The 72,089-nt window shown below is 36.6% G+C and overlaps 1 protein-coding gene and 1 pseudogene across 2 annotated transcripts in view; one reads left to right on the top strand and one right to left on the bottom strand.

Moving 5' to 3' along the window:
• The first annotated feature begins 11,371 nt into the window (after positions 1-11,371).
• On the top strand, positions 11,372-36,957 carry LOC110296008 (neo-calmodulin pseudogene; annotated as a pseudogene).
• Positions 36,958-67,825: 30,868 nt separating this feature from the next.
• Positions 67,826-72,089, bottom strand: part of Smim10l1 (small integral membrane protein 10 like 1) — a 5,719-nt gene continuing 1,455 nt past the window's right edge. The window contains exons 2-3 of one of the 2 annotated variants that reach the window (XM_029478375.2): positions 69,558-69,625; positions 67,826-67,932 (exon numbers count right to left, since the gene is read on the bottom strand). In XM_029478375.2, coding sequence (XP_029334235.1) covers positions 69,566-69,625 — 60 coding nt within the window. In that variant the 3' untranslated portion in view covers positions 67,826-67,932; positions 69,558-69,565. The other variant, XM_021164486.3, reaches the window with a different exon arrangement.

Genomic DNA, 72,089 nt, shown 5'->3' on the forward strand with positions numbered 1-72,089 from the left:
CATTGCTTTTGAGTTTTTCCCTTCCCCTCTGCTGCTGTATCTTTCTAAGCAACCATTTAAAGGAACAGAACTAGAAGTCTGCTTTTTATTCTTTTATTGGATTTTCTTTATTTACATTTCAAAGGTTATCCACTTTCCCAGTTTGCCTCCCTCCCAGAAATCACCTCCCTCCCCCTGCTTCTCTGAGGGTGTTCCTCCTCTCACCCACCCACTCCCACCTCCCTGCCCTCAATTGCCCTACACTGGGACATCTATTTAGCCTTCATAGGACCAATGACCTCACCTCCCATTGATGCCTGACAAGGCAATCACCTGCTACATAATCAGCTGGAGTCATGTGTACTCCTTGGTTGATGGGTTAGTCCCTGGGAGCTATGGGGGGCGGGGGGGAGGTCTGGTTCTTTTATCTTGTCCTTCTTCCAATGGGGTTGCAAATCCCTTCAACTCCTTCATTCCTTTTCCTAACTCCTCTATTGGGGACCTTATGCTCAGTCCAATGATTGGCTGGGAGCATCAATCAGTGTATTTGTAAGGCTCTGGCAGGGCCTCTCAGGAGACAGATATATCAGGCTCCTATCAGCATGCACTTCTTGACATCCACAATAGTGTTTGGGTTTGGTAACTCTATATAGGATGAATCTCCAAGTAGGACAGTCTCTGGGTGGCCTTTCCTTCAGTCTCTGCTCTACATTGTATCCCTATATTTGCTCCTGTGAGTATTTTGTTTTCTGCCTAAGAAGAACTGAAGCACCCACACTTTGTTCTTTCTTCTTTTTGAACTTCATGTGGTCTGTAAATTGTACCTTGAGTATTTGGACATTTTAGGCTAATATCCACTTATCAGTGAGTGCATACCATGTGTGTTCTTTTGTGATTGGGTTACCTCACTCAGGATGATATTTTCTAGTTCCATCAATTTGCCTAAGAATTTCATGAATTCATCATTTATAATATCCATTGTGTAAATGTACCACATTTTCTGTATCCATTCCTCTGTTGAGGGACATCTGGGTTCTTTCTGGCTTCTGGATATTATAAAAAAGGCTACGATGAACATAGTGGCGCATGTGTCCTTGTCATATGTTGGAGAATCTTCTGGGTATATGCTCAGGAGTGGTATAGCAGGGTCCTCAGGTAGTACTATGTCAAATTTTCTGAGGAACCACCAGACTGGTTTCCAGAGTGATTGTACCAGCTTGCATTCCCACCACGAACCCACACACATATGGTCACTTGATATTTGTAAAAGGAGCTAAAACCATCCATTGGAAAAAAGACAGTACTTTTAACAAGTGGTGCTTGTTCAACTGGTGATCAGCATGTTGAAAACTGTAAATGTACCCATTCCTATCTCCTTGTATAAAGCTCAAGTCCAAGTGGATCAAGAACCTCCACAGGAAACCACTGAAACTTATAAAGGAGAAAGTGGGGAAGATCCTTGAACACGTGGACACAGGAGAATTTCCTGAATAGAACACCAATGTCTAATGCTCTAAGATCAAGAATCAACAGACAAATGAGAACTCATAAAATTGTAAAGTTTCTGTAAGGCAAAGGACACTGTCAATAGGACTAAACAGCAATCCACAGATTGAGGAAAGATCTTTACCAATCTCACACCCAATAGAGGGCTAATATTCAATATATACAAAGAACTCAAGAAATTAGACTCATGAGAATCAAATAACACTATTAAAAATGGGGTAAAGACAGATATAGCTGTCTCTTGTGAGACTATGCCGGGGCCTAGCAAACACAGAAGTGGATGCTCACAGTCAGCTATTGGATGGATCACAGGGCTCCCAATGGAGAAGCTAGAGAAAGTACCCAAGGAGTTAAAGGGATCTGCAACCCTATAGGGGGAACAACATGATGAACTAACCAGTACCCCGGAGCTCTTGTCTCTAGCTGCATATGTATCAAAAGATGGTCTAGTCGGCCATCACTGGAAAGAGAGGCCCATTGGACTTGCAAACTTTATATGCCCCAATACAAGGGAATGCCAGGGCCAAAAGAATGGGAATGGGTGGGTAGGGAAGTGGGGGGGGTATGGGGGACTTTTGGGATAGCATTGGAAATGTAATTGAGGAAAATACGTAATAAAAAATATTAAAAATTTAAAAAAATGGGGTAAAGAGCTAAACAAAGAATTTTCAACTGAGGAATATTGAATGGTTGAAAAACCCCTAAAGAAATGTTCAAAATCCTTAGACATCAGGGAACTGCAAGTCAAAACAACCCTGAGATTCTACCTCACCACAGTCAGAATGGCTAAAATAAAGATCTCAGGTGACAGCAGATACTGGCAAGGATATAGAAGTAACTCTTAAAGGTAGAAATACTTACTTGCTTATTCTGTTCAAGTTTGGATTTCTGATTAATTTTTGCCTGACGTTCAATGCCAATATATGCACATACCTCTCACCCACAACTCAGTTGATATTAGATTTTATACCTGATGGGGGTTGCCATCTGTTAGTTAAGCTTAGGCTTTCCCACCATTCTCAAAAGTTCCCAATAATAATTACATTTAATAACTGAATATGAAATTAAATGTTTTTTGATTATATGCTTTGCTGTTTGGACAACATTTGGTAAGAACATTAAATCTGTTTTTTCTTTCTCTAACCTGGTTTTCAGATTGATGAGTCTGAGATCAACTAGTTACTATTAATTGCCTAGGCTATAAGTTTTGCTCATTCCCTAACTAGTTCATAACTTATATAAACCATTTAAATTGTTCTATTTGTACCATATAGTTAGTTAACTCTTTTCAGTCACAGCTTGCTTATTTCTTCATGCCCCTCAGTCTGTCTCCCTGAATTCATCTACCTGGTGGTTTTCGTTTATATGCCATTCAATCTGTCTTCTGCTTCACCTCATTGCATCTCTCTTTTATCTCTTAGTATTTCTCAGAATCTTCTCTGTCATTGTCCCATTCCCTATTTCCTTCCTCAACTGATTGGCCATTGGCATTTTTAATAGAAGGTGCTTATAAGAGATTTTATCTACATAGAGGATTGTTTTAAATTGTCCATATTTATGGAGTACAGGTTAAAAAATGAAACCTAATGATTCTTTTGGTATGTGTATGTATTCTTTGAGGAAGTCCTCACAACTAATAGCTGCTGAAAACTGGAAAATAAGTTTTGTTGAGTTAAAATGTGGCTTGTATTCAGGAAGATCCCACCAGGCCAGAATAGCTCCATGTGAAGAAGTTTATTGGGGAGAAGCAGGGAAGGGAATAGGATAAAGAGAGCAACATATGAAGAGGAGGAGGAGGAGGAAGAGGAGGAGGAGGAAGAGGCAAAGGAGGAAAGGGGTTGGTGGTCTCTGCCTTTTATATGGGCAATGTTAATCACAGCAGATGTTTACTCACCCTGCTCTACAGTGAAATTCTTATAATTTCTTTGACTAATTTTACTTTAACAGCTGTTAAGATATTAATTAAAGCAAAAGTTCTAGGCTTTGTAATCTGTATGAATAAGGGATCACAGATTAGAATCAAATAAATTCTGAGTAAATTTAAACATGGATAAGGGTATCACAATCAGATTTTCAATTTCATATTGCAAAGGCATGTGACAAATGTGTTCAAAGTCACGGTGAGAGGACAAATTACAAACATGCTCAACTCCAAAAACTTTAGGAAAATTTCATGGTTTTTGCAAATACCTCATAGCTATGAATATATCATTGACAGAGACAGGTATTTAGTCATATACCAGTAAATCTGGCCCAAGGAAGACAGGAAGCAGAAGGATCAGGCATTCAAAGCCCAGCTGGAATGCACAGTAATAGATTGATTATTGGTTGGATCAGGGCCCTGAGGGACTCACTGAGTTCCCAAAGGCCCTAAGTTAGGGACTCAGTCCCTAGCATGTCATATACAAACCATAGGCCCAAACAACAAAGTATCATGTTATAATATCTAATTTGTAATATTTCTTTGAGAAGACAATGAACTAGGGAAATTCTTTTTAATAAGACCTAGAAGCCATCATAAAATTTGGACCATCCTGTTTTATTTTAAAGAACAATTTTTGGCTTTATTGTTTTAATGGGTCCCAAGAGCAGCATAGTCATAACCAATTTTTTTTTAAGTTTTATTTATTTATTTTTATTTTTTAACTTACTGTTTTTTTACACCCCATATTTTATTCCCCCATCCACTCTCCAACTGTTCCACCACCCATACCTCCTCCCCAACCCCTTGTCTCCACGTGGATGTCTCCCATTCAACCCCACCTGTCCTCTAAATTTCCTGGGACCTCCAGTCTCTTTAGGTTAGGTGCATCACCTCTGAATGAACACAGACATAGAAATCCTCTACTATATGTGTGTTGTGGCCTCTTTTCAGCTGGTGTATGTTGCCTGTTTGGTGGTCCAGGGTTTGAGAGTTCTTGGCGATCCAGATTAATTGAGAATGCTGCTCCTCCTACAGGGTCACCATTCTCCTCAACTTCTTTCCACCTTCCCTAAATCAACATCAGGAGTCAGCTGCTTCTGTTCGTTGACTAGGTGCAAATATCTGCATCTGACCAGTTCAACTGTTTGTTGGGTCTTTTGGGGAGCATTTATGATAGGTCCCTCTTTGTGAGTGCTCCATAGCCTCAGTCATAGTTTCAGGTCTTCGGACCTCCCCTTCAGCTGGATCCCACTTTGGGCCTGTTACTGGACCTTCTTTTACTCAGGCTCCTCTCCATTTCCATCCCTGTAATTCCTTCAGATGGGAACAATTATGGGTCACAGTTGTTAATAGGCTTAGACTTCAAAGCACTTAGGACTTTCGTAGATCTCTTCAGTTGAATCCTCTTCTCATCTATTATCTCTCAACATTAATTCTGAGTCCCGTGTTTAAGGTTTTCTTTTTCTTAACAAGGAAATGTTATGACTTAAGTAAAAGGACACCATTGTTGGTTGTAATCATCATTGGCAGTACCTTCCTCTGGATCCATGTCAGTTTTTACCTGAATTTCATCAGGCATGCTTAACTTGAAAAATATTGCATCACTCTAAGCAAAATAATTACCAATAAATAAATCTCGAATCTGAGGGAAACGTTGTAAAACAAATTACTGATTCCTATCCTATGCTGATTTTTTTCCCCTGTAATTGAGTTAAAAATAGACTTTCTTAGTAATGTGATTCCTAAGATTGAATCTTCAACAACCACAAAAAAAATTAGCAAAGGATAGAACTAGGCCTCCTGCACATGTGTAACAACTGTGCAGCTTGGTCTTTATCTAGGAACCCGAAGAACTGGAGCAGGACTGTCCCTGAGTCTTTTGTCTGCCTGCCCGGAGTTCCTCTTCTCTAATTGGGCTGCCTTGCCTGGACTTAGTGGTAGGGCATGCGCATAGTACTGAAGTCACTTTATGTGCTGGGAGTAGAAAGTTTACTTCATGTAGTGTTTAGGAGGGAAGGATGGGTGGGGAATCTGCATAAGGGAGCACTGGGTGGAGAGGGTAAACTGAAAATTGAATACACGTATTAATGAAAACTCAGCTAGACTATGGAAGTCATTGTTGCAAATATTAATTGGGATGATAGTTGGGAAGAAGCCAGAGTAACTTAGAAGATTAATAGATCAATACTCCTGATGTATTGAAGTGAAGCCTTAAAAGAACTCTTTTTGTGTGTGTGTGGTTTCTCGAGACAGGATTTTTCTGTGTATCCCTGGCTGTCCTGGAAATCACTCTGTAGACCAGGCTGCCTCGAACTCAGAAAACTGCCTGCCTCTGCCTCCAAAGTGCTAGAATTAAAGGCCTGTGCCACCATAGCCTGGCATTTAAAATAACTCTTGGTCTTTCAGTCTGGTTATTGGAAACTAGCTTGGGTAAAAAAAATCATAGCTGCTGTATTAATTCAGTGTATACACTTATATTTAATTCATTTTACAAACAAGTTTAATTGAATTTATAGCTTTTTCAATGCAGTTTCTGTCTCTTTGTACTGGGAATGGACAGAGCCCTGTGCATGACTTCTGAATATAATAAGATGTTATGTTTATTATGATTATCATTTTGCCACACTGAATAACACTGGAATTTACCCTTTCTCTCTATTTTTTATGCTTACTTTCCAGCCTTTCTCTATCTTGTCTAACATTATCCTTCTTAACACTGAGTTCCCTTTTCTGTCTGTTGTCTTCTGCATATCAACTCTACTTAGCATTTCCAAATGAGTAAAGAACATGTGGTGTTTGTCTTTCTATGTCTTGTTTACTTCATTTAATAGTATTTTTTCTAGTTCCATCAACATTACTAAAAAGGTGTAGTTATGGCCTATTTTTTAATCAATTTTATGTGTTAGTACTCTTTAATTGAGCTTCAATATGTTTTGTTCTTCCTTTAAACACTGATGGACATCTCAATTGATGTTACATGAAATTAACATAGAATTATGGATATAACTGATATTCTGATGTAATTTCATTTGTTCCATATCCAACAATAGGGCCTTAATATAACAAGTTAATTTATTTTTACTTTTTAAAAAATGAAAATAAATTGAGTACTAATATAAAATCATTAAATGTGAACAGGGTCTTTATCTTACCATATTTTATTTTCATTAAATTTCACATTTCCAATTTCCTCATGCTTACTGATATTGTGAGTTCCTTATATACCTAAAATTATTTTTTAAGAAGTAACAATTATCACAATTATAAGTCAGTGGTGGCTCATACCTTAATCCCAGGACTTGGGAGACAGGCAGCTTTTTGAGTTCGAGGCCAGCCTGGTCTAAAGAATGAGTTCCAGGCCAGTCAGGGCTACAGAGAGAAACCCTGTCTCCAAAAAAATCAAAAAAATAAAAAGCAAACAAAAAATAAAACAAAACCAACCAACCAAACAAACAAAACCCAATTATGAAATGATGAGTTGCATTTTATCTACAACGAAGCAAGCTTTCATGCTTTTTGCTGCCATCATGATATGTTTTATTATTTGCACTAGCATGAAATTAGTGTAGATACAATTATATTTGAAATTTAAGTTTCCTTTTTAGAGATAATTGTCTTTATTATTGCTTACATCATGAGAATGCTCATCCATCTCAATATGAACAAAAATTCTTTGACGTCAAATAAACTTCACTTAGAGTCACACTAAGTTTATTTTCTCAGTTAATGCTCTTTTTTTCTTCCTACCTCAATTCTGTGTTCCAGTAAAACAAAAGCATGGTAGAGTTAGAAAAATGAAAGTGTCTGTGTTCTGTCTTCTCTAGAGAATTTCCCTTTCCCAAGACACAATTGTACATGTGTGGAATGTGTGGCAAAAATGGAGCAGTGCCCAAATGTGAACATGTCCTCTTTTCAGAATAAAGCCATAATTAAGGCAGGGAGATAAGCAAAGACCTAATTGAACTTCAAGGGACCCATCTCTGAATCAAACCAAATTAGTGAGGATGCCTTCCTGAGAGCATGTCTACTACTGGGACAAGTAGAGTAGACTTTCCCACACAGAGCTAGGAACCATTAATATACACGAGCCAGGTGGGTTTAGGATTTATTTTTAATGATAACACCTTACATATCACAGATATCATACAGACCTATCTTTCCACCACCATCATCCTCCACTAAAGTGATGCACATTATGCAACTTTCTTTTTTTTCCCATTTTTATTAGGTATTTAGCTAATTTACATTTCCAATGCTATACCAAAAGTCCCCCATACCCTCCCCCACTCCCCTACACACCCACTCCCACTTTTTGGCCCTGGCGTTCCCCTGTACTGGGGCATATAAAGTTTGCAAGTCCAATGGGCCACTCTTTCAAGTGATGGCCTATTAGGCCATCTTTTGATACATATGCAACTAGAGACAAGAGCTCCGGGGTACTGGTTAGTTCATATTGTTGTTCCACCTATAGGGTTGCAGTTCCCTTTAGTTCCTTGGGTGCTTTCTCTAGCTCCTCCAATGGGGGCCCTATGATCCATTCCATAGCTGACTGTGAGCATCCACTTCTGTGTTTGCTAGGCCCTGGCATAGTCTCACAAGAGACAGCTATATCTGGGCCATTTTAGCAAAATCTTGCTAGTGTATGCAATGGTGTCAGCATTTGGAAGCTGATCATGGGATGGATCTCGGATATGGCAATCACTAGATGGTCCATCCTTTCATCACACTTCCAAATTTTGTCTATGTAACTCCTTCCATGGGTGTTTTGTTCCCTATTCTAAGAAGGGGCAAAGTGTCCACACTTTGTTCTTCGTTCTCTTGAGTTTAATGTGTTTAGCAAATTGTATCTTATATCTTGGGTATCCTAAGTTTCTGGGCTAATATCCACTTATCATTGAGTACATATTGTGAGAGTACCTTTGTGATTGGGTTACCTCACTCAGGATGATGCCCTCCAGGTCCATCCATTTGCCTAGGAATTTCATAAATTCATTCTTTTTAATAGCTGAGTAGTACTCCATTGTGTAAATGTACCACATTTTCTGTATCCATTCCTCTGTTGAGGGGCATCTGGTTCTTTCCAGCTTCTGGCTTTATAAATAAGGCTGCTATGAACATAGTGGAGCATGTGTCCTTCTTACTGGTTGGAACATCTTCTGGATATATGCCCAGGAGAGGTATTGCTGGATCCTCAGGTAGTACTAAGTCCAATTTTCTGAAGAACCGCCAGACTGATTTCCAGAGTGGTTGTACAAGCTTGCAATCCCACCAACAATGGAGGAGTGTTCCTCTTTCTCCACATCCTCACCAGCAACTGTTGTCACCTGAATTTTTGATCTTAGCCATTCTGACTGGTGTGAGATGGAATCTCAGGGTTGTTTTGATTTGCATTTCTCTAATGATTAGGGATGTTGAACTTTTTTCAGGTGCTTCTCAGCCATTCGGTATTCCTCAGGTGAGAATTCTTTGTTTAGATCTGAGGCCCATGTTTTAATGGGGTTATTTGATTTTCTGGAGTCCACCATCTTGAGTTCTTGATATATATTGGATATTAGTCCCCTATCTGATTTAAGATAGGTAAAGATCCTTTCCCAATCTGTTGGTGGTCTTTTTGTCTTATTGACGGTGTCTTTTGCCTTGCAAAGCTTTGCAATTTTATGAGGTCCCATTTATCGATTCTCAATCTTACAGCACAAGCCATTGCTGTTCTATTCAGGAATTTTTCCCCTGTACCCATATCTTCGAGGCTTTTCCCTACTTTCTCCTCTATAAGTTTCAGTGTCTCTGGTTTTATGTGGAGTTCCTTAATCCATTTAGATTTGACCTTAGTACAAGGAGATAGTAATGGATCAATTCACAATCTTCTACATGATAACAATCAGTTGTGCCAGCACCATTTGTTGAAAATGCTTTCTTTTTTCCACTGGATGGTTTTAGCTCCCTTGTCAAAGATCAAGTGAACATAGGTGTGTGGGTTCATCTCTGGGTCTTCAATTCTATTCCATTGGTCTACTTGTCTGTCACTATACCAGTACCATGCAGTTTTTATCACTATTGTTCTGTAGTACAGCTTTAGATCGGTTTATGCAACTTTCAACAAGTTTTTGAATGATAAGAGGCAGTTACTCAATGTATTAATTTATGTCTCCAAAGAAAAAGTCCAACAGATCCTAGGTCCAACAGTAACTTTCAAAGTAACAGAATATGGCCAGTCTGGTATCTCACACAAAGACATTTTGGTACCATGGTACCTTAGTACTGCTTTACAAACTTAGAACAGGTGCTGAAGTAGGAGCTTTTCTCTCAAAGATATTGATGCTCTTGTAAAATCTCCCAGGGTTTTTGGTATATACAGGAACTACATGTATGTTTTGTGTATATATAAACAGAAAAAGGGCCTGGCACATAAATTAAAATATGTATTTAAAAATTAAAGGTAAGAATCAAACAATGACAGAGTAGGGGGCCCTCATTCCTGAAATAAAAGATCAAAATTGAATTAATGCAAAGTAAATGAGGAAAAAATTAGTTGTGAGAAAAAAATAGAGAAAAGATCTACAGAGAATAGGGAATATTGTTATACTTGTATATATAAGTGTCTCAAACTATGTGGGGTATAGTAATTATCAAAATCTTATGGAGGTAAACTTTATAGAGTTTTTTCTTTTGTTTGTAGTTTGTTTCTCTTAGGCTTTTTTTCTCATATTGGTCTTTTGATGGTTATAATGCCTAAAAATTCTTTGTGTGTATAGACACCAGTGTTAGTGTGCATGTTTGTTGATATGCATGTGATTCTTTACTCTTTATTTTATTCCCTTTATTCTGAAATTTTTGTGTCTTTATCCTTCATTTGCCAAAGAGACGGACAATGAAAAGGCATGAGATTGGGTAGATAGGAAGCTTTAGGTCAGTTAGAGGAAGGGAGAGTATGATCAGGTTATATTGTATTAGTTATATCAATAATAAATTAATATAAAGCAGAGCTTGATGGCAATGGCATGGAGAAATAAAATGCTTTATTAGAGCTGCACAGTCAGTTTTCAGCTTCAATGATCAACAATATATTCTAGGAGACATACTGTGCAAACCCAGTCAGACAAAGTCACAAAGCTGGAAGAAGTGGAGACAGGAAATACAAAGGTTCGTTTTAGGAAATATGTAGCTGTGGTTCTCTACCATGGAAAGCCTCCTATTATACTCTTTAGGATATTAAACTCATCTGTTTGCTTTAAATAATCTACTTCTCTGGGATGAAGAATCCATAACAAAACAGGCTATGAGTATCTTGAACAATCTTGGTGAATATGAGCAGAGTGAGAGCCAATCTGTTAAAATATGTATAAGGTTTTTTATTAGGTGGTTATTGATATAATATTAACTTAGGTATGTGCAAACTTAAAACCTACTATAACACAGTACACATTGTACAAAGACATAGTGAACCTTAGAAACTGAAAAAGAACAAATAATGGAAATGCCTAAAGTATTCATTGTAGCATAGGGCACTATGGTTGACACAAATACAAGTAAATGTACAAATACTCCCCATATCATAGCACAGTACAACTCACACATTTACAATTATGAACACATTTAGAGTTGTGTACATGTCAGCATACAAAAATACAAATCAAAATTAGTGTAGAGGCATGACCCATAGATAGCATTAACATCCAACATTATATTTAATAAAACAAACTAATATTAATTCCTAATGTTTACTGATTATTTGGAGTGTTCCTTCAAGATCATTCCAAAGATCATCTTTTGAACCTTTGAGAAAACACATGACAATGTCTACTGCTTCATATCCTGTTGGGCTACCTTCCCATAGAGGATTAACTGATGACAGACTGCAGGTGTGAGTTTACTCACTTTGGGTTCAAAGATTCCATTGTTCTGCTAAGTTTTATAAAGCCAATCACCTTACTTATCTCAGCACATCCTTGGGAACAATTCAAGATGCTGTCCTCCAAGATGCTGGCAGTCCTGCTAATGGTGGCCTTGCTGTCCTTGAGCTCAGAAGGTAGAAATCAATTCAGATTTGTTGTAGACTCTGCTGGGGCATACATGACACTGCTGTGTATGAAAGAATAGGGAATATAATAGACCACAGAGTAGGCTAAAGTTTTTATATGGAAAAGACTGATTTTGCTTCTTAGACACATTCAGGTCATCTTTTTTGATGTATAATCAGATTTTTTTTTTTTTTTTTACAAAAAGTATTGACATGAGGACAAATGAGTGTCCTTTGTGGCATGACTCTCTGCAATGTAATAATAAAGAGGGAAGTGGTCAGAGTGAGAAAAGGATGAACTGTGAGGACATAAGTTAACAGTGCACTTGGCAAGCCTTGTTGTAGAGTAGATTCAGTCCCAATGAAGGAGGAAAATGCACAGCCCTGCTGTTAGTAGCAGGATCTGATTATAATTCTCACCTCATTGCACTTAAAGAGAGAAATGCAACTCCCAACTCATGTTCTTTATTCCCTTACATACCTTCTACTTCCAGGTTTTCTTCTTGAAACAATATATTAATACAACAATTTCATGGAAATAATTCTTAAAAGGATAATAAATTTTGATACTGAATTATGAATTACCAGGAAAAATGAGGAGGAAAATATGAAGGCTACACTGGAAGACATATTTTCCCTTAGAGTAGACTTGTAATAGTATATTGGGAATTCTTCCCAAAGGAACAATTCCTTCTCTCTAGCAAAATCTCAGGGTGGCAAGGAGGCTTAGATATAGGTTATGTTAGAGAATGGTTGGGAGTAGTATTTCATCACAGGTTATTGGTAGCTCTTGAGAACTGAGGATTTCACTTTTCTCCTCAATCTCTCTCTCTCTCTCTTTTTTTCTGTTCCTAGCGATCATCTCTGAGGACTATCCTTCTTTTCCAAAAGGTAATGTCTAACTCAGTTTTAATCACCTCCCTCTATTTCTGCAGTTATTCATTAGTTGTCAACTATCATTATCTTCAGTTCTATTCTAAGGAATTATTAGATATTACTTTCCATAAAGATATAGCCACAGTTCCCCTACCTTAATAAGAAGAGAGTATGTTAGTGTTCAAGAATTTAAACATTAGAGATTTGCTTCAATGTCAGTACATCATTGGCTTAAATTTGGTTTCATCATTAAATATCTCATTACTCCATTTCTGGTGCTTGAAAATTTTCCCGATTATTAAAGCCAACATTATTGTTTTTTGTGTTGTAAGAGTGAAGGAGACATATCTGGGCCCTTCTGGCTCTTACAGCCCTCAAAGAGAATGCAGGTTTAATTCTGATCAGTTTTATGTTCCTTAGTCTCCCCTTTTAGCTTTTAATATTATTTTGTTCTGACAATTTATTGCTTTGATTATTCTGTATCAAGTTGAATATAATTCCAATAGAATTAAGGAAGTATGTGTATTCCTTTTCATTTGTACAAGTCACCTTATTAATGTTAAAAGTATCTATGATTTTATTCATATTATCTTTACCTATAACCCCAGTTTCTTTGCTTTCCTTTATTTTTATTATTCTAATATTTTAATTTTTCATACTGTCCAATGTTTCTTACAGTTTTGTGTCAGGAGTTTATTTTTAACTTTTTATTTGACCAATGTGTCTATTTCTTCAATGTCTGAGATTCTCCCTTTTATCTCTTGCACTTTGTTGGTGAAGTTTGCCTTAGTAGTTCCTGTTTGAATTCCTAAACTTTTCATTTCAAGAGTTCCCTCGGTTTCAGTTTTCTTATCTTTTTCTTTTTTAATTGCTTTTGTTGTTCCCCTCTCCTGTTTCCCCCTCCAGAGTTCTTCATTCTCTCCCCCTCTCCTCTCCCATTAGAATGTTCTCCCTCCCCAGGAATATCCCCCATCCCCCAATGTGTCTATTTCTTCAATGACTGAGATTCTTCCTTTTATCTCTTGCACTTTGTTGGTCAAGTTTGCCTTTGTAGTTCCTGTTTGAATTCCTAAATCTTCATTTCCAGAGTTCCCTCAGTTTGGATTTCTTTTTTTTTTTTTTTAATTTATTACATTGATCTCACTCCTGTTTCCCCATCCAGAGATCTTCAGTCCCTCTCCTCACCTTCACCTCCAAGGGTGTGTTCCCCCCTCCCCCTGAGCATTCACCTTCCTTAGGTCATAACGTCACTACAGGATTATGTGTATCCTCTACTGAGATCACACAAAGCAGTCCTCTACCAGTTTTGTGCTTGAGGACCCATGGGTCATGGTTAGTTGATACTGTTTTTTTTTTTTTTTTTTTCCAATGAGGTTTCCATCCCCTTCAGCTCCTTAAATCCTCCCTCAGAATTGTCCATACGGGTCCATGTTCTCAGTCCAATGGATAGCTGTAAGTATCTAAATCCTGTCTACAAGCACAACATAGCTTCAGTATAGTGTCAGGGTTTTGCTTAACCCAGGGTTAACCACCATGGATGAATCCCATGGTGGGCTAGTCACTGTTCAGCCTTTCCTTCATTCTCTTAACCATTTTTACTACTATATTTATTTTAGAAAGAAACAATTATGGGTCAAAAAATTGAAGATAGATTCCCTGAGTGAGCTGTCTATCTACTGCAGGTGGTCTCTTCAAGCTCATACTGCCCACTGTTGATCATTCTGGTAAAGGTTATCCCCATTGAGTCCTAAGAGCCCCTCATATAGCAGGTCGCTGGAACTTTCTAGAAGTTCCTCCCAGGTCCAACTCTAGCATCTGAATATTTCCATTCATTCTTGCCTTCCAGGCTTCTCTCGTGTTTTTCCCTATACCTGACACTGCCTCCTTTCCCACTCTTTACCTCTAGCATACAGGTCCCTCCCTTCCTCTGCCTCCCATGATAGTTTTGTTCACCCTTCTAAGTGGGATTGACTCATGCTCACTTGTGCCTTCCTTCTTGTTAAACATATTACTGTCTATGGGTTGTATCATGGCTTTTCTGTATATTTTTTGGCTAATAGCTACTAATCACTGAGTACATAACATGAATATCTTGTTGGGTCTGATTTATCTCATTTAGCATGATATTTTCTAGTTCCATCAATTTGCCTGCAAAATTTATGATGTCCTTGTTTTTAATAGCTTAATAATATTCCATTGTATAGATTAACCATATATTCTATGAGCATTGTTTAGTTGATGTATATTATGAACTTATTTTCAATGTCAGGTCCTGGGTAGCTTCATTCATTTCTTCTACGGATTGTGTTTTCTTTGAATTTTTAGGAGAATTATACATTTTCTCTTTGGGTATCTCTATCATAACCATACAAGGTGTTTTAAATTCCTTTTTCTTGTGTTTTAGCTAGGATGGACTATGCATCACATCCTGTGGCAAGATAGCTGGTCTCTTGTCTAGGAAGACAAATTGTTCTGGAAGTTATTGCATTGTTTTATGGTGTTTTTTAGACAGCTGGGATTATAACTGATATGGCTCTAGGAGGTGAAATCTGGACTTGGCTTTGTTGTGTGGGTATTTCCTACCTTGGTTTCTCTTTCCTCTCTCTTTTTAGGAATATGTGGTGGCCCTCTGTTCATTGCTATGAGATCTTTGTAGACTTGAATGGTACAGCCACTGGGTTCCAGATATGATCTGTTTTCTGGGTATTGGTAGCTATCTCTTAGGAGTGAGGGTAGAGTATGGCTGTGAGTGTGTTTCTAAGATGAAGGAAAGCAAATAATTCTATTGGGATCTCTTTAGTTAGTCCTTTTGGAATGGGGTCAGACTTTGAAGATTGGTCACCCCAGATGTTGTGCTAAAACTGCAAATTGGACTGGGGTATCGGATCTGGAAGAACAAAGGAGAGATGAAAACTAGTATCCAGTATATCTGCTTCCCTAGCAAGGAAAACATGTGGCTTAACATCAGTGCCTGCTGCATTTAGTTCCAGTGATAATGGAATGATTTGCGGAAGAGATGACAGACCTGTGGTTGAGTCTAGAAAACTGAAATAGGAGAAATGTAAAAGAGAGTAATTTCTGCAGTCATCCTACCAGCTATCCTGATAGAAGTGACAAGTACATAAAAAATAGATCTTTAGAAAACAAAATTGAGAGCGAAGTAATGATATTAAATTGAACTATTACCTTGAAAATATGAACAATTGAAATTATGTGATTATAAGACACATAAGAGAAAAATAAGACAGGCAAAGTTGGAAATATATAGAAATATTAAACAAGAGTGCAACACACACACACACAGAAACACACACTTATATATAATAGTTTCCAATTTTGTTGTTTCAAGGATTTTATATTCTGTGTGAGGGTTCACTTGCTTATGGATATTCTTTCCTTTTAATCTTATGAGTTTTAGTTCTGGTGTGCTTCTTTAAGTGCTAAAACAAAAGAGACAGAAAGTATAAGGGGTTGGATGGGTGAGCTGGATCAGGGATGATTTGGTGTATGGGAAACAATGATCAGATTATATTGTGTAATATTATTTTTAATGATAACAATAAAGTGAATATAAACCAAAACATGTATGTAATATGTAATAGAGAAATAAAATGCTGTATCAGACCTGCTGAGTCAATCATCAGATTCATTGATCAATACTATCTTCTAGGACACATAATGTGCAAACAAAGTTTGTAAAAGTCATAAGTTTAAAGAAGTGGAGATGTGAAATAAAGTGTTTTGTTCTAGGAAATATGTAGTCTTGGCACTCTTCATGGAAAGCATTTTGTAGACCACATTAAATCCCCTTAAAATATTAAACTAATTTGTTTGATTTAAGTCATCCTGTATTTTAGTACTGAGTTCGTAAGACAGAACAGGTTCTCAGAATGTTAGGTGTTCTTTGTGGGGACGACAAGGTGGCAATCAGACTTCTTACAATATGTGCATATTTTGTACCAGACAGTTATGGGATGTAACAGAAACTGTCTATGAATACTGAAAATGTAGATGAATATTATAGACATGGATATAAATACATAGTATCCTGTAGAAACTGAAAGAGAGGAATAAATGAGATGACCACAATATGCACTATAACACATGGCACTATAGTTGACATAAATATGGGCATGTGTGAACATTTGCCACATTACAACACTGTCATGCTTACACATTCACAAGTATGAACACATATATAAATGTATATGTATAAATATATTGCTCTAATTTATGCTCCTCATTTATTAATTAATTTACTTATTCACCTTACGGCTTAATTGTATCCTCCCTCCACATACTCCTGCATGTCCCAACCTTACACATCCACTCTCCCATCCTCCTTTACTCACAGACTGATAGCAAACCGTGAGTAACCACCCACTCTATTACATGAAATCCCAGCAGGACTAAGTACATCCTCTCCCATTAAGGCAGGACAATGCAGCCCAGCTATGGAATAGAGATCAAAAGTCAGGGTCTTCCATCTCCACATCCTCACCTGGAAAAGGTCTCAACTATGGTCAGCCCCATAGAGTCCTGGATGGGAGTTGCCCAGAACGGTTTTCCCCATTGATTTCCATTCTCCCTCCACCCCACAGGATTGCTCCCCCATTCTTGGTCCCCATGCCTCTTACCCTCTCTCTCTATTTCAGAAAGTTTGTTCCCCCTATCTACTTCTGATGTCTGTTTTCTTTCACCTTCTAAGTAAAATTCAAGCATCTTTCCTTGTTTTCTCCTTATTACTTATAATCTTTGAGTCTGTTTTGTAGCATGATTACCCTCTAATTATTGCTAATATCCACTTATAAGTACATACATACCATGTGTGTCTTCCTGGAATTTGGTTACATTACTGAACATGATATTTTCTAGTTTCTTCCATTTTCCTGAGTTTCATGATGTTCTTGTTTTAATAGATGAGTAGTATTTCATTGTGCAAATGTATGTCATTTTCTTTATGCATTCTTACATTGTTGAACAATTAAATTATTTTGGGTTTCTTACTATTATGAAGAAAGCTGATAAGGAGCTTTATGTATACATAATGGAGACTTAGCTCATTATTTCAACCAGTTTATTTCTTTAAATGTGATGTTACCAAATCAGCAGGAAAGGCTGACCTCACCCTCAATCATCACTCTCCATTTACCCAGGAGTTGATCAGTTCCCCACTACCTTTAGCACTTTATTCATACCATTTTATTCATATAAACTCTACTAGCTATATATCCACTACTGCTAAGAGAGTTCAATAAGTGTCACTGTCATATCATGAAGCATCATTTGGTATATGTCCAGTAGTGGTGTAGCTTCCTCTAGAGGTATAATTATTTAGAGATTTCTGAGAATCCTCCATGTTGGTTTCCACAGTCATAGTTCAATGTTTACTCCCAACACAATGGGGGAGTGTTCTCCTTGCTCCACATTGAAAAATATTGTAATAGGTTCCCAATATGTAATGAAAACAACCCATAAAAGAACATTAAAATTTAACACTGAAAAATGAACATTCAGCAAAATCAGACACAAAATTAATAAAATGCTAGGGCAAAAGGGTAGGACAGTTTCTTATTATAACAGGTGGGTAACAACAATAGTGGTAATTCTGTTACATTGTGTATGTCTAACTGTCTAGCCGAGTCTTACAGTAGTAAGACAGCCCCCTTAAAGTTTATGTAGACAATGGCTATAAATTTTATTTCAGCATGACATATATGTGAGCTTTAATACTTAAATAATTGCTCCAATCTGTTTTTTTCCTAGATTCATCCATTGAATCTGCTACTAGTACAGAATCAGGTAAAGTTGGGTTCACCCTCTGTCACTACCTTCCACTTCCCCAGTCATTTATCAGTTCTCCACTACCATAGTCACTGCCTGTATTCTTAGGAATAAATAGATATTACCAAACACATAGAAAAAAAATTCCCCAAACATGAATCAGGGGAGAGTATACAGTACTGTAAAATTAATAGAGTAGATTTTCCTCAATGACAAAAGGATATGTCTTGGTCTAACTGAATTGGAAAAGACGACTGAACAATGAAACTCAAGTTAGAAATAGCCTGATCCTGGATTCTCAGTGGTATTGAGTAGTATTGAGAGTCCTTGAATGGCTTTCTCTATCTCAGTCTTCATCATGACACTAAACCTGCTTTGGGGGAAAATGGACATAAATCCTTGTCTATAACTCCTTTCTCTGTCTTTCCAACTGCATTTCATTCCTCATCAAAACATTGATTTACATACTCTGAAAATCCTGAATGGTCTATGTTGTGTTTCTCTCCAAGCTTCAAATGCTATTTTTGAAGCAATAGGGTCCTCAGCATCTAACTCTTCTTAATAGCAGTGCTTGGGATAAGTGATTGAACTCATGGGAAGACCAGATATCCCTTTCTACAATTTCACATATCAGCTCTTTCCTTACCCAAACAGGAGGGTGTGGAAGTTCCACTGTGGATTCTTCCAAGGAAATTTTTTTATCTTCATGTGAATAACCACAAGATATCAACAGCATTCTTCTCCTTCACATCTGAACAATCACCAAGATGGACATCGCTGGGACCTATTCCTTCTCATCCTTTGGGAGACAAAAATGCTGATTTGGACCCCATTGTTATGGAGCAACCCTATTTCTAGGCTTTGAGTGTTAACAATTTTCTTTCCAAAAGCAATCCACAAATATCTCTCTAAATCCAACTACCCATGATTTAGATGTGGGACAAATTCACTAACGTAATTCTCCAAGTGACTTGTGACAATTAATTAACAGGAACATGTAGGAACATCACGCTCCTCAGCCCCAGTTTTAATATTTCTCTTCCAATATTTAGCCAGAGTACACAAAGGTCTTGGCTTTGGCAAGCTCTCTAAGGGAATTCTGTTGTTAAGAAACAAAATCATCTATTATTCTTTCTGACAATGATTACAAGATTTGAATTGTGAAGTTTTATAGAGCACAGCAGTGAGCCTCCTTTGTACTCTGTCTCCTGTGTTCAAAATCAGTTTTCTCACCGCTTAGCAATCAAACTTTCTGGTCATTATGCATTCCTGGCTTATATCTCGATTCTAAATGATACCATAATAAATTTCTGCTAAATGTTATCTGTAGTTCCAGACTGTTTTTTTTTTTTTAATCAGAATGTGTTTTAGCCAAAATAAAAGAACCTATACTACAAAAAGCAAAAAGATAATTATAATTATATCAACATTGGCCCACTCAATTATATATATATATATATATATATAATTGTATATATATAATTGTATATATATATATATACAATATATATAAATCTATTGTACTCTGTAGAAGATAGTGTCTTCTCTTACATGTACATAATCCACTTTCCACACTTCATTATAAAGTTTACATGTAAGTCTATAAATCACTCACAGCAAAAACACACTTCTTGGAAGAAGTAAATTCACATTGTATTCTGAATTATAAATATTTAGATTCAGAATATGATGTTATTTTTATTGTTGTTTATGTGTATTGTCCTTTCTTTTCAAGCAAATATATAATTCCTTTTGTGGCTGTATCATATACTTAGCCCCAGTATTGTCAATAGACATGTAGATGGATTTCAGATTTCCCTAGTATAAGCAGGTTATAAGAAATATCTTTGTGGAATAAATTTATACATACATAACAATTTAGACATTATTTATTTGAGACCAAATAGGAGATAACCAATATTCCTGTAAGTGATGTGAGAAATAAAGTTGGGGTTGGGGTGCAGACAGTTCTCCTCAATGGTCCTTGTAGGCAATGGAAAATTATATTCCATATCTAATAGCCTTCCTTTTATCTAGTTATCAGAACATGGAAATTTGGTGTTAACTGCAAGGTTAATGTCCCAAACAAATTATTAGCATGGAATTTTTTATTGTTGTCTACTTTTCTGGGAGTGTGTAACACTCAGATTAAAATTTAAGAGCCACTGGCCCACCATAAGATCATTCAGGACTTCTAGTAATAGACAATTCGATAAAATTCGTTGTACCCTTAAACTAATAACATATGAAAACCTTCCCTTACAAACATGCCCACCTTTTTCTCACTGGAAGTATTAGAATGAATTCCTCTGTCTCTGTCTCTGTCTATGTCTCTCTGTCTCTCTTTCATGTATGTGTGTGTGTGTGTGTCCATGCATGTGTGTGTGTGCATGTGCGCATGTGTGTTCGTGTGCTTGTGGGTGTGTGTGTGCATGTGCGTGTGTGTGTGTGTTTGCAAGCATGCATGCACATATGCTCTGAATTGATGTTTGGGCTTATACAAGTTAGATGTCTGTATTAGGTGTTTTTATTGCTTTCCACAATATTTCTTGAGATGAGGTCTCTCCTGGAACCTGAAGCTTCCAATTTCAGCTAGGCTTGCTAATCATAGTACCCAAATGGAAGTGGGAATAGAGGATCTAGTTTCATCATCATCATCATCATCATCATTAATCTATTTTCTACAGTCCACTAGTTATAACCCTACCGATCCACCCTCTGACAGTTCCTCTGAAAGTTACTCCTCCTCATCTCCAATAAGATATCCCTACACCATCCCCATCCCACCAGACATTCTCCAACCCTGGGCCTCAAGTCTCTTGAGGGTTCAGTGCTTCTTCTATCACGAGGCCACCAAGCAGTCCTCTGCTGGGGCCAAATAGCATCTAGTGTATGCTGCCTGTGGGTGGTTTAGTGTCTGAGAGATCTTGGAGGACCAGATTAGTTTAGACTGCTAGTCTTCTTATGGGGTCACCCTCCTCAGCTTCTATGAGCCTTTCCCTAATTCAACCACAGGAGGCAACAGCTTCTATCCATTGGTTGGCTGTAAGTATCTGCATCTGGCTATTTCTGCTACATATTAGGCCTCTTGGAAGGCAGCCATGCTAAGCTACTGTCTGTAAGCACACCATAGCAGCAGTAATACTTTCCGGCCTTGTGACCTCCCCTTTAGCTGGATCCCAATTTGGTCTTGTAACTAGACCTCCTTTCCTTCAGTCTGTTCTCTGTTTTTGTCTCTGAAGTTCTCTTAGACAGGAACGATTCTGGATCAGTGTTTGGCTGTGGGATGGAAATCCCTTCCCTCTACTTGATACCATCTTTCAAATGTAGGTGGAACCTACAAATCCACTTTCCCTACATTGGCCATTTATTCTAAGGTCTCTTCCCCTGAGTTTTGAGCATCTCTCAGTTCCTGGGTCTCTGGCATATTCTAAAGGGTCCTGCCACCTAATAACTCCTGAAGTTGCCTGTTTTCATTCTTTCTGCTGGCCCTCAGGGCTTCATCCTTACCCACCCCAATACCTGATCACGTTCCCCTTTTCTCCTCCCACTTGAGAGGGAGAAGAAAGCAATCACGGGTGGCACTCACCTATGTTCCTCACTCCCTCTGCCACCAGTGATGGCTTTCTTCTGCCTCCCAAGTGGGAATGACACATTCTCACTTGGGCCCTCAGTTTGGTAAACTTCTTGAGTTCTATGGATAGTATTGTGGGTGTTTTGTACATTTTTGGATAACATCCACTTAATAGAGAGTACAAATCAAACCTTTGGGGTCTGAGTTACCTCACTCAGCATGTTATTTTCTAGTTCTACCCCTTTGCTACAAAATTTGGGGTGTTCTCATTCTTAATGACTGAATACTATTACATTGTGTAAATGAAGCACATTTTCTATAATCATTCTTCCATTGTGGGATATCTAAGTTGTGTCCAGGTTCTGGCTTCCACAAATAAGGCCCATATGAATATAGTGGAACACGTGCCCCAATGACATGGTGGAGCATCTTCTGTGTATATACCCAAGAGTGGTATATCTGGCTCTTCACGAAGTTCTATTTCTAATTATACACACACACACACACACACACACACACACACACACACACACACAGACACACACACACTTTTATATGTATATATATATATATATATATGTAAATGTGTGTGTGCATGTGTGTGTAACTGTGCTTCAAGCCTTTCACTATTTGCATTTTGAGGAAAATCATTCTAGATTTTCATCAGAAGCAGAGATTTATGCTTGTATAATTTATTGAATTTAAGATTTTAACAAAAACAGCAAATTAATTGAATTAAATGACCCAACTAGCTGAAAGTGTTTGCAACACCATAGGAGGAATAATAATATGAACCAACCAGTACCTCCAGAGCTCCCAGGGACTAAACCACCAACAAAAGAGTACACATAGAGAGACCCTTGGCTCCAGCTGCATATGTAGCAAAGGATGGCCTTGTTGTTCATCAATAGGAGGAGATGCACTTGGTCCCAATATAGGATAATGCCAGGACCAGGAAGCTGGAGTGAGTGGGTTGGTGAGCAGGGGGAGAGGAGATTGGATAGGGGGAGACTTCAAAGGGGGAAACCTGGAAAGGGAATGACATTTGAAATGTAAATAAAGAAAACATCTAATAAAAAAAGAATAAAAGAAATTAAATGAATATGTACAAAAATATGGGAGAATCTTCAGATATTATGAACAGTACTATCCTATGAATTATGGGAATTAAAGCCAGATCAGAATAGAGCAATGACTTCTTAGTGAATATCTTCAGTAAAATCACAGACGAAAAATTACTAAACCTAGAGAAATATATGTCCAGGCAGGTAAAATAAAAATAGTTTACAGAACATTAAATAAACAATATCAGAAAAGGAATTCTTTGGCATATAACAATGAAATACTAACACTAAAAACATTTATAAGTAAATAGTAAAAGAAGAGAAAATAAAGAACAACAGATAAATAATGATTGAGTAGATGGGGAAATTTAATCTCATTCTAGGATTAGCTGCCTAACTTGTTATCTGGTACAAAGTGGGTCACCCACGGAATCATATATGTACAAAACCCAAAAATGGATCCTGTATATATTATTTATATATTTGTGCTTCTATCTATCTATCTATCTATCTATCTATCTATCTATCTATCTATCTATCTATCTATATCTATCATCTGTACCCTCATTCTTAATAACTGAGTGGGATTCCATTATGTAAAGGAACCACATTTTCTGTATCCAGTCTTCTTCCATAGTGGGAAATCTGGATTGTTTCCAGATTCTTCCTCCTCTGTCTATGTTCCAGGGGGAAGGTATGCATTTGTGAAAATATAGGCAGCACATAAATGACTTAATATATGTAAAACCAAGAGAACACAAAGGCTGCTTGGTAAGGAGCGGTTTTGTAAGAAATTGGAAGGTGGGGATGAATAGGGTAAAAATATAAATATGTGAAAATTTTGAAAAACTAATAAAAGATGATAAAAATTAATTAATAAAATTAACACAAGATTATATACATTTAGATTCCATCAATAGTGAATATTCATGTGATTGTGTAATTTGGAAACTGCCTAAATTCATGGTGATGGTTTGTGTTGATAGGTAGAAATTTGTGCACATGTCATATCTGAGTCATTAGAAAAGTTATGGTATAACAAGGCTAAATACTTGTTACTATATCCTAACCTCCAACAACAATGATATGTACATTCATTTATACACATAATTTTATGTGACACAAGGTAACTTTTGCCCTACTTTCTAGTGGATTTGGAAGCATAAACATGAATAAATAACAAAAAGTTGACTCTCAGTCACGTGAGAGAAAAATTATCTCAAATGAAAGACATAGGTTTAAGTATTTTAAAATTTTACTCTGTATGGTTGTTAATTTCAGAGGGGTGTCTGTGTATCATATACATCCAGTGCCCACAATGTTCTGAAAAACACAATTGTTCTTTTGGAACTGGAGCTATAGACAGTTGGGAGCTGCTATGAAGGTACTAGGAACTAAACACAGGTCCTCAGAAATAAGAACCCATGTTTATAATCACTGCACCATCATTCCAGCTCTTATGTGACATGGCTTTAATCAGTGATACCATGAAGATATAGATCAGATGGTCTAAAATCATTTGCTCTTATTCATAACTTCAAAGTGGTTAAAGGAAAAGGGACAAGGAAAGAGCTGTGGGATTATGCAGAGTAATATTAATACAACTTTCCTAGAATGACTCATTTTGTTTCATGTTGCATGTATTTCTACCAATATTCTTTTATATTCTCTTTTTTTTTTTTTTTTTTTTTTTTCGGAAGAGCAGTCGGGTGCTCTTACCCACTGAGCCATCTCACCAGACCTTTTAGATTTATTTATTTATTATATGTAAGTACACTGTAGCTGTCTTCAGACACACCAGAAGAGGGAGTCAGATCTCATTACAGATGGTTGTGAGCCACCATGTGGTTGCTGGGATTTGAACTCTGGACCTTCAGAAGAGCAGTCGGGTGCTCTTACCCACTGAGCCATCTCACCAGCCCCCCTTTTATATTCTCAGTGTTTCATTAGATTGGTTTTGGACTCTATTTCTTATAGAATATCTATTTTTATCACCCTTTTCATAATATATTGACAAGAATTAGTCATTTGTTTGAGCTGTTCTAATTAGCTTTTTAAAAAAGATTTACTTATTTATTTTATGTATGTGAATACACAATAGCCAACTATAGGTTGCTGATAGGAGCCTGATATAGCTGTCTTCTGACAGGCTTTGCCAGTGCCTGACTAGTACAGATGTGGATGCTCACAGTCATTCATTAGACAGAGCACAGCGTCCCTAACGAAAGTACTAGAGAAAGTACCCAAGGAGCTGAAGGGGTTGGCAGCCCTCTAGGAGCAACAACAATATGAACTAACCAGTAACCCCAGAGCTCCCTGGAACTAAACCATCAATCAAAATAAAATAAAATAAAAAACATTGTGGGAATCGTGACTTTATGTAGCAGAGGGTGGCCTAGTCAGTCATAAATGGGAGGAAAGTTTCTTGGTCCTGTGAAGGTTCTATGCCCCTGTATAGGGGAATGCCTGGGCCAGGAAGCAGGAGTTGGCGAGTTGGGGAGTAGGGTGAGTGAGGAGAGGAGAGATGATTTTCAGAGGGGAAACTAGGAAAGGGGATAATTTTTGTAATGCAAATAAAATATCTAATTTTTAAAAAGTCTGTGCCTTATATCTCTGGTCTGCCCAAGATTTTCATCATGAGTGGTCATAGGAGATGGTCAACCATCCCTTTCTGGATAAAAGGCCAAGTGGATAAAAGACGTCAACATAAAACTGGACACACTAAATATATTAGAAGAGAAAGTAGGGAACTACTTTGAACTTATTGGGATAGAAGACAAATTCTTGACAAGAATACCAATAGCTCAATCAGTAAGGTCAAAATTATTAAATAGGACCTCTTGAGTCTGAAAAGCTTTTTGCAAGGCAATAGGACAAAAGGGCAACATACAGAATGGGAATAGATCTTCATCCACCCTACACCTGACAGAGTACTAATGTCATGAATCTCTACAAACTAGAGAAATTAGACAGCACCAAACCATGCAACTCATTTAAAAATATGGTACAAATCTGATTTATTTCAGGATTTCAATACTATGTCGTTGATCAACTTGTCTGCTTTTATGCCAAAAAATGTGGCTTTATTACTATTGCTCTGTAGTATAGCTCAATATCATAGATGATATCAAGATGATACCACCAGAAGTTACTTTATTATGCAGGTGATACATTACTTTCCCATCCACAACTCCAAAAATGATGATTCTAGAGTAGACATGTAATAGTATATTGGGATCCATTCCAAAAGGTATAATTCCTTCTCTCTAGCACAATCTCAGGGTTCAAGAAGGCTTAGTTATAGGTTATGTTAGAGAGTGGTTGGAAGTAGTATTTCATCTTAGGTTATTGTTAGCTCTTGAGAACTTAGGATTTAACTTTTCACCTCAATCTTTTTTTCTTTTCTTTTCTTTTTTTTTTCCTGTTTCTAGTAATCCTCTCTGAGGACTATGCTTCTTTTTCCAAGAGGTAATGTCTAACTCAGCTTTAATCATCACCCACTATTTCTGAAGTTACTCATTAGTTGTCTACTATCATTGTCATCAGTTCTCTTCTAAGTAATTATTTTATATTCCTTTCCCTAAAGACACAGCCACAGTTACCCTACCTTGATAAAAAGAGAGTAGGGATGATCATGATCAAAAAATTAAATAATAGAGGTTTGTTTCAATGGCAGTAAACCATTGGCTTACATTTGTTTTTATCGTTATCTCATTACTCCATTTGATGATTGAAATTTTACCTGGGAATTATAGCCAACATTATTGGTTTTTGTGTTGTGATATTGAAGGAGACATGTCTGGGCTCTTCTGGCCCTTACAGTCCTCAAAGAGAATGCAAGTATAATTCTGATCAGTTTTATGTTCCTTAGTCTCCCCTTTTAGCTTTTAATATTATTTTGTTCTGACAATTTATTGCTTTGATTATTCTTAGGCAAGTTGAATATTATTCCAATCCAATTTAGTAAGCTTGTGTATTCCTTTTTATTTGTACAAGTTGCCTTATTGATGTTACAAATATCTCTGAATTTATTCAAAATAATTTCTCTTTCTATAACCCCAGTTTCTTCTCTTCCCTTTATTTTTATTATTCTAATATTTTAATTTTTCATACTATCCAACGTTTCTTACAGTTTTGTGTCAGGGTTTATTTTTAACTTTTTATTTGACCAATGTGTCTATTTCTTCAATGTCTGAGATTCTCCCTTTTATCTCTTGCACTTTGTTGGTGAAGTTTGCCTTTATGGTTCCTGTTTGAATTCCTAAATCTTTCATTTCCAGAGTAACCTCCGTTTGAGATTTCTTTTCTTTTTTAATTGCTTTTGTTGATACTCCCTCCTGCTTCCCCCTTCAGAGTTCTTCATTCCCTCCCACTCTCCTTCTCAAGAGAATGTTCCTCTACCTTTGAATAGCACCCATCCTTAGGTCTTCAAGTCTGTACAGGATTATGGGTATCTTCTACTGAGGTCAGACAAGGCAGTCCTCTACTCCTTGTGTGGTTGAGGACACATGGGTTCTGGTTAGTTGTTACAGTTTTTCTTCCAATCAGGTTTCCATCCCCTTCAGCTCCTTCAATCCTTCCTCATACTTGACAATAGGAGTCCAGTCCTCCTGGATAGCTTTAAGTATCTAAATCCTATATACAGGCACAACATAGCTTCAGTATAGTGTCAGAGTTTTGCCTAACCATGGGATGGATGCCATGGTGGGCTGGTCACTGGTCAGCCTTTTTTTCAGTCTCTTAACCATTTTTTCTTCTGCATTATTTTAGAAAGAAACAATTATGGGTAAATATATTTGAAGGTGGATTCCCTGAGGACACTGTTTATCTACTGGAAGTGGTCTCTTCAAGTTCCTTCTGCCCTCTGTTGGTCATTCTAGTTAAGGTCATCCCCACTGAGTCCTAAGAGCCCCTCACATAGCAGGTCGCTGGAACTTTCTCTAAGTTCTTCCCAGGTTCAACCCTGGCAGCTGAATATTTCCATTCATTTTTGTCTTCCAGACTTCTCTCATGTTTCTCCCTATACCTGATACTGCCTCCTTTCACACTCTCTATCTCTCGCATACATTCTCTACCTTCCTCTGCTTCCCATGAGTTTTGTTTTCCCTTCTAAGTGGGATTGAGGCATCCTCACTTGTGTCTTCCTTCTTGTTAAACATATTACTGTATGGGTTGTATTATGAGTTTTTCTGGATTTTTTTGGCTAATATATACCAATCATTGAGTATATAACATGAATATCTTTTTGGGTCTGATTTACCTCATTCAGGATGATATTTTCTAGATCCATCTATTTGCCTACAAAATTAATGATGCCCTTGTTTTTAATAGCTTAATAATATTCCATTGTATAAATAAACCATATTTTTTGTAAACATTGTTTAGTTCGTGGGCATTATTGTACTTATTTTTAATGTCAGGTATTAGATAGCTTCATTCATTTCTTCTCCTGATTGTGGTTTTTTTTTGGGGGGGGGGGTTATACACTTTCTCTTTGGGTATCTATATCATAACCATACAGTATTTTTTAACTTATTTTTAATTGTGTGTTAGCTAGTATGGACTATGCTACAACTCCTGTCGCAAGATAGCTGGTCTCTTTTTTAGGTCGACAAACTGTCCTGGAATTTGTTGAGTTTGTTTCATGATGGTTTTTAGATATCTGGGATTATAAAAGTTATGGCTCTAGGAGGTGAAATCTGTACTTGGCTTTGTTGTGTGGGTGTTTCCTACCTTGGTTTCTATTTGCTCTCTGTTTTTAGGATAATGTGGTGGCATTGTCTTGATTGGTATGAGATCTTTGTAGACTTTAATGGTATAGCCACTGGGTTCCAGATGTCATGTGTTTCTGGTTATTGGTAGCTAACTCTTAGGAGTGAGGATAGACTAAGGTAATGAGTGTGTTTATAGGATGGGGGAAAGCAAAGTATTTTATTGGGATCTGTTTACTTATTCCTTTTGGAATGGGATCTGACTTTGAAGACTGGTCATTCCAGAAGGTGTGCTAAAACTGCGAATTGGACTGAGGGATTGGATATGGAGGTACAAAGGAGAGATGAAGACCTGTAGGCAGTATACTTGTTCCACTAGAGGGATAACATGTGGCTTACCATCAGTGCCTGCTGAAATTAGGTGCAGTGACAATGGGATAATTTGGGGGAGAAATGACAGACCTGTGGTTGAGGCTAGAATACTGAATCAGGAGAAACTTAAAAGAGATTAATTTCTGAAGTCATCCCACCAGATTTCCTGATAGAAGTGACAAGTAGGTAAAAAATAAATCTTTAGAAAATAAAATTGAAAGCAAAGTAATGACATTAAATGGAATTATTATCTTGAAAATAATGAACAATTAAAATTATGTGATTATAAAAGAGAAAAATAAGACAGGTGTAGGAGGAAAATATCGAGATGTCAAACAAAAGTAAAACACACACACACACACTTATATAAAATAGTTTCCAATTTTGTGGTTTTAAAGATTTTCTATTTTATGTGAGTGTTCACTTGCTTATCTGATTTTCTTTCCCTTTGACCTTATATGTTTTAGTTTTGGTGTGCTTCTTTATGTGCTAAAACAAAAGAGATAGAAAGTGTAAGAGGTTGGATGGGTGAGCTGGAACTGGGATGATTTGGTGTGGGGGAAAGAATGATCAGATTGTATTGTATAAAATTATTTTTAATGATAACAATATAGTGAGTATAAACCAGGACATATATGTAATATGTAATATAGAAATAAAATGTTGTATCAGACCTGCTGAGTCAATGATCAGATTCATTGATCAATACTTCTAGGACACATAATGTGCAAACAAAGTTTGTAAAAGTCATAAGCTTAAATAAGTGGGGATATGACATAAAATGCTTTGTTCTAGGAAACATGTAGTCTTGACACTCTTCATGGAAAGCAGTTTGTAGACTACGTTAACTCCCCTTCGAATATTAACCTTATTTGTTTGAATTAAGTCATCCTTTTTTTCAGTAGTGTGTTCCTAAAACACAACAGGTTCTGACAATCTTGGGTATACTTTGTGGGTATGACAAGGTGGCAATCAGTTTTACAATATGTGCATATTTTTTACCAGATGTTTATGGGATGTAATAGCAATGGTCTAAGAAATTTGGAAATGTAGATGAATATTATAGACATGGATATAAACACTTATATCCTGTAGAAACTGAAAGAGAGGAATAAATGGAGATGATCACAATATGCATTATAGCATATGACACTATAATTGACATAAATACGGACATGTGTAAACATTTGCCATATTACAACACTGTTATGCTTACACATTCACAGTTGAACACATATATAAATGTATATGTCTAAATATATTGCTCTACTTCATGCTCCTCATTAATTTACTAATTTATTCACTCTACTGCTTAATTGCATCTTCGCCTCCACATACTCTTGCCTGTCTCAATCTCACACCTCCATTGTCCCATCTTCTTTTTCTCAGAGACTGATAGCACCCCATGAGTACCCACAGACCCTATTACATGAAGTCTGAGCAGGACTAAGTGCATCCTCTCCCACTAAGGCAGGACAATGCAGACCAGCTATGGAATAGAGATCCAAAATCAGGGTCTTTCAGCTCCATTACCTCACCTGGAAAAAGTCTCAGCTATGGGCAGCCGCATAGAGTCCTGGAAGGAAGTCTTCCAATGATTCTCTCTCCCACTGATTTCCATTCTCCTTCCCAGTCTTGCTTTCACAGTCTTCGTTCCCATGATGGGTCCCCTCACAAATATTTTTTTTTCACCAATTTCCTCTCTCCATCTATTTCAGTTGTCTTTTGTTTTCCTCCAGTGTGATATTCAAGCATTTTTCTTTGGCCCTCCTTGATACTTAGGGTCTTCAGTTCTATGGATTGTAGGACGGTTATCCTGTACTTCAGGATAATATCCATGTATATGTGAGTATACTAGAAAGGTCTGTTTTGGGGGGGGGGTTACCTTTCTGAGGATGATATTTTCTACTTCCATCAATTTGCATGAGAAATCTCATGATGTCTTTGGTTTGAGTAGGTGAGTAGTATTTCATGGTATAAATTATTCATTCTTTCATGGAAGGACATGTAGATTTTGTTTAGCTTCTGTCTATAATTAATAAAGCTGCTATGTGTATATATATATATACACATGTGTGTGTGTGTGTGTGTTTGTGTGTGTGTGTAATTGATTCTTAATTCAGCTTCAATCTTTTTCCCCCTGGCTTTATTCTTTGATTATGCTGTGGACATATCAGCAGGTAATACTGAGTTCACCTTCAATCATCACTCTCCATTTCCCCAGGCATTTTTCAGTCTCCACCACTATTAACACTTTATTTGCAGTGTTTTATTAGTATAAGTTTCACAACCATTAGCACCATATCCACTACCACTACCATAGTTGAAGGAGTTTCATTTGGGTACCTCGAAATATCTTTGTGTATATGTTCAGTAGTGGTATAGGTGTGTTTTGAGGTGAAACTATTCCTAAAATTTGAGAAAGCTTCACATTGATTACCACATAAGAATTACAATATTCACTCCCAATAATAATGGAGTGTTCCCCTTGCTCCACATCTTCCCAGCACATGATCTCATTCGAGTGTTTTTGATCTTAGACACTATGAAAAGTATAAGATGAAACATTTTTAAAAGCCTCTTACAAACAACTTGAGAGCCTCCACAAAGATGCTGGTAGTCCTGCAAACAGTGGCTCTGCTGTCCCTGAGATCAGCATATAGAAGACAATTTGCAATGGGAGTTGACTCATCTGGGGCTTCAAGAAAAGGAATATACAAGAAGTACAGACAGGTTGAAGAGTTGTCATGGCAAATATTGGTTCTGTCTTTTGGATACAAGCATATCATCCTAGATAATATGCAACTGGAAGTTTATAAATATTGACATAAAGAGGTAAATACTGTTTCACTTGAAGAATGACTTTTCTATACTCTATAATATGTGGGAAAGGCTAAATGATAAAAAATTACAGTGAGAACATAAAGTGAACAGTGCATGTTGCTGGCCTTGCTATAAAGAAGACCAGGACAGATGAATGATAGAAACACACACCCAAGCTGTCAGTAACAGAAACAGATGATGGTTTTCACCTCTATGCATATACAGAGAGAATTACAACACCCAATTGTATATTGTATTCCATTGAATATTCTCTACTTAAAATTGCTTCAAATAACTTTTGTGAATTGGTTAATGTTTGCCTTAATGTTGCCTTCCTGAAAAATTTAATAGCACAATCCTAATAATTAAGGAAAATAACCTGTTAAAGGACAATAAAATTTGACACAAATATGCATATTAAACATCAGCGGCAACAAAAGTAACAGCATATGATGGCTCTGAGGTAGGGTAAGTTTTCACTATAAAAGGTGAGTAACAGAATAGTGATAACTCTGTTATATTCTATATTGATATCTTAACAGCAGAATCTCGGGGTAGTAAGGGAGATCACTTACATGCTTAAAGAATCTGATCAGTAATCGTATTTCTGCACCAGATATTTGTGAGCTTTGTAGGACTGGAGAATTAACACTAGTTCAATCTTTTTTTTTCTTACTTTTTTTCCTACATTCATTCTTTGAATATGCTGCTGACATATCTGTAGATAAAGCTGAATTCACCCTCCATCATCACTCTTCATTTCCCCACTTATCAGCTCTCCACTGTCATTAGCATTGCCTTTAAACTTAAGAATGATTGATATTCCTAAAGATATAGGCTCTTTTCCCCCATAGTTGACGCAGTGAAGACTGATCAGGACCATAAAGATAAAAATTATAATAGATTTGCCTCAATGGCAATAGGACATTTGTGGCTATTCCTCAGTCTTAAGGGACTACTGAACAATGAATCTCCAGTGAGAAGAAGGCTAATCCTGGATTCTTGTTTGTACTGAAAATCCTTGAATGGCTTTCTTCTTTCCCAGTGCTCAGCATTACACTTAAAGAGCTCTTTGGGGAAATAGACAGAAATATCTGTGTATAACGCGTGTCTGTGTTTGTCTATTCAACTGTATCTCTTTCCTCATCAAAGCATTGACTTAAATATTCTGGAAAAACCTGAGTGAACTATCTTATGTTTCTATTGATTCAAATACTGTGTGTGAAGCAATAGGATCCTTAGAATCTAACTCTTTTTTTTTTTTACTTTTTTATTAGATATTTTCTTAATTTAAATTTCAAATGGTATCCCAAAAGTCCCTTATCACCCTCCACCCTGATCCCCTACTCACCCACTCCCATTTCTTGGCCCTGGTGTTTCCCTGTATTGGGGAATATAAAGTTTGCAAGACCAAGGGGCCTCTCTTCCCAGTGATGGCTGACTAGGCCATCTTCTGCAACATATGCAGCTAGAGAAAACGAGCTCTGGGGGTACTAATTAGTTCCTATTGTTGTTCCACCTATAGGGTTGCAGACCCCTGGAGCTCCTTGGGTACTTTCTCAAGCTCCTCCATTGGGGACCCTGTGTTCCATCCTATAGATTACTGTGAGCATCCACTTCTGTATTTGCCAGGCACTGGCATAGTCTCAAAAGAGACAGCTATATCAGGGTACTTTCAGCAAAATCTTGCTGGAATATGCAATAGTGTCTGTGTTTGGTAGTTGGTTATGGGATGGACCCCTGGGTGGGGCAGTCTGTGGATGACCCATCATTTTGTCTTAGCCCCAAATTTTGTTTCTGTAACTGTTTCCATGGGTATCTTGTTCCCTTTTCTAGGGAGGAATGTAGTATCCACACTTTGGTCTTCCTTCTTGATTCTCTTTGTTTTGCAAATTGTATCTTGGGTATTCTAGGTTTCTGGGCTAATATCCACTTATCATTGAGTGCATATCAAGTGACTCCATTTGTGATTGGGTTACCTCACTCTGGATGATATCCTCCAGATACATCCATTTGCCTAAGATATCATAAATTCATTATTTTAAATACTTGAGTAGTACTCCATTGTATAAATGTACCACATTTTCTGTCTCCATTCCTATGCTAAGGGACATCTGGGTTCTTTCCAGCTTCTGGCTATTATAAATAAGGTTGCTATGAACATAGTGGAGCATGTGTCCTTATTACCAGTTGGAACATATTCTGGGTATATGCCCAGGAGAGGTATTGATGGATCTTCCAGTTGTACTATGTTCAATTTTCTGAGGAACCGCCAGACAGATTTCCAGAGTGGTTGTACAAGCTTGCAATCCCACCAGCCATAGAGCAGTTCTTTGAACCATGGATTGAACTCATGGCAGCAAATTATTTCTGGCTCATGAAATGCCATTGAAATTTATCCTTGTTAAAATATAGTGGGTTAAATGTACCACTATTTCTGTATCCATTCATCTGTTTGGGGACTGCCTAGTCAGTCATCAATGGGAGTAGAGTCCGTTGGGCTTCTGAAGACTCTATATCCCAGTTTAGGGAAATGCCAGGGCCAGGAAGCAGGTGTGAGTGGGCTGGTGAGCAGGGGGAGGTGGGAGAGGATGGGGGTTTTCAGATGGGAAACTAGGAAAGGGAACAATAATTGAAACATAATTAATATAAATATCTAATTTTAAAAAGAAAACAATGCAGTAGGTTATTTCCCTTCTGTCTTAGGAGAAAACAACCATGAAATATTAAAGTAATGTAACATCCCTTATCAATTATATCTATTATTATTTTATGAAATAAGAACTAAATTGTTCTAGAAAATTATCGCAAAAATGTTATAAACATCAATATTGGATTAAGAGAAGAAAAGCTCAAACAGCATTGGGAAGCATGAGTGGAGGAAATGAGTTAGGAGATAGAATAAATGTGTGTAATTCCATTTCACTTATTGCTTATTCCCATACACATAGAGAAGTTGAAGTAAACAAGACTGTTTAATGGTATGGAAGGTCTGCTTTTGAATCATCTTCTAAAGGTGATCAGCAGCAAAAATGATCACCAGAATATCAAGAGCAATCTCCACTCCAGTTCTGGGCAATCAACAAATTCTACACCAACAATGAAGTAAAAGGGACCTCTTCCTTCTCATTTTCAAGACATAAGTGGCAATTTTGTCCTCATGCCAATGGAAACCAAAATGAAGCATCCCTGTTTCTAGACAGAAGCAATCCATAAATATCTCACAAATTCCAACCACTCCATTAACTAGTGGTCCTTGCAAGCAATGAAAAATTACATAATGCCATATATAAAAGCCTTTCTTTTTTCTTCATTTCAAAAACTCATAGAAAGTTGATTATAACTTAATCATCTATGTCCCAATAAAATAATTTGCATGCAACTTCTGATTTTGTTTCAGTTTTTGGGAATGGGTGATATTTAGACTAAAATTTAAGACCACCGACAAATATAAGATCATTCTGGACTCTGTTTCATAGATGATTCCATAAAGTCCATTGTATCCCTAAACAAGCAACATATGGAAAAACAACCCTTCCTATATGTTCATTCCCAACTATTGCCTCCCTGAAAACAATAGAACACCTCTCTCTCTCTCTCTCTCTCTCTCTCTCTCTCTCTCTCTCTCTCTCTCTCTCTCTCTCTCTCTCTCTCTCTCTCTCTCCCTCTCCCTCTCCCTCTCCCTCTCCCTCTCCCTCTCTCCCTCCCTCCCTCCCTCCCTTCCTCCCTCCCTCTCTCCCTCTCTTTCTCTCCTCTTTCTCTTTCTCCTGTGTATTCTCTTTGTCTCTTCGTTTCTGAGTTTCTGTCTCTTCCCTGAGTGTGCATGTGTGTGTGTGGTATTTGTGTGCAGTGTACTGCAATGATGTTTATGCTTATAGAATTTAGATATCAGTATTGGGTGTCTTTTCTAGCACTCTGCAGAAAAGGTCTTGAGATAAGGTCTCTCCTAGACCCTGCAGAGTCCAAATAATGCTAGGTTGTTGATCATGAGCACCAGGATCCAGGTACTTTCCTCTTCACCTTACTTTCCAGTGCCTGGGTTATAGGAATTCACCATCACGTGTAGATTTTTCATTGATGAAAAATGGGAATTGGGGATCTTAACACAGGTGTTATTACTTGACCAGCTATCTTGAAGGAGTAGGCTTGACTTCAGAATGAGATTATTTCTTGATCTTTCTTTAATGTCACACATCACTGTCATCAGAGCTATCACCACCCTGAAACTAAATCCACATACTGAATGTGTGTAGTTTTGGGTTTTTGTTTTGTTTTGTTTTTTGTTCTTTTGGTTTTTTGTTTTGTTTTGTTTTGTTTTTGTTTACCAGAGTTGTTTGGTTTTCTATTAACATCCATGCAATAATATAATTCCCAAATTTTCATTAAACTAACTTTCATAAATAATCTTTAATCTGATACTTGTTTTTAAAAATTCTCTCATTTTCTTCTATATTGGTATTATGAGACATATTCTGAATTAATAATATTTACTTTTTAATTTGAAGCTGTATATTGTATAATTCGTTTTCAAAACGCATAAAGGTTCACATGTTCCTGAATAAATAAGGCATCCATGGTTATGATCACGTCCCTAGAAAATAAAGCTAAAAAGCAAATTAAATTCTACGAAAATCTAAACAAAGATAAAGTTGTCATAATCAGGTTTTCAAATTTCATACTGATGCTGCAAATGACACTACTGATAAACCTACATAAATCTTCAGCAATTATATTTATAAAGTCAATATTAATGAACAAATTGTAACCATGTTGAACAGGAAAGAATTTAGTAAAGCTTCATGGTTTTTACAAACAGTTCATAGTTGTAAAGATATAATTTACTGAGCCAGGCATGGTGACATACTCCTGTAACTCTAGCATAAGAAAGAGAGGATCAAAGTCAGCTGGCATATACTGTGTAGGATCAGCACCTTAAGGACTCAATGTGTTTTCCAAATCTCTTCATTAGGAACACAGTACCCAGAATTTCATAGGTGTCTGGGGCAGAACCCCACAGAAGCAGAACTCCAGAACATGATCAATGAAGAAGATGCAGATTGTACTGGCACAGTTGACTTCCTTGAATTTCTGACAATAATGGCAAGAAAAATTAAAGACACAGACAGTGAAGAAATCAGAGAATCATTCTACATGTTTGATAAGAATGGTAATGGCTATATTAGTGCAGCAGAGCTTTGTGCTGTGATGACAAAACTTGGCGAGAATTTAACAGATGAAGAGGTTGATAGAAGGATCAGGGAAGCAGGCAATGATGGGGATAGTCAGGGAACTACAAAGAGTTTGTACCAATGATGACAGATAAGTAAAGACACTGTACAGAAGGTGTTGAATTTCTTGTAGAAAACTCTTTATTTGTCATTTTTTGTTTGTAGCTTTTTTTGTAAAAGATTCTCCCATAATGTCAAAAATTATTCATGTACAGGACTTCATTCCTCATTGTTTTCTTCCCTTATTTTACTGTCATTGTCATTAAAGCTTATTTTAAAAGATTGATCAAGTAACCTGTTGCATATGGCTTATTCTGGATATATCTAAGCCCTTCTCACATTTAAAGTTGGTCAAATGAGAAAACATCTGGGTTATGCCTTTTTAAAAGTAGCTTTTAGGAACTGTCAGCATGTTGTTGAAGTGTGGAGTTATAACTCTGCCTAGACTATGGACAGTCTATATGTTCTTAAAAGTTGCACTATTGAAAAACCTTGGGGGGGTGTTATCCAGGTACTCTTACATTAATTTTTTTTCTTTGTGTTTCTGGTATTGAACCAGAAACATTTTCTTTTACTGTTATGTGCTTTTTACACTTTGTTTAACCACTTAAAGACTATGTGCTTATGGCACAATTTGTCTCAAATCCTTTCAAAGTTGTATATTTGTTTTCCAATAACAAAATTACAATTTACTTTCCCCTTCCCCCAAAAAAGAGGAAATAAAAAACAAAATTCAAACACGACAACAATATGAGAATAACAAATATAAGGTATCCACATATGAAGGTGCTAGTGTATCAGATCTTTAAAACTTGCACATGAAAAGCAAGTTGCTTTAATCCCAACATTTGGCAGACAAAGACAGGAACATAAGAATTCGGTGAGTCTGTCTTATAGACAGTATCTTTTCTCTTAAAAAAGCTTTGCAATTTTATGAGGTCCCATTTGATAGTCCTGATCTTACAGCACAAGTCATTGCTGTTCTGTTCAGGATTTTTTTTTTTTTTTTTGCTTGTGCCCATATTTTCAAGGCTTCCCCCCACTTACTCCTTGATAAGTCTCAGTGTCTCTGGTTTTATGTAGTTTCTTGATCCACTTAGACTTGAGCTTTGTACAAGGAGATAAGAATGGATAAATTCACATTCTTCTACATGATAACCGCCAGTTAAGCCAGCACCATTTGTTGAAAATGCTGTCCTTTGGCCACTTGATTGTTTTAGCTCCCTTATCAATGATCAAGTGACCATAGGTGTGGATTCATTTCTGGGTCTTCAATTCTATTCATTGATCTACCTGTGTGTTGCTGTACCAGTACCATGCAGTTTTTATCACAATTGCTCTGTAGTATAGCTTGAGGTCAGACATGGTAATTCTACCAGAGGTTCTTTTATTGTTAAGAATAGATTTTTCTATCCTAGGTTTTTTTGTTATTCCAGATGAATTTGCAAATTGCCCTTTCTAACTCTCTGAAAAATTGAGTTGGATTTTGATGGGGATTGCATTGAATCTGTAGATTGCTTTTGGCAAGATAGCCATTTTTACTATATTAATCCTTCCAATCCATGAGCATGGGAAATATTTCCATCTTCTGAGATATCTTCGAGGCAACCAATAGATTGGGAAAGAATCTTTACCAATCCTAAATCCAATAAGGGACTTTAATCCAATAAATATGAAGAACTCAAGAAGCTGGACTCCAGAAAATCAAATAACCCTATTAAAAGTGGGGTACAAAACTAAACAAAGATTTCTCCACTGAGGAATACCGAATGACTGAGAAGCATCTAAAAAAATGTTCAACATCCTTAATCATCAGGAAAATGCAAATAAAAATACCCTGAGATTTCACCTCACACCAGTTAGAATGACTAGGATCAAAAATTCAGGTTACAGCAGATGCTGGTGAGGATGTGGAGAAAGAAAACTCCTCCATTGTTGGTGGGATTGCAAGCTGGTACGAACACTCTGGAAGTCAGTTTGTCAGTTCTTCAAAAAATTGAACATAGTATTATTAGAAGATCCAGCAATACCTCTCCAGGGCATATACCCAGAAAATTTTCCAATTTGTATAAGGACACATTCTCCACTATGTTCATATCAGCCTTATTTAATATAGCCAGAAGCTGGTAAGAAACCAGATATCCCTCAACATAAGAGTGGATAAAGAAAACATGGTGCATTTAAAAAATGGATAGACCTGGAGGGCATCATCCTGAGTGAGGTAACACAATCACAAAGGAACTCACACAATATGTACTCACTGATAAGTGGATATTAGCCCAAAAACTTAGGATACCCAATATATAAGATACAATTTGTTAAACGCATGAAACTCAAAAAGAACGAAGACAAAAGTGTGGACACTTTGCCCTTCTTAGAATTGGGAACAAAACACCCATGGAAAGAGTTACAGAGATAAAGTTTGGAGCTGTGACAAAAGGAGGGATCATCTAAAGAATGCCATATCCAGGGATCCATCCCATAATCAGCTTCCAAACGCTGACACCATTGCATACACTAGCAAGATTTTGCTGAAAGGACCCAGATATAGCTGTCTCTTTTGAGACAAGGCCGGGGCCTAGCAAACACAGAAGTGGATGCTCACAGTCAACTATTGGATGGATCACAGGGCCCCCAATGGAGGAGCTAGAGAAAGTACCCAAGGAGCTAAAGGGATCTGCAACCCTATAGGTGGAACAACATTATGAACTAACCAGTATCCCAGAGCTCTTGACTCTAGCTGCATATGTATCAAAAGATGGCCTAGTCGGCCATCACTGGAAAGAGAGGCCCATTAGACTTGCAAACTTTATATGCCCCAGTACAGGGGAACGCCAGGGCCAAAAAGTGGGAGTGGGTGGGTAGGGGAGTGGGGGGGAGTGTATTGGGGACTTTTTGGATAGTATTGGAAATGTAAATGAGGGAAATACCTAATTAAAAAATGAAAAAAAATGGAGTACTACTCAAGTATTAAAAACAATGAATTTATGAAATTTTATGCAAATGGATGGATCTGGAGGATATCATCGTGAGTGAGGTAACCCAATCACAAAAGAAAACACATGATATGCACTCACTGATAAGTGGATATTAGCCCAGAAACTTAGAATGCCCAAGATACAATTTGCAAAACACATGAAACTCAAGAAGAAAGAAGACCAAAGTGGGCATACTTTGTTCCTTCTTTAATTGGGAACAAAATACCCATGGAGACATTTACAGAGACAAACTTTAGAATTTAGATAGAAGGAAGGACTATGGACTATCGAGAGACTGCCCCACCTGGAGATCTGTTCCATAAACAACTACCATTCCATAAACAACTACCAAACCTAGACACTATTGGGTATTCCAAGATTTTGCTGACAGGGCCTTGATATAGCTACCTCCTCTGAGGCTATGCCAGTGCCTGGCAAATACAGAAGTATATGCTCACAGTCATCTACTGGATAAAACCCAGGGCCCTTAATGAAGGGTCCTAGAGAAAGTACCCATGGAGCTGAAGGGGTCTGCAACTCTATATGAAAAACAATACGAACTAACATGTACCTCCAGATTTTGTGTCTCTAGCTGCATATGTTGCCTAATTGACCATGAATGGGAGGAGAGACCCTTGGTCTTTATAAGATTATATGCCAGGGCCAAAAAGCTTGAGTGGGTGGGTTGGGGAACAGGGCAGGGGGAGGTTAGAGGGGACTTTCACGGATGAAACTGGGAAAGGGGATAACATTTGAAATGTAAATGAAGAAAATATCTACTACTAATAATAATAATAATAAAGAATTCAGTGATTTAAATGTAAAAGCTGAATCCTAAAGGGAGGTTGAAATTCTAAGTGAATGTCCTGTTTGACTTAATATACACTTTAACCTTAAATTTATATTTAAAGGGAAATGGAAATATAGGTATATTTACCCTCTTAAACTAAAGTGTACTTTATTTTCAAATTTCCAAAAGAGTCTTAAAAATTTTTAATTGGAAGAAAATATTTTTACTGACGTCACAAAATATTTTGCCATTGAAAATATATTACCTGCAAAAAATGAACACTTCAGGGTAATGGCTGGGGCAGGATTTCTGCCTTTAGCGTTCATGGAGAATAAGATCCTCTAACTAAACAATTTGGAGACCACTGGTCAAGTGGAACATCTGAAGAAAATGAAAAGTTAAAAATAGAAAATATGCCAAGATAAAGAGTAAATTCACCAAGTTGTATCACCTAACTTCAGTTTGTCTTGCTTCCTTCAAGAGACTTAAGTGGAGAATGGTCTTCATGCAGTTCCAATTCAATTCAAACATGAAGCTTTGACTCACCTTTCCTTGATTTCATTAAGTACTGGAACTATAGTTTCAGTGGGCTATTTGACACTCAGTTTTACTAGATAATGTAGCATTAGCAATTAAGTAGTTCCTGCCGTCTTACTTTCTCTATATTTTGTCTCTCAAGTCTTTTTATTATCATAGTTTATTTCTCGTGTTGTAGATATATTTTTCAACTTCTTTTTCAAAGAGGTAAGAAGGTCTGCAATTGAATGTAGGCTGGGTTTAATCAGGTCATCGCAGGAAGGATCTATGTACTAGCATATGGCATGGTCCAAATCAGGTATTAATATGGGGAAGAGAGCATGTTTTTGCTTTTTCCTCAGGATTCTGAAGGAGTGTGGTAGCTGCCAGAATGATTGGTGTGACATGCTGATGCTGGGACAAAGAATGATGCTGACTGTGAGCTTGCTGAGTGCCCTGACAATGCTGACAGGGAAGGTTTATTGGACATCTGTTCCAGATTAACATTTGCTTGCCTATAGCCCAGACTGGACAAGTTGCTTTGCCTCAAGATTTAGACAGGGTAAGACAGAGGACATGGAGTCTATGGAAACTGTCTTCCAAAAATTAATCAAATAGAGAAATCATAATGACCCCCTTCTTTCCTTTAATGTGACCAGTTATTCTGTCTCAATCATGGACTAGTCTGGAAATCAATCCAATATTGGAAAAAAAGAAAATGACAGAATTCATTTAAAGGCTGGTTCTGGACATTTTCAGAGACATATTTGAAAGTTGACAATTGCCTTGTGTGACGCTATGTTTGCAGTGAAAAAACATGGGACAGGATTTGGATTTCAAGCAAGTGTTAATGTATGTGACAAGGCTCATAATCTTTTATTAACTGGTCATGTTCAGATTACTTTTGTTTCTTCTATGATATTTAATGTAAGTTGTATTGATTGTACTGTTTCTCATTGTGTCAATGTACTGAAATATGACGTCTGTTATGGTGATCTATCAAGCAGCTTTTATTGTATTGCCTGTGAGTATTACAGGACCTTGGTATTCTGAAAAAGCGTGCATATACTGGAAGAAGTGAATCAGACTTTACACATAAGCAAGAGGGTAATGGACTTGGTTATTGCTGGTATAACAGCTTTAATTACATTAATATTGAGTACCACTGCTTCTACAATTGCTTTCACTCAGGAACTTAAGACAGCTAATTTTGTTGATCATTTAGCAAAAAAAAAAAAATAAATAAATAAAATGTTACTAATGCTCTGATTATTCAGTAAAATTTAGAAAGACATTGGAACAGTGAATTGATGCCCTTTATGATATTATTCAAATTACTGGAAAGGAGGCTATCTTGAGTGTTATGCTAAATACCAATGGATTTGTGTCACTTCCAAAATTTCCAATGACAGTCATTATAATTGGGAGGAAGTTCAAAGATACAGGGTATTTGGAGTAATTCTAACATGTCTCTGGATGTTTTAACTTTCCATACTGAGATTACAAATTTAAGGAATACTGCTCAACTGAGCTTTGATGCTGCAGATATTGCTGATAAAATTATTCATGGTTTAAGGTCTTTCTTCCTTTCTTTCTTTCTCTTTCTTTCTTCCTTCCTTCCTTCCTTTCTTTCTTTCTTTCTTTCTTTCTTTCTTTCTTTCTTTCTTTCTTTCTTTCTTTCTTTCTTTCTTTCCTTCCTTCCTTCCTTCCTTCCTTTCTTCTTTCTTTCTTTCTTTCTTTCTTTCTTTCTTTCTTTCTTTCTTTCTTTCTTTCTTTCTTTCTTTCTTTCCTTTCTTCCTTCCTTCCTTCTTCCTTCCTTCCTTCCTTCCTTCCTTCTTTCCTTCTTTCCTTCTTTCTTTTTCTTTCTTTTTGTTTTTTTTGCTTTTTGCTTTTTGTTTTTTGAGACAGGTCAGTATTTTTATCCTGATCAAACTTCAAGAATGGCTTATATAGCTTGATCATGTTAGCTCTTCTTGCCCTGGGAATACTTCTATTCCTGCCTATTGTGATAAAACTTGTTTTTAACAAAACCAATATGTTGGTGGCCAAAATACATGGCTTGAAACTAAAAATGAAATACCAAACAGAGTTATTAATTTAACAGATTGGCAATCAAGGACTGGTATGTTTCTGCACAGTGCTTTACCAACCTAAAACAGATTTGCATTGCTTTTGAAAATGCATATTCCAAGATGGTTAAGGAAGGCACTTTTGTCAGAACAACCTAAGGCAGACTCAGTCTTGTTGTTGAAATAAAAAAATGGGGAGAGGTAGAGATATCTTGCCTCTGTCAATAGAAATTTGGTATGTACTTGTCACTAAGATAAGGGAAGTAGGCTCAGATAAGAACATTCACACTTGGGCTAATACAAAGGCCAAGGTAAATTCTGCCTAGGAATGTATGACATTGCTTTTATTTTGGTCATCCTGATAAGCTCCTAGAAACAGTGACCAGGAGGCTTAATTTATTGCCTTCTTTGATCTCTTTATTACCATGTTTGATTACTTTGCCTTTGAGCTAAGAACTAACCCTATTCTCTGCAAGTACCTAGAATGGTATAAAAGCTGACTGGGACAAAATAAACCTGCTTCAGCCTCATCTCTAGCTGGAGTCATGATTTAATATTGTCTAATTCTCTTTTTCTTTTCAATCCTCACTACCTCCCTTGAATCCCTATTGACTAACTGATCTGTCTTGGTCGATGAATATATCTGTTTCTCAAACTATGTGGGGAAGATAATTATCAAAATATCAGAGATATATCTGATGTGTTATTTCTTTGTCTGTAAACTGTCTCATGTTCATCTTAGGCTTTTTTTCTTATACTTGTCTTTTGATGATTATAATGATGGACAAATTTTTGTGTGCATGTACACATGTGTTTATGTGAATGTTCATTGATGCACATGTGATTCTTCCATCTTCATGTTATTTCATTTAATCGGATTTGTTTGTGTTTTGGTTTACCCATTCATTTGCTAAAGAAAAAGAGAATGAGCATTCATGAAATTGGGTGAGTTAGAAATGTCTAGGTCAGGTTAGAAGAAGGGAAAGTATGATTAGATTTTATTGTATTAAATATATTCAATAATAAAAGTGTTATATAAAGCAGAACAAGATGTTACTGTCATGGGAAATAAAATGCTTTATCAGAGCTTCCCAGTCAAACACCAGCTTCAATGTTCAACAATGTCTTCTAGGAGACATAATGTGCAAACACAGTAAAAAACAACAACAAAAAAAAGTAACAAAGCTGGAAGAAGTGGAGACAGGATGTATGATGATTTGTTTTAGAAAATATGTACTTATGGTGGTCTAGTTTGGAAAGCACATTGTTGCCTTCTTTTTATGCTCTTTAGAGTATTAAACTCATATTTTTGGTTGCTTTAAGGCATCTAAATGTCTGGGAATAAGAATCCCAAACACAACAGGCTATAAGAATTTGAACATTTTTGTGGATATGGGTAAAGTAAGAGTCAAACTGTTAAAATAGGTATAAATTTTTAGTACTAGATGGTTATGGGATATAACAGTAATTTAGGTCTATGCAAACTGAAAACCTAATGTAACACAAACACATGGTACAAAGGCATAATGTTCTGTAGACACTGAAATAGAGTAAGTAATGGAGATATCTAACATATTCATTGTAGCATAGGGCACCATAGTTGACAGGAACAAATGTACAAATACTCCCCATACTATAACCCAGTCATGCTTACACATTTACAAATATAAACATATATAGAGTTGTTTAAATATCAACATACACACAAACAAAAATCACAATCATTATAGAGGTATAACCGATAGTATTAACAATCGACATTGTATTTAAACATTAAGCAAATATTAATTCTAATGTTTGAACTCAGTGTTTGGAGTGCTCTTTCAAGATCATTCCAAAAATAATCTTTCAGACCTTTGAGAAAAGACACATTTTAATGGCTTCTGCATCATATCCTGTTGGGCTAAATTCCCAAAGAGGATTAACAGATGACAGTTTGCAGATGTGTGTTTACTCACTTGGGGTTCAAAGGTGTCATGGTCTATTAAGTTTGATAAAGTCAATTGCCTTGCTTATTTCAGCATATCCTTGGGAACATATCCAGAGTGTCATCCAGGATGCTGGCAGTCCTGGTAACAATGGCCTTTCAGGCCCTGAACTCATCAGGTAGAAATCCATATTTGTTGTTGACTCTGCTGGAGTGCAGAAGGCACTGCTAGGTAGGAAAGAAGAAGGAACATAATAGACCAAAAGGGTAGGCTGAAGATTTCATGGCAAAGACTAATTTGGTCACTTAGATACATTCAGGTCATCTTTGTTGATGTATAATCAGAATTAAAAAAATATTGGCATAACCAGGAAAAATGAGTTTCATTTGCAGCATGAATCTCTGTGATGTAAAGATGGAAGGAAAAGTGGTAAGACTGAGAAAAGGATTCCCACTGAGGACATAATTAAACAGTGCACTGGGCTAGTCTTGTTGTAGAGTAGATGCAGTCCTAATGAAGGAGATAAATGCACAGCCCTGCTTGTCAGTAACAGAATCATGATATTTCTTTTTCTTCAAGTTTTTATTAAATATTTTTTTATTTACATTTCAAATGCTATCCCCAAATTTCCCTATACCCTTCCCCTGCCCTGCTCCCCTACCCACCCACTCGCACTTCTTGGCCCTGGTGTTCCCCTGTACTGGGGCCTATAAAGTTTGCAAGACCAAGGGGCCTCTCTTCCCAATGATGGCTGACTAGGCCATCTTCTGCAACATATGCAGCTAGAGACACGAGCTCTGGGGGTACTGTTTAGTTCATATTGTTGTTCCACCTATAGGGTTGCAGACCCCTTCAGCTCCTTGGGTACTTACTCTAGCTCCTCCATAGGGGACCCTGTGTTCCATCCAATAGATGACTGTGAGCATCCACTTCTGTATTTTCCAGGCACTGGCATAGCCTCACACGAGACAGCTATATCAGGGACCTTTCAGCAAAATCTTGCTGGCATATGCAATAGTGTCTTGCCTCATTTCACATACAGAGAGAAATGCTACTCCCAATTCATGTACTTTATTCCCTTCCATATTCTCTTCTTTGAGATACTGGACACATGTTAACTTTTAGTTTTTCTTCTTGAAAAATTACATTAATACAATAGAACTATTTATTAAAAATAATTCATAAAAGGATAATATATTTTAACACTTAAGTTTTAATGATCAAAAGGGGGGGGCAAAAAATAACAATATATGAAGGCTACACTGGAGGCTATTTTTCTTTAGAGTAGATTGGTAATAGCATATTGAGGACACTGCCAAAAGGTATATTTCCTTTTCTCAAATAGAATCTAAAGGTGGAAAGTGAGCTAAGTTATAGGTTATTGAGAGAGTAATTTGAAGTAATATTTCACCCCAGGACATTGTTAGCTCTTGAGAACTGGGTACTTAACTTTTTACCTCAATTTTTTTCCTATCAGTTATCTCTGGCAAATATTCTTCCTTTTTAAAAGGTAAAGCCTTATTTACTTTCATTTATCTCCCTCTATTAACCCAGTCATTCATTAGTTGTCCACGATCATTACTATCACTTTTATTGTAAGGAATTATTAGATATTACTCTCCCTGAAGACACAGCCATAGCTTCCCCTGACTTTATATCGAGAGATTGGGTATGATTAGGATTAAAATTTTATATAATAAAGTAGATTTCATCAATGGTTGTACACTCTTGGCTTAAATTTGGTTTTATCACTGAATTTCTCATTACTTTACCTCTGGTAAATAAAAGTTTTCCCAGGTATTATAGCCTTTGTTACTGTTTTTTGTTGTTGTTTTTTTTTTGTTTTGTTTTTTTGACTCAAGATTGAAGCACAAATGTCTAGGCCCTTCTGGCTCTTAGTGTCTTCAAAGAGAAGGCAAGTGCTATTCTAATATGTCTGCAGTTTTATGTTCCACATTCTCTCCTTTAACTTTTAATGTTTTTTTTTGTTGTTGTTCTGACAATTTATTTTTTATTACTATGTGGCAAATTGACTTTCCTTTCTGATCAAATTTAGTAGGATTCCTTCCCAGTCAATCGTCAGCTTCAGATATCAACAGTGTAAGCCTACAGAAGAAGTGGAGAAGTGAATTAAAATGCATTTATCTAGAAAGAATGGATTACTAGCTGTCTGGCACAAAAAGTACATTGTAGCCCTCCTACTAGTCCTCAGAGAAACTAAATTTATCTGTTTGACATAAGTCTTATTCTTTTTCAATACAAAGGTCCTGTTACATCCATAGTATTTATTCCAAATTGTCATTAAACTACCTTTCATACAATATTCCTCAATCTGACACTTGTTTGAAAATTATCTCTTTCTTCTTTTATATTGGTAGTATGAGACATATTCTGAATTAATAATATTTACTTTTTATTTGAAGCTGCATATTTTATAATTCTTTCAAAATAACCTTGAAAGAAAAAATATCCTCAGATCCTATGTGCCTGAGCCCACATTTAGTCTAGCCTCACCATAGTTTATTAAAGAGACTTCCCAATGAGTTCGGGTTGAAATGGACTTCCACAGGCATTTATTATGGCAGATTTCCATAGTCCCCTTTCTCCTACAGTCACACTACTGGTGATATTCTGTGTGAGGCATTTTCTTCCCATGTTTTTTTTTTTTTATCTTTCAGCAATCAAAGATAATCATGAGCTGACATCTGTGCCACACTATTCTCTTCTAAAGTGGTTCTAAGGAATGGATATAGTGTTTCATGTGTGTTAAGCAAACACAAGGTTTCATGATGCTCTGATTGATGGGCTGTTTCTCCACATGTGTCAACTTTTCAGATCACATATTATCAGCAAGCTGATAGCACTGTCATTCAGTGGTTGTCAGGAACACAAAAGAAAACAAAATACACAAAGTAACACCTCTGGAGAACTTCTCCTGTCAGACATTGCTGCATATAGCCTTTGATGATGACAACTACATTTTACTGTGTTCTTGAATCTTGGATAAAATTCTACCCAAAATTGTGGTTTCCAATGTTTAATAGATGCTTCTTTCATAAGTCTTTTCTTTTGGGGTCTTTGGTTTATGTTCTACTTAATTTTGTGGATTCTTCTTCATTATATTTATTATTATTGTTATTATTATTTACATTTCAAATGTTGCCCCTTTTTTCCAATCTTCCTCCTTAAAACCCTATGACATCCTGCCTCCCATTTGCTTCTGAAAGGGTGCTTTCACTCCCATTTAAACATGCTAGTTTTATCTCTTTAGCACTCACCTTCTCATGGGAAACAAGCCACCATAGGTGCAAGCGCCTCACCTCTCACTGATGACAGATAAGGATGCCTCTGATACATATATATCATGATTCTGGGACCCACCCATGTATACTCTTTGATGGTGGTTTAGTCTCTGGGAGGTGTGAGGAGGTCCGGTGGGTTGGTATTGTTTTACTTCTTATGACATTGCAGTCTCCATTTAGCTCCTTCAGTCCTTCCCCTAACTCTTCTATAGTGGCCCCTGGGTGTAGTCCAATGGCTGGTTGTAAGTATCTGCATATGTCTCTGTCAGGAGCTGGAAGTCCCTCTCAGACAACAGCCATGCCAAGCTCCAGTCTGCAAGCACATCTTGGCATCAGCCATAGTGTTGGGACTTGGTGTCTGTGGATGGGATATAGTCCAATATGGAACTGTCTATGGATGCCCTTTCCTTCAGTCTCTGCTTCATTTTTTGTCCCTGCATTTCTTTTAGGTAGGAACAATTCTAGCTGGAAAATATTGAGCTGTGTGGGTGGCCAGATGCCTCAATTGGAGGCCCTGCCAATCTACTGAGAACATGGTCTCTTCAGGTTCTCTCTCCCCTCTGTTGGGTATTATGGGCTTAACAATAGACTAGCATTACACCTGGCTCCCTTCTTAGTGGTAAACATGACCTGGTCCATGCCATCTTTTGATGTATACATTCCTTTTGTTTTCTGTAACTGTAACTTATAGGATGTGTAGACCTGATTTTTTATTATTCTTCTGTATAAAAAGTTTGATGCTCGATTTGACAAATTACACTCAGATTCAACACACTCTATCGTGTAATCTTTGTTTGTCATTGGCTAATTCCTTCACCCACCTGCAACTAGATACCCATTCCACGCAGATAGGAGACCCAAAAAGGGGTTAGTCTGTGGCACATGCAGTGGCCAGTGGAACTTAGGATATATGCCATGAGCAAGCACCAACACTTGGCACTATTACTGATGGTATTTTGTGCTTACAGATATCATGGCTATACTCTTAGAAGCTCTACCATTAGCTGAGTGAGACAGATTCAGATACTTACATCCAACTACTGGACTGGGGTCAGGGATCCCTATGGAAGTTAGAAAAGATTGAAGAAGCTGAAGGGGTTTGCAACCCCATAGGACATCCAATAGTGTCCACTAAACCAGAATTCTGTGAGTTCACAGAGATTAAGCCATCAACCAAAGAGCATACACAGGCTGGTCTGAGCCCACTGGCATGTATAGAGTAGAGAACTACCTTGGCTGGCCTGAGTGGAAGAGGATGTGACTAATTCTATAGAAACTTGATCTCCCCCCCTCCACTGAAGGGGGGATGTCCTGGTTGTGTGGGTGTGAGGGGGCACACTCCCAGATATGAAGGGGATTATCGATAGAGTAAAGAACTCTCAGAGAAGGACTGAGAGGTGGGACAAAATTTGGGGATGTAAATAAACAAAATATTTAATTAAAAAATAAATAAAAGTAAAATGTTTTTTTTTTTTTAAAAAGAATATAGTTCCAAACACCAGACAAACAGAGAATATCTAGTGTCTACCCTACTATGAATTAGTTCTCCCCTGCACATTGTAAACATGGAAGTTAGTCAGGTACTTGAAAAATAAGGAAATGTATCTGAAAAACTACACATGTACAAATTCCATTGGAGGAGAAAAATAGAAAAAAAAAACAAAATAACAATTCTTTTCAAAAATATAAAAAGTTCATTTTAATGACATCTGATGAAAATGATGTGGAAGTGTTTTTCTATATATGGGGATAATGCATGCTCCTGATTAATAGGCTATCAAGCCTAGGGTCAAGTGCTGTTGTATGGGCTACCTCTTTTTGTGTTGTTGGTTTCTGACTCCCTGCACCATGACAGGGGATTTCTAGTGCTCTTGCTAATCATCTAGAACTTGACAGCAGGATCCTTTCTGGCATACCGAAATTAACCTGGAAAAATGCTAAAATCTCCATCTGTTCCTGCTAGACCTAGGAATACTGAAAGAACTGATACAGGCAATGATTAAAGTAAAGTACCCATAATTTTATCCATCTGTGATGACTGTAAGCTACAATAATGACTTTTCTGCAGAGATAACCTCACTAGTATAATTGTGGTAAAAATATTATTGGAGTAACCATCCTGTCTTTAATATGCTCTAAAACATGTTGAACAAGATGGATCTCATGTCTGGTACTATTAACAAGACAACAATGACATGGCTGACTGGGAATTACTTCCTGTGTGGGAATCTATTGTCATTATTTTTCCCAATGGACATATAATGAACTGACTTTTAGTTCCTAGTATTTAAGAAGCATAATTTTATTTTTTCCTGTGGTGGTTGTTATGCCTGATTTCAGTTCTGTGTATCATGAGTCTGCAGTGATAAAGGGAGCCAGGAAAGTTATAGGGTCCTCTAGAACTTGAGTATCATTGAGTTATGTACAAAACAAGGAACAGGAACTGAACCTAGCTTGACTGCAAGAACAGGTATTCTTAATTGTTAAAACATTTTTTTAACTTTTCCAAATGCTTATCTTTATACTCATAGATTAATGCATGTCTCACCCTGTGTCAGAGAGTTGTTTTATAGTAGAGATGAATACAGATATTCCTAGTATTTGACATGCAAAGTATAAAAATTATGGGATTTGACTTGTAACTGAACATCTGTATATATACTCATTCCCTTAGACTTAGTTTTAATTATAGATGAAATAGTGAATATAATGTGAGAGCTAGAAGAGTGGATAACTGAAGTAAAAAAATTAAATTTGACAGTTGTATTTGACCTATGATACCTCAGGTACTATGACTACATGTATAGGACCTACACAAGATCAAATCAGAGAAAACCACTGTATATTAGGGAAAAGAACTTATAAATTTGAACTACTTGTTTATATCCACTAGAAATTGATGAATGTTGTAGAAGAAGAGTCAGTTTTCTTCCTGAATATTACCATAAGCATCCACCAATGCCATAGTACTTGAGATATGTCCTAAACTCATGAAAACACCGAAAAATGTATGTGAACATAGTATATTTATAGAAAGATCATGTAAAATAAGAAAGAAATCCAATTTTAGAGGATAATAAAGTCATTGTCAGAGAAATGGAGATGGATTTGAACAAAACTTACTGCATGTATATATAAAAATTTCAAATCTCAAATAAAAATCATATTTACATAAATAATTAAACATAAAAATAAAGGAACATGACATATATGGTTTAATAAGAGCTGACACCTGCTCATTGCTTATCTTTCCCTTTCACCCTGGTAGACTTTCTACCCATTTGTCTTATAGACCCTATCTTCACTGTTCATGTCAAAGTGAGGTGTGATATTTTTCTTTAATGATAGATTTCTAGTTCACTCATTACAGTATTGAGGAGAGTCAGAGATAGAGACCTAGCAGTATTACATTTAGCAGAATACAGTGCTCTATTTCTGGACACACAAAAAAAGCCAAGGTTAAATGTGAAGCAAGAGCTCTGCTCTCACTACTGCAAAGAGGTGTGAAGTCTTGAACATGGCCCTACTCACTCCTCCTGTCTGAGGTTATTTATGAACCATTTGTTGAGGACCATTCTTTCATACTTCTTTCCTATTTATTATCTGGGGAAACCAGACTGTGAGACATTAAGTCATAGAGCAAACAATGAATCAGCACCTACTGTGTCTCCCACAAAGCCTATAAGTCAAGGAAGAACTGTCTAGGTTTTTATAATAGCATGGAAGTATTGTCAGATGCTAATATATCTCTACTGAGAATATCCACATTCGTTTTTTGTTTTTGTTTTTTGTTTGTTTGTTTGTTTGTTTGTTTGTTTGTTTTTGTTTTTTTCGAGACAGGGTTTCTCTGTGTAGCCTTGGTTGTCCTGGAACTCACTCTGTAGACCAGGCTGGCCTCGAACTCAGAAATCCGCCTGCCTCTGCCTCCCGAGTGCTGGGATTAAAGGCATGCGCCACCACGCCTGGCTCATCCACATTCTTTCATAGGAAAAATAGCATTATTACTGGCAGTGTTCAAGGGATGCCTAAGCCATAGTAATAAAAAATCCAGATGTCTTCATATAGAAATCTCTGCAAACTCTACCCTCACATGGACAGTGGAGCACACAGTAATCTGAATGTTTTTTTTCCTAGGTATTTGCTCCAAAATATTCCAAACTACCTCAACTCTACCCAAAGTCCCTCATATTACTTCTGCCCTGAACTAAACTGAATATCTTGTAGCTCTCCACATGGTTTTGAATGACAAGTCAGTAGCTCATGCTGACTAAATTGAACTATCAAAATAAAGGATGAGAAGAGATTGATTGGGTGTAATACATTAAAACAGAAGAAAAACATGGCACCAAGTACCCAAGACAACTTCTTGGAAACAGAATATATTGTGTTCAAGATGAAGAAGAAAAGAAAAGGATTAAAGGCACACTAACACCTGGACTAGAGAGCTAAATCCAAGAATTATCCCAGATTAATTGATTTTTCAGAAAAGTTCATGTGAGACAACAGTTTTCCCAACATATTTAGAGAATAATAAATGTAAGTATTTTATGTAAATTCCACTCTACTTAAAAGAAATGAAAGAACAGCAGGGAGATGTGGTAAAACAGTGCTTGGGTGAGACATATCTATTTAAATGCTGTATACACCAAGCTAATTACATGCATAAACATGATCAGTCAAGTATGGTACAAGTGTTTAAAAGTATTTTTTCAAAGAAAGCTTAGCCGAATTCTGTGTCATGGGATCTGGAGAAGATAAATGTTCTCAAGAAGTTTAGAAAATGAAACTATGTTACTTACAGGAGATAATTACTGACATTGCTCCAAGGTATTATCAATTTCATATTGCAAAGATATGTCACAAATAGGTTTAAAGTCATAGTGAGAGGACAAATTTCAACCATGTTAAACTTCAAAAACTTTAGGAAAACTTCATGGTTTATACAAATAGTTCATAGCTGTAAATATATCTTTGACAGAGACAGGCATACTGTCATATACCAGTAACTCTGGCACAAGAAAGATAGAAAACAGAAGGAGAAGGCATTCAAAGCTAAGCTGGGATACACACTAAAAGAAGGATTAGTGTTTTGATTAGATCAGGTCCCTGAGTGACTCACTGAGTGTCCAAAGGCCCTTCAGATAGAAACTCAGTCCCCCGCACTTTATATACAAACCATAGGCCCAGACAACAAGGGGTAATGTTATAATACCTAATGTGTAATATTTCTTTGAGAAGACAATGAACTGGGAAAATTTCTTTAAATGAGGTCTGGAAGCCATCATAAAATTTCTACCACCCTGCTTCCTTTGAAAGAACAATTATTCCACTTTATAGTTTTAAAGGGCACCAAAAGCAGCATAGTCATAACAAAAATTTTTAAGGAAGTTAATAGGCTTAAGCTTCAAAGCACCTAGGATTTTCTTAGATCACTTCAGTAGGAACCCTCTTCTCCTCTAGTATCTCTCAACACTGTGTGACTACTTCTGAGTCCTTTGTTTAAGGTCTTCTTTTCTCAACCATGAAATGTCATGACTTAAGTAAAAGGACACCATTGTTGATTGCACCTTCTTCTGGATCCATGTCAATTTTTAACCAAATTTCTTTTGCATGCTTAACTTAAAAAAAAAAAAAAAAAAACATTGCATCACTCTAAACAAAATAGTTACCAGTGAATAAATCTAGAATCTGAGTAAAAAGTTGAAAACACATTTCTGGTTCTTAATCTATATTGATTTTTTTTCCCCTGTAAAAGAGTTTAAAATAGACTTTCTTAATAATGTCTTTCCTGACACTGAGCCCTCAACCAAAGAATAAGCACAGGATGGTCCTAGGCCTCCTGCACATGTGCAACGGTTGTGCAGCTTGTTTTTTATCTAGGTACCCCAACAGCTGGTGCAGGAATATCTCCGAATCTGTTGCCAGCCTGCCTGGAGTTCCTCTTCTCTAACTGGGCTGCCTTACCTGGACTTAGTGGTAGGGCATGCACATAGTACTGCAGTTTATGTACTGGGAGTAGAAAGGGGGTTTGTATTGTGTGTAGTGGTTAGGAGAGAGAGATGAGGGAAGGGAGCACTGGGAGGAGAGGGTGGACTGATATGGGCATGTAAAATGAATACATGAATTAATGAAAGTTCACCTGGACTATGGAAGTCACTATTGCAAATATTAATTGGGATTATAGTTAGGAAGAAGTCAGAGTAGCTTAGAAGATTAATAGATCAATACTCCTGATGTATTGAAATGAAGCCTTAAAATAACTCTTGGCCTTTCAATATGGTTATTGTGAACTAGCTTGGATTAAAAAAAAAAAGCGTAGCTGCTGTATTAATTCAGCTGCTGTATTTATTAATTAATTAATACACTTATATTTAATTCATTTTACAAACATGTTTAGTTGAATTTATACCTTCTTCAATGCAGTTTCTGTCTCTTTGTACTGGAAATGGACAGAGTTCTGTGCATGACTTTTGAATATAATAATATGCTATGTTTATTATATTGTCACTTTGCCACCCTGAACAACATTGGAACTTACTCTTTCTCTCTATTTTCATACTTACTATCCAGCCTTTCTCTATCTTCTCTAACATTACCCTTCCTAAAATTGAGTTCCCTTTTTTGTCTGTTGTCTTCTGTATATCGACTCTTCTTAGCACTCCCAAATGAGTAAAGAACATGTATTGTTTGTCTTCCTGTGTTTTGTTTACTTCCTTTGCTATTATTTTTTTCAAGTTCCATCAACATTACTACAAACATGTGTAGTTCTGGGCTTTTTTAAAATTAATTTTATGTGTTAATACTCTTTAATTGTGCTTCAATATGTTTTGTTCTTCCCTTAACCTTTGATGAGCATCTCAGTTGATGTTAGATGAAATTAACATGTAATTATGGGTATAACTGATATACTGATGTAATTTCATTTGTTACATATCCAACAACAGGGTATTAATATTACAAGTTAATTTATTTTTACTTTTTTTAAAAATGTAAATAAATTGAGTACTAATATACAATCATTAGATGTGAACAGGGTCCTTATCTTACCATATTTTATTTTCAATTAATTTCACATTTCCAGTTTCCTCATGCTTACTGATACTTTGAGTTCCTCATATAACTGAAACTGTTTTTTAAGAAATAACAATTATCGCTGGTCAGTGGTGGCTCATGCCTTTAATCCCAACACTTGAGATGCAGGCAGATTTATGAGTTCAAAGCAAGTTGAGTCTACAGAGTGAGTTCCAGGACAGCCAGAGATGCACAGAGAAATCCTGTCTTGAAAACAAAACAACCCCCCAAAACAACCAGACAAACAAACAAACGAAAAACTAATTATGAGATGATGAGATGCCTTTTATCTACAACCAAGCAAGGTTTCACGCTTTTTGCTACCATTATTATATGTTATATTATTTGCACTAGCATGAAATTAGTATAGATAGAATTATATTTGAAATTTAAGTGTTTCATTTTCAGAGACAACTGTCTTTATTACTGCTGATACCACGAGACTGCTTATTCATCTCAATATGAACAAAAATTCTTCAAATTCAAATAAACTTCACTTAGAGTCACACTAAGTTTATCTTCTCAGTGAATGCTCCTTTATTCTTCCTACCTATCAATTCTGTGTTCCAGTAAAACAAAAGCATGTTATAGTTAGCAAAATGAAAGTGTCCGCATTCTGTCTTCTCTAGAGAATTTCCCTCTCTCAAGACACAAAGGTACTTGTGCGTAATGTGTGTCAATAATGGAGTACTGCCCAACTGTAAACATGTCTTACCTTCAGAATACAGCCATAATTAAGGCAGGGAGAAAAGCAAAGGCCTAATTGAACTTCAATGGCCCCATCACCTGAATCAAACCAAATTAGTGAGGATGCCTTCCTGAGAGCATCTCTACTACTGGTACAAGTAGAGAAGACTTTCCCATACAGAGCTAGGAACCATTAATATACACCAGGCAGATGTGTTTAGGTTTTATTTTTTAATGATAGCACCTTACATATCACAGACATTATACAGACCTATCTTTCCACCTCCATCATCCTGCACTAAGGTGAACATTATGGAACTTTCAACAAGGTTTTGAATAATAAGAGGCAGTTACTCAGTTGATTAATTTATGTCTCCAAGAAAAAGTCCAATAGATCTGGGTCCAAGAGTAACTAGCAGAGTAACAGAACATGGCCAGTCTAGTATCTCACACAAAGACATTTTGGTACCATGGCACCTTAGTACTGCTTTACAAACTAAGAACAGTTGCTGAAGTGGGTGGGAACTTTTCTGTCAAGGATATTGATGCTCTTGTAGAGGACCCAGGATTTTGAACTATAAAGGCACTATGTTTATGTGTGGTGTATATACAGACAGAAAAAAGGGCCTTGCACATAAAATAAGTATTTAAAAATTAAATGTTAGAATCAAACTATGATAGAGTAGGGGACTGTCACACCTGAAGTAAAAGATCAAAAATGAATTATTGCAAAGTAAATGAGAAAATGTTTTGGTATGAGAAGAAAATAGAGGAAAGATCTACCCAGAATAGGGAAAATTGATACACTTGTATATATCAGTTTCTCAAACTATGTCGGGGTATAATAATTATCAAAAACTTACAGAGATAAACTTGACAGTTTTTTTTCCTTTTGTTTGTAGTTTCTTTTATGTTGTTTCTCTTAGGATTTTTTCTCATATTGGTCTTTTGATGTTGATAATACCTGCAAATGTTTTTGTGTGTATAAATATATGTGTTTGTTTCCATGTTTGTTGATATGCATGTGACTTTTCACAATTTATTTTATTCCTTTTAATTTGATTTTTTTTGTGTATTTATCATTCATTCACTAAAGAGAAAGACAAATAAAAGGCACGAAATTGAGTATTTAGGAAGCTTTAGGTCATCTAGAGGAAGTGAGAGTATGATCAGGTTCTATTGAATTAGTTATATTCAATAATAAATAAATTAATATAAATCAGAACTTGATGGCAATGGCGTGGAGAAATAAAATGCTTTATTAGAGCTGAACAATCATCAGCTTCAATGATCAACAATATATTCTAGGAGACATACTGTGCAAACCCAGTCAGACAAAGTCACAAAGCTGGAAGAAGTGGAGACAGGAAATACAAAGGTTTGTTTTAGGAAATATGTAGCTGTAGTTCTCTACCATGGAAAGTCTTCTATTATACTCTTTAGGATATTAAACTCATCTGTTTGCTTTAAGTAACCTACTTCTCTGGGATGAAGAATCCAAAACAAAACAGGCTATGAGTATCTTCAACAGTCTTTGTGGATGTGACCAGAGTGAGAGCTAAACTGTTAAAATATGTATAAGCTTTTATTATTAGATGGTTATTGGATATAATATTGATTTAGGTCTGTGCAAACTGAAAATGTAGTATAACACAGAATACATTGTACAAAGACATAGTGACATGTAGAAACTGAAATAGAATAAGTAATGGAGATACCTAAGGTATTCATTGTAGCATAAGGCACCATAGTGACACAAATACAAGTACATGTACAAATACTCCCTATATTATAACATATTAATTATCACACACTTACAAATATAAACACATATAGAGTTGTATACATGTCAGCATATAAAATACAAGTCAAAATCAGTGTAGAGGCATAACTGATAATATTAGCAACCAACATTATACTTAACAATAAGCAAATATTAATTCTAATGTTTGAACTTAGAATTTGGAGGGTTCCTTCAAGATCATTCCAAAGATCATCTTTTGAACCTTTGAGAAAAGACACATTGACAATGTCTTCTGCTTCATATCCTGTTGGGCTACATTCCCAAAGAGGATTAACAGATGACAGACTGCAGGTGTGAGTTTACTCACTTCGGGTTCAAAGATTCCATTGTTCTGCTACTTTTTATAAAGCCATTGCCTTGCTTATCTCAGCACATCCTTGGGAATAATTCCAGAGTGTCCTCCAAGATGTTGGCAGTCCTGCTAATGGTGGTCTTGCTGTCCCTGAGCTCATAGGTAGAAATTAATACCAATTTGTTGTAGACTCTGCTGGTGCATACAAGACACTACTAGGTACAAAAAAGTGGGAAGAAAATAGACCAAAAAGTAGACTGAAGATTTCATAGGCAAAAGACTTATTCTCTCTCTTAGACACATTCAGGTCATACCTTGCTGATGTATAATCAGAATAAACAAAATATTAACATGTAGAAAAATTAGTTTCTGCAGTGTAAGAATGAATAAAGAGGTGGTAAAACTGAGATAATTATGCCCAGTGAGGACATAAGTTAATAGTGCACTTGGCTAGCCTTGCTGTGGAGTAGATGCAGCCCCAATGAAAAAGATAAATGCACAGCCATGCTGTCAGTAACAGAATCAGATGATAATTCTCACCTCGTTGCACATACAGAAAGAAATGCAACTCCCAACTCATGTTCGTTATTCCCTTACATAGTCTCTACTTTCAGGTTTTCTTCCTGAAACAATATATTAATACAATTATTTCTTAAAATAATACATTTTGATACTGAATTATGAATTACCATAAAAAATGAGCCAGAAAATATGAAGGCTACACTGGAAGACTTTTTTTTTAAGAGTAGGCAGGTAATAGTTTATTGGGGACTCTTCCAAAAGGAACATTTCCTTCTCTCTAGCACAATCTCAGGGTAGCAAGGAGGCTTAGTTATAAGTTATGTTAGAGAGTGATTAGAAGTAGTATTTCATCACAGGTAATTGTTAGCTCTTGACAATTGAAGATTTAACTTTTCACCTTAATCTTTTCTTTTTTTTTCCTCTTCCTAGCGATCATCTCTGAGGAATATCCTTCTTTTTCAGGAGGTAAAGTCTAACTCAGTTTTAATCATCTCCCTCTATTTCTGCAGTTATTTATTAGTTGTCAACTATCATTATCATCAGTTCTATCTGAAGGGATTATTAGATATTCTTTTTCCTAAAGAAACAGCCAAAGTTACCCTAGGTTGATAAGAAGAATGTAGGGATGATTGTCATCAAAAATTTAAAAAATAGTGAATTGCTTCAATGGCAGAACAGCATTGGCTTACATTTGGTTTTATCATTAAAAATCTCATTACTCCATTTCTGGTGATTGAAAGCCTTCCTGAGAATTGCAGCCAACATTATTGTTTTTTGTGTGGTGAGATGAAGGATATGTGTCTGGGACCTTCTGCCTCTTTGAGTCCTCAAAGAGAATGAATGCTTAATTCTGATCAGTTTTATGTTCCTTGGTCTCCCCTTTTAGCTTTTAATATTATTTTGTTCTGACAATTTATTGCTTTGATTATTCTGTGACAAGTTGAATATTATTCCAATCCAATTAAGGAAGTGTGTGTATTCCTTTTTATTTGTACAAGTCTATTTCTTCAATGTCTGAGATTCTCCCTTTTATCTCTTGCACTTTGTTGATGAAGTTTGCCTTTGTAGTTCCTGTTTGAATTCCTAAATCTTTCATTTCCAGAGTTCCTCAATTTTGGATGTCTTTTCTTTTTTTCTTGTTTAATTGCTTTTGTTGATCCCTCCCTCCTGTTTCCTCCTCCAGAGTTCTTCATTCCCTACCCCTCCCCTTCTCTGCCAAGAGAATGTTCCCCCTCCTCCTGAATATCCCCCATCCTTAGGTCATCAAGTCTGTACAGGATTGTGTGTATCTTCTACTGAGGTCAGACAAGGCAGTCCTCTACTACTTTTCTGCTTGAGGACCCATGGGTCATAGTTAGTTGATATTGTTTTTCTTCCAATGGGGTTTCCATCCCCTTCAGGATTTAGATACTTACAGCTATCCATTGGACTGAGGATATGGACCCCTATGGAAAATTCTGGGGGAGGATTTAAGGATCTGAAGGGGAGGGAACCAATAATTCTGCAAATTATAGATGAACTAAAGGAAAAAGAGACACATTTTTGTCATCAGTGGTCCTTCCAAGCAATGAAAAATTACATAATGCCATATATAAAGCCTTTCTTTTTCCTTTGTATCAAGAACTCATAGAAAATTGAATATAACCCAATCATCTATGTCCCAACAAAATAATTAATGTGCAATTTCTGATTTTGTTTGAATTTTTTGGAGTGGGTGATATTTAGACTAAAATTTAAGGCCACTGACAAACATAAGATCATTCAGGACTCTGGGTCATAGATGGTTCCATAAAGTCTATTGTATCCCTAACCAAGCGACATATTAAAAACACCCCTCCCTTAAGTACATTCACAACTATTCCCTCCCTGGAAACAATAGAATACATCTCTCTCTCTCTCTCTCTCTCTCTCTCTCTCTCTCTCTCTCTCTCTCTCTCTCTCTCTCTCTCCCTCTCTCCTCTTTCTCTTTCTCTTGTGTATTCTCTTTGTCTCTCTGTCTCTGAATTTCTGTCTCTTCCCTGTGTGTGTATGTGTATGTATGTGGTATTTGTGTGCAGTGTGCTGCCATGATGTTTGTGTTTATAGAAGTTAGATATCAGTATTGGGTGTCTTTTCTAGCACTCTGCAAACTACTTCTTGAGATAAGGTCTCTCCTAGATCCTGGAGAGTCCAAATTCTGTTTGGTTGTTGATCATGAGCACCAGGATCCAAGTACTTTCCTCTTCACCTTACTTTCCAGTGTTTGGGTTATAGGAATTCACCAACACATGCAGATTTTGTATTGATGAAAAATGGGAATTGAGGATCGTAACACAAGTGCTCTTACTTGTCCAGCTCTCTTGAAAGAGTGGGCTTGATTTTAGAATGAGATTATTTTTTGATCTTTCTATAATGTCATACATTACTGTCATCAGAGTGATTACCACCCTGAAACTAAATCCACATATTGGATGTGTGGGGATTTTTTGTTGTTGTTTTTTTGTTTTGTTTTGTTTTGTTTTATTTACCAGAGTTGGTTGATTTTCTATTAATATCCATGCCATAATATAATTTCAAAATTGTCATTAAAGTAACTTTCATAAATATTCCTTAATGTGACATTTATTTGAAAAACTACCTCTGACATATTCTGAATTAATAATATTTACTTTTTGATTTGATGTTCTAAATTATATAATTCTTTTTAAAATGCACAAAGGATCATATGTGCCTGAATAAATAAAGCATCTATCTATGATTATGATCAAATACCTCCAAGATAAAATCTACAAAACAAATTAAATTCTGAGAAAATCCAAACAAAGATAAAGTTGTCATATTCAGATTTTCAATTTCATACTGATGCTGCAAAGTAACATTATGTATAAACCTATATAAATCTTCAATACTTGTATTAATAAAGTTAAAATTACTGGACAAATTGTAACCATGTTGAACAGGGAAGAATTTAGCAAAGCTTCATTGTTTTTACAAACAGTTCATAGTTGTAAAGATATAATTTACTGAGCCAGGCACTGTGACATACACCTGTAACTCCACCATAAGAAAGAGAGGATCAAAGCTTGACTGGCATACACTGTGTAGGATCAGCACCTTAAGGACTCAATGTGTTTTCCAAATCTCTTCATTAGGAACACAGTACCCACAATTTCATAGGTATCTGGGGCAGAACCCCACTGAAGCAAACTCCAGAACATGATCAATGAAGTAGATGTAGATGGTACTGGCACAGTTGGTTTCCCTGAACTTCTGACTATGATGGCAAGAAAAATTAAAGACACAGACAGTGAAGAAGAAATCAGAGAATCATTCTGGGTGTTTGATCTGGATACTAATGTCTATATTAGTGCAGCAGAGCTTTTCGATGTGATGAGAAACCTTGGCGAGAATTCAACAGATGGAGAGGTTGATGGAATGATCAAGGAAGCAGACATTGATGGGGATGGTCAGGGATCTACAAAGCGTTTGTACCAATGATGACAGCAATGTGAAGACACTCTACAAAAGATGTTAAATTTCTTGTACAAACATGTTTATTTGTCATTTTTTTGTTTGTGCCTTTTCTGTAAAAGTTTCCCCCAAATGTCAGAAATAACTCATGTACAGTAATTAGGACTTCATTCCTCCCTGGGGTACAAAACTATACAAAGAATTCTCAACTGAGGACTACCGAATGTCTGAGAATCACCTGAAAAAATATTCAACATCCTTAATCATCATAGAAATGCAAATCAAAACAACCCTGAGAATCCACCTCACACCAGCCAGAATAGCTAAGATAAAAAATTCAGGTGACAGCAGATGCTGGCGAGGATGTGGAGAAAGAGGAACACTCTTCCATTGCTAGTGGGATTGCAAGCTGTTACAACCACTCTGGAAATCAGTTTGGCAGTTCCTCAGAAAAGTGGGCCTAGTACTATCAGAAGATCCAACAATACCTCTCCTGAGCATATACCCAGAAGATGTTCCAACTTGTAATAAGGACACATGCTCCAATATGTTCATAGCAGCCTTATTTTTAATAGCCAGAAGCTGGAAAGAACCCAGATGTCCCTCAACAGAGGAATGGATAAAGATAATGTGGTACATTTACACAATGGAGTACTACTCAGCTATTAAAAACAATGAATTTATGAAATTCTTAGGCAAATGGATGGATCTGGGGGATATCATCCTTAGTAAGGTAACCCAATCACAGAAGAACTCACATGATATGCACTCACTGATAAGTGGATATTAGCCCAGAAACTTAGAATGCCCAAGTTACAATTTGCAAAACACATGAAACTCAAGAAGGAAGACCAAAGTGTGTATACGTCGTTCCCTCTTAGAATGGGGAACAAAATGCCCATGGAAACATTTACAGAGACAAAGTTTGGAGCTGAGATGGAATAAAGGAGCATCCAGAAACTGCCCCACCCGGGGATCCATCCCATAAACAACCACCAAACCCAGACACCATTGCATAAACCAACAAGATTTTGCTAACTGGACCCTGATATAGCTATCTCTTGTGAGGCTATGACAGTGCCTGGCAAATACAGAAGTGGATGCTCACAGTCATCTATTGGATGGAACATAGGGCCCCCAATGAAGGAGCTAGAGAAAGTACCCAAGTAGCTGAAGGGGTCTGCAACTCTATAGGAGGAATTACTATATGAACTAACCAGAAGCCCAAGAGCTCGTGTCTCTAGCTGCATATGTAGCAGAGGATGGCTTAGTCAGCCATCAATAGGGGGAGAGGCCCTTGGTCTTGATAAGATTATATGCCCTAAAACAGGGGAATGCCAGGCCCAGGTAGTAGGAGTGAGTGTGTTGGGGAGCAGGGCAGGGGGAAGGTATAGGGGCCTTTCAGAGAGGAAACTAGGAAAGGGGATAGCATGTGAAATGTAAATGAAGACAATATCTAATAAAAAGAATTCTGTAATTTAAATATAAAAACTGAATCCCAAAGGGAGGTTGAAATTTTAAGTGAATGTCCTGTTTGATTTAAAATACACTTTAACCTTGAATTTATATTTAAAGGGAAATGGAAATATAGATATATTTATCCTCTTAATACCAAGGTGTATTTTATTTTCAAATTTTCAAGAGTCAATACTTTTTAATTGGAAAAAATATTTTTACTGAAGTCACAAAATATTTTGCTATTGAAATATATAATCTGCCAAAATGAACACTCCAGGCTGGGACAGAATTTCTACTTTTAGCTTTCAACGAGAATAAGATCCTCCAAATAAGGAATTTGGAGACCACTGGTCAAGTGGAATATCTGAAGAAAAATGAAGAGATAAAAGAGAAAACATCCCAAGATAAAGAGTAAATTCACCAAGTTGTGTCACCTATCTTCAGCTTGTCTTTGCTTCCTTCAAGAGACTTAAGTGGCAAATGGTCTTCATGCAGTTCCAATTCAATTCAAACTTAAAGCTTTGAGTCACCTTTCCTTGATTTCATTAAGTAGTGGAACTAAAGTCTCAATGGGCTATTTGACACTCAGTTTTACTAGGTAACATAGGTTTAGCAATTAATTAGTTCCTGCAGTCTTACTTTCGCTGTACTTTGTTTCTCAAGTCTTTTTATTATCATAGTTTATGACTCTTGTTGTAGGGATGTTTTTCAACTTTTTAAAAAGAGGTAATAATGTCTGCAATTGAATGTAGGGTGGGTTTACTCAGGTCATCACAAGGGCAATACATACAATAGCTTTTCAAGTAATATTTCTATTAACTCAACTCCTATCCTTGGTCATATGGATTTGAAATTGAAAACTTACCATTTTCTATTGCAGGAAAATTATGTCAATATAATTAAGATTTTCTTATGCTAAATGTGACTTCCCGTCTCATAGGTTCCTATAGCATATCTTCATCTGGGTTCCAGTCTTCCACCTTTTGGTAGTCTCCAGTGTCTCTCTGGGCATCCAAAAGAACTCAAAGAACTGTTTTTTCCTTTGGGGACAATCATACATGAATTTCTCCTTGGCTTTATGGCAGATGTCTCTTGTCCTCTGTGATATTTCTGTCAGATACCCTCTTTATTCAATGTTGGTGAGCTTTCTTCTTCTCCAATAATGTTGAGGACAAGGTGAAAAAGTAACTTTTATTTGTCAGATGTATTTTTGTCTCAGAGGCTTACTCCTGAATTAGCTCACCCCTTGTATTTCTGTCTGCACTCTTGCTGACTGACTCAACTCATCTGTTCTAGCTCAAACTCCTCTCTAAGCTGACCAATTCAAGCAGGCTTCTCTCAGCTTCTCACTGAATCACTCTACTTGGTCTAATATTTCCTCTGATTATCCGGTTTTCAATATAATTCCATTGATAAACATGCTTGTTTTGGTGTCAATGTCATGGTACATATATTATTATAGCTCTGCAGCACAGCTTGAAATCAGGAAGTTATGCTTTCAGTAGTTTCTTAGTATTCAGGATTGATTTAGAAAATTTTTTTTCTGTTTCTGTAAGTGTGCATTTGTGTGTGTGCATGTGTGTGTGTTTAAACAGAGGCTATCACTCGATGTTGGGTATCTCCATGTGTGTGTGCATGTGTGTGTGTTTAAACAGAGGCTATCACTCGATATTGGGTATCTCCCTCCCTCTCCACTTTATTATTAAGGGAGAATCTCTTGCTGAAACAGAGCTGATGTGCTCCAGCACATCACTTTGACTAGTCTAGCTAGCCACCTTGCCGCAGGGATCTCCTGTCTGACTCTGGATAGCTAAGATGGCTAGGAGACAGCATAGATCCCTGCCTAGTTCTAATGTGGGTTCTGGAAATCTGAACTATAGTCATTTTATCCTCTGAGGCATCTCCTCAGCCATGTGCCACGGTTGTCTTTAAAGGTCAAATTGGTTACCATAGTACAAAGGAGCTTCACATATAACTGTCCCCTTGCTTTGCTTTGCTTCTCTCTCTCTCTCTCTCTCTCTCTCTCTTTCTTTCTCTCTTTCTGTCTGTCCTTCCTTCCTTCCTCTTTTCTTTCTTTATTTTGTTTTCGTTTTTTTTTTTTTTTTTTTTTTTTTTTTTTTTTTTTTTTTTTTTTTTTTTTTGGTTTTTGCTTTTGTTTTTTTGTTTTGTTTTTTGTTTTTCTAGACAGGGTTTCTTGGTATAGCCTTGGCTGTACTGCAAATTACTTTGTAGACCAGACTGGCCTCAAACTGAGAAATCCACCTGCCTCTGCCTCCCAAGTGCTGGAATTAGAGGCAAGTACCACCACAGCCAGGCTGCTTCTTTCTTATTAGAGAATGTGTTCAAATTAATTTCATAAGCTCTCACACATATATATATATATATATATATATATATATATATATATAGTGTGTGTGTGTACATACACACACACACACACACACAATGACTTTTACTTCTTGCAACCTTAATATTTCCTGTGTATAAGAATAATTTTCATTAAGTATAGAAAAATTCTTAAATCCAGGTGCTTTAATAGTGACATATTATGTAATTGGTAAAAGTAGAAATCACAGAATAACACTTATGTTGCTGTTACAAGGTAACATGTCCTAAGAGTGAGAGTGCTTGGATTTCTGGACACATTTCATTGCAATCCTATCACTATAGGTTTTAGCACAAGACACAGATAGTAGATAAAGAGGGCAGACAGAGAGGGCAAAGTTTATAATAGAATGGCAAGTTTAATAGACTGTGGATGAGGAGAGGTATTTATAATAATATAATTTAAGGGGACATAAATAATTATAAATTACAAATAAGAATGGGGGAGGCTTCCCATAAAATTTTTACTGTGATAGTGAAATTATAATGTACAGATACTAGATATTACACACAGAATACTGGGCATTCTATTTATTTAGTCTACAGAGTTGTAAGGTAAAATGACAAGCTGAAGTGAAATGATGATCAGACTTGCTGGTTTGGCTCCATGGAGTTATAAGTAAGGTAATGGTAGAGTATTCCCTCTTTCTATCCAACTATGTCTGAGCTGTGTGGGTCTACATATAGATGGTGAGAATGAGGCTGAAGATGGATTTAAAGATAAGATAATGCAATACATCTCGATTAGTAATCTGTGTTTTATAAAACAAAGTATCTTATTTTAGGAATTATATTTTAATTATCTTGCTATGGAAATTGTAATGTACAAATTAAATTGAGTGCACATTAGCCCCTCATCTCCACTCTCTCCAGCTGTCACCTTCCTATATGACTCAGAAGCATCAGACCCTCTCCCAAGACATGCATCCCTAGGCCAGTGCACGCAACCTAGAAAGGTTGACCAAATGTTTTGGAAAGGGAAGAATCATTACTGTATTTTTTTTTTCATTACTAACCTCTTACCTGCCAAATAAATGTTTTCTTTGAGAAACTGTATATGATGGTTTCTTCTTTCCATCTAGAGGAAGGTGATTGACAGAATACTCTGAGTCTGTTGATAAAACTGTCTAAACTCTGATGCCAAGTTCCAAAAAGCACCAGGTATACCCAGGTGTGCTTTCTTGAGTACCTCTGGACACATATACCAGCTAAAAACTTGTATCTGTGTTGACTTCTAAGAATGCTTTACAGAGTTTATCAAGTGGACCACGTGCTACTTTTTAGGTAGATTCTCCTAGTAGAATCTCACTCTACCCCATTAACAGTTGTATACATGGCAAAACCCTTCTCTCATTTTAGACAAAGGTAAGATACTGTCTATCTGTATCCTTTCAGAGCCTTACACTTGGTCTTCAAAGAAAAAAATTATCTGAAATTTTGTTAAACCCATTTGAGCAACATAAACAGGCAATTCATTTGACTCCTGGTATACCAAGACTTTTTTTGACAGTTGTTCTAGTTATTCTTTGGTTTGTTTTTATCTTTGTTATAATGAAGGCATTTCATTCTCAGGGACTAAGGAACCTCTAATCACTCTCACTGTAAACCTAATCTCTACTCTTGGCCACTGTGGAGCCTGCCCTTCTATCTTAGGCTCGCTCCATCTTAAGCTTATTGTAGGGAAGAGCTGTGTTAAAATATTCTGATAGAATAACTTAAAGGAGACAAGCTTTATTTTAGATCACAGTCCAACACGCAGTCCATCAAGGCAGGAGAAATAGAGTGGCAGGAGTTTGAGCAGGTGGTCCCATCAGAGTCTCACCTGGGAAAAAAAGAGCTGAATTTAATTGCTATTCAGTTCCCTTTCTCCATGCACAGTCCAGAGTTCCCTGTCCCAGAAATGGTCCTACCCATACTTAGGATAGTTCCTCACACATCCATTGATATCAAGCTAAGCCCCACAGCCATAACCAGAAGTCTGTCTGCCAGGTCAAACTGACCATTAATACCAAATATATTCCCTGAGAAGTGTGAGAAAAATCTGTTTTAAAAATGAAGGCAGTATTTAAAGTGAGCAAAAATCTACAAAGAAGCACGAAAAAAGAGTCTTTGTAAATGTTCTCTAAACACGGGAGATGATTTTGACACATCAGTTTGCAGTCCTGGCCTTCAGCATTACTCCTTGGGTTAGGATTCACCCTCAAACACTCAAGTTCTCTTATGACTAAAAACATTCCAAAAGACCCACGACTTTAATATAGTGTCTGTCAAAGGAAAGGTTACTAAGGTCAGTATCTAAGAGAAAGAACAAGATGAGGCATTATTTCTTTACTCAGGAACCTCTTGCTATTGAAAGGACATGATAGTGTCATAGGTCAGGAACAGTTCTGTCGGGCGCCAATGGCCACTGCAACCATTGGGAGTCTTAAATATGTGTGTGGAAATGGTTGGGGAGACAGAAGAGAAACATGAAGTTCAAGGAATTATTTCACTGGAATATCTCACACATCACATGTATGCACACACATGAATAGGAGTGTGCAATTCCAATAGAATAATGAGATGGGTTAGTGGAAAGAGGTGATCATCCACAGATGCAGTAGTTCTGTTATTCATTCTGTACTTCCCATTTCATATGCTTTAGATCATAAGTGCTTTCTCACTATTCCTTGGTGCAACATACCATGTATTAGCTTAATATATCATGAAATCAATGATCGTCTGTTTTCTGATTTTTACATTTCATTTTTATGTGTATGAGTATTTGCCTGCAAGGGTGTATGTGCACTATGCCTACTCCAGTTACCTCTAGGGCCAAAGGGGATATCAGATGCCTGCGGTACTGGGGCCATGGACAGATGTGAGCTACTATGTGCTGCTGAGATCAGGACCTGAATCCTCTGCATGAGTAGCCAGTGCTCTTAACAGTTAAGCCATCTCTCCAGCCAAGTTTTCTGATTTAACTGTACTTATCCTAACACTTCAGCAATAGCATCAACATTGACCATGTTACCTGTCCAAACATTTTATAATAATATGCATTATATGTAGATATACAATAACAACTTCCCCAACACATATAGTTCAACCATTTGATTTTGTTTTTAAAAAAGTGTAACAGGTACTTGAACATAGGATTATAAACTATAGTTATTCAGACTTTTATAAATGTAAATACTCTTTCAGGTATTTACTCATAATATATGATATAGTTTATACTTCTCAATGTTTTCTTTATAGAGAGTTTCCTCTTTAATGTAGTTATAAAATAAAAGTTTTTCCATATAATTGGACTTGTTTTCTTACTTAAAACATTTTTTTTAATCTCATGATTTGGTCACTTTCAAACCATGCCTACAAATGATGCATCTTTCTCTGGTGGCCTTTATACTACCTTCAGATTATTTCTAAAGCGTCAGTAACTTCTAGGTCTCTTGATTTCCATACCATGAAGCCTAGCCCCTTCCAAATCCTGGGACTAGAAGTAATTCCTTTGCATTCAAGGCTGGCAGGTGCTGTGAAGAAGACATAATAAACTCTCAGAATATTGACGGTGTACTCCATACTACTGAAATTAAAAACGTTTTGAGGACACTCACAGGAAACGTATATTGAGATGGGCTCTAATGTGGCTCAAGATGGCCCTATATCCCCTACATACACTTCAGTGGGTTCAAACTAGAACTCTTCCGACTCAGTCTCTCGAGTATTAGAATTACAGGTAACACAGTGCCTAGTGTTTTCCCTAGAGCTCTCAAATTAATTACAGCTATCAAGATAGAGGTGCATCATATTAAAACTACAAAATAATACAGTCTATTTCATAGTGAATTAACTTTTATGATACAGGATAGCTATTAATGAAAAGAAGAGTATCACTGTTTTGTCCACTCCACCTTGACATATAAGTTTAAGATTTCACCATGGAAGATAAAGAAAGAATGTAAAAGACAGGAGGAAGAAGGGTGCTATGAAATGAAAACTTTAAATATTATACAGCTGTTGCACACAAGAGCTCACAGAAGCTGTGATGACGTACATTAGACCAGTACCATATCAAGCCAGTTCAATGACTCCATCATGGAATAAGGTGGGGGCTTGGGAGTCCTGAGGCCCCACCCTGAGCTAAGGAGCTATAAGCAGATGGCTACTGTCCCCTTTCTTTAGAAATATGGATGATTCAACTTAGTGGATTAAAAAAATACAGAATTAAAGCAGGATATCATATAGAGAAATAATGTAGGAGCCAGCTAGAGTGTCAACACTGAACATAAGTCTTCAGGCACTGAACAGATTATTGTTAAAAACAGTGTCTTTCAATGTTCTGGAAGTTTGCCAAGTAGCTAGGGTAGCTGGCCAGCGAACCCCAGGGATCTGACTCTGTCTCTCCTTAGCACTGGGATTGCAATCATGCTACCAAACCTGGCTTACTAGGCTCTGGGGATCAAATTTGGGTCTTCAGGCTTTTAAAGAATGTACTTTACAGACTAAAGTAAGTTTCCAGTTCTTTCTCTTTGTGGTCGCTCTTTCTGCCCTATTACAATTGGAATTTTCTGATACTTTAAAACATCAGGTATATTTCTTTATTAATAAAAAACTGACTAATTTTTCCTTCAGAGCACTTATTTAGCCAAACTATTTTAGCACCTGGAAGCTTAGACAAAATGCCTTGGGACTTTTCTGACATTTAAAATGTTATCTGGCAAATATGAAGCCTATTGCTGGCACAGCTCAGTAAACCTAGTAATCAAAAGGTGATGGCAGAGAGATCATAAGTTTTGAGCTAGCCTGGAATATACAGCAATTTCCAGAGAAGCCCTATTGAGAGAGAAAAAGAGAGGGGGTGGGGCAAAAAATAAACAAACAACAGAAGTGAGACATTCAGGTTCACAGGCTTTCCCAGAATTAAACTAATGAGGAGACACACATTATTTCCTTCTAAAATTTTTATTCTTAACCAGTGGATTCTTTTGCTTTTGTTTCTTTGGGGCAGTGTTTTTATCATGTGGCTCAGGCTGTCCTTGAACATATGATAGTTCCAATTCAACTTCCAGAGTACTGGAAAAACATCTGTGTGCTACTATGTCTGGCTCTCACTGGATTCTTCAGTTATCTTTGAATATCAGGAAATTTTTCTGAGAAGAGCTTGGAAACTAGCAATTTTCAAAGAAAGCCAGCAGAGGGAGTTTTAAAACAGCATGCACTGTCTTAATATGTGCTCACAGGAACGAATAACAGAGACAATTCCATGCGAAGCCTGTAACAATATATATTCATCTTACATGAGTTTAGAAAGGATACAATTACATTTATATGTAAGAAAAATCACAAGTAGAGATGAAAATCATTTCTAAGCTACAATAGGCAGAATAGTTCCATATTAATATATATATTAATATTATCAAGCAATAACAGCTGAGTGTATGATTTAGATTTTAATACAACAAGACTTTTGGTCATTTGACTGGTGGTAGACATAATTACCTGGAGAGCTTTTAAAAACAAAATATTTTAAGTAGATTTTAATGGGAGAAAATCATATACATGATTTAGAAGAGGTCACGTTAGATTAGTAACAAAAACAAACGAAGCCTCGCTTTTCCTGTACCTATCCCCATTTATTTTCTCTAGAAATAACCACTTTTAGCTTTTAGATGTTTCTGCATTAAGTTTCCTAATCATAGATTATGTTGCTTTTTATATATTGGACCTTTATTTATTTTATTTTATTATTATTATTTTTGTAGTGCTGGGTATCAAACTTAAGAGGCTCAAGAATGATAGGTCCACAAGGTAAGTCTACATGATAAATCTACAACTTAACCAAACTTCCTGTCCTCAGGAATCGATCTTAATGTACTTTGTATCTTTATACATATATCTTTTTCAACTTCCAGCCTCCCAATGTTCATAACTATTTCTTGTTAAGTAAGAACTTATATTACAGGTACAGTACTATTCACATGAGGTATGGCAGAA

The sequence above is a fragment of the Mus caroli genome, unplaced genomic scaffold (assembly GCF_978045245.1).
Source record: "Mus caroli unplaced genomic scaffold, Mus_caroli_1 scaffold_7, whole genome shotgun sequence".
NCBI lineage: Eukaryota > Metazoa > Chordata > Mammalia > Rodentia > Muridae > Mus > Mus caroli.